Genomic DNA, 72,089 nt, shown 5'->3' on the forward strand with positions numbered 1-72,089 from the left:
ATACTTTTTCTCTTATTTCCCTCAAAACAGACTTCCATAGGTCTAAAAAAATGGATTTAATATGTTCATTGAATTAGGTACATGTTTTCATTACATTGCTCCAAAATTCACCTAAGTTACTATTGTATAAAATATGATATTTTATCTCATGGAATGACACATTTCTAATGAATTTTTAAATAACAATGCCTTAAAATATAATGGAAAAACCACAGAAGTAACAAGAGGCCATATTTTTTTTCATTTATATACTCCTAATGGGAAAATTTGCTTATTTAATGGTACGACCAAAAAGAAAACCATGAAAACTACATATTGTACACAGACAGTAGGTGAAATTCTTTGGTCAATGTAATTAAAGAAACTCTGAGTAAGAGGGGTCTCTTGTTTTAGTGAGTTTTCTTCTGAAGTACGGCAAAGCATTTGACACTTCAGGAGACATGGAGGGATTAAAGAAAAGTGGAATGAAACTCAATCACTATGGCAGCCCTTTCATTATATTACATACTCTCTGAATACTTGAAGTCAAGGGATTTTGGGGCACATAATGCAAATCAGAAACAGTGGGAGAATCTAAAGTTCAAAAATCAAACTTACAATTATTATTATTTCAAGTGGGGTGATTTTAAAATTTTCAAAGAGTTACTTTAAGAATGCAACTTAGTAACCCACAGGCATTTAATAAATTATGCATGACTCAGTTTCTGATTTATGATCAGCAAGTAGAACTCAGTAGTGTTATGCAATATTTAAAATATAGAGTAGGAAGACTATTCCCAGGTAATGCTAAAAAGTTATATACAGACATACTTCAAAGATATGGTGTGTTTGGTTTCAGACAACAGCAATAAAGTAAATACTACAATAAAGCTAGTCACACAAATTTTTGGTTCTCCAGTGCATATAAAAGTTATGTTTATACTGTACTGTACTCTATTAGGTGTGTGGTAGAATTATGTCTAGGAAAATAGTTTATATACCTTAATTAGAAATATTTTATTGCTAAAAATTGTTAACTATCATTTGAGCCTTCCACAAGTCATAGTATTGTGCTGGTGGAGGGTCCTGCCTCGATGTTGATGGCTCTTGACTGATCAGGGTGGTGGTTACTGAAGGCCAGGATGGCTGTGGCAATTTTAACATAAGACAACAATGATGTTTGCCACATCAGTTGACTCTTCCTTTCATTAATGATCTATCTTTAGCATGTGATGCTGTCTGATAACATTTTATCCACAGTGGAATTTATTTCCTTTTTTTTTTTTTTTTTGCATTTTAGTGTAAAGGAATCAAAACTATCTATTTTCTTTAAAATTATTTAGCATTAAATTTTGTTTGAATACCCTGTACAGCTTAGAAAATACCTACTATTTTTAATGTTTTTATTTTTATTTTTTATTTTTTAAATCTTTATTTTTTTCCATTACCATTTAGTTTCCTTATACCCACTCTCCCCCCAGCAATCACTGCACTGTTGTCCACATCTCTGAGTCCTTTTTCATTTCAAAATTGGAGTCAATCTCATTAAACTTGCTGCTGCTTCATCAACTAAATTTATGTACCATGGTCAAACCTGGGTTCTTTTTTCATCTCCCATCTCTAACAATTTAGTTCTCAACCAAGTTGCACACCTAAAAAGTATCTCACTTGTCAAACAAAACTTTGGTTCTTGACCCGACAATTCTTTCATGCTGATACTTGTATGATCAGTCACTCATTTCTCAGGCAACAAACAAAGCAGAGAATGCACAGGTATGAGTCAGTTATTATTAAACCTCATGTTGTTAAAATCTCAGGAAGTTGTGCTGTGAATATTTTCATTTTATTGTTTTTGTTGCTGATTATTATTATTAAATATATACAGTAAGTCACCATGGGTCCTAAGAAGATTAGTGATAGCAGCAAAATAACAAGGAAAGTTGGAAGAACAATGATAAAGCTTTATAAAGAAATAATTGCAAAATATGATAGTGGTGCTTGTGTGTATGATCTGGCTACTGAGAATGGCATGGTAAAATGAATGATTTGCACAATTTGAAAGCATAGAGAGGCCATTAAGAATCCTGATGTTGGGCTCTGACCCCGGTGTGGCCCAGTTTGTTGGGTGTCATCCTACACGGAGAAAGGTTGCTGGTCCAATTTTCAATCAGGGATCATGCCTGGGTTGTAGGTTGGTTCCCCATTTGGGGCAGGTACTAGAGGTAACTGATCAATGTTTCTCTCTCACATAGATGTTTCTCTCCCTCTCTTCCCCTCTCCCTAAAACTAAATAAATAAAATCTGACCTCAGTGGATTGAGTGCCAGCCTGTGAACCAAAGCATCACTAGTTTGATTTCCAGTCAAGGCACATACTAGGTTGCAGACCAGTTCCCCAGTAGGGGGTGCATGAGTGGCAACCACACAATGATGTTGCTCTCCTTCTCCTTCTCCCTCCCCCCTCTCTAAAAATAAATACATACAAATTTAAAAATAAATAAAATCTTTTTAAAAATTTATATATCAGTCCTGATATTTCTAAGGGTATGAAAGTGTTCACAAAACAATATCACAGCCCATTGAAGAGGTAGAGAAAGCATTGTTTTTTTATATTTTTTAACTTTTTTTTCTTGCCCTTTCCCTTCCTTTTCCCCCACCCCTCCCCCCTCCTTCCCTCTTGTCTCTGTTGGTTTCAATTTTTTTTACTTCTTAATTATAAATCATATTTATTCTATTACAGTTGTCTCCATTTTTCCCCTTTTACTCCCTCGACCTATCCCACCACCACCCCTTGCTCCCACATTCAATTCCCACTCTGTTGTCCATGTCCATGGGTCATTCATACATGTTCTTTGTCTACTCTCTTCCCCTTCTTTCCACCATTGTCCTCTTTCCCCAACTCCTCTGGTCACTTTCAGTCTGTTCCATGTTTCCGTGCCTGTGGTTTATTTTGTTTGTTAGTTTATCTTGTTGAATAGAGTCCACTTATAGGTGAAATCATATGGTAACTGTCCTTCATCAATTGGCTTATTTCACTTAGCTCAATATTCTCCACTTCCATCCATGTTGTCGCAAAAGTTAGGAGTTCCATCTCTTTCTCTTTCTTTCTTAAATGTAGACTGATTTTATTTATTTTCTAAATGTCAAAGCTAAATTTAAAATATTTTTAAAAATTTAAAACCATTATGAAGTCTCAGCAATTAAATCAACATGACACAAGCACAGAAATAATCAAGTAGATCAATGAAATATAATGAGCATTCTAGAGACAAATGTATATATCTGATTAATATATGTATGATAAGTTGATATTTCAAATCAATGGGTAAAATAAGGCTTATTCAATAAGGTGCATGGACCACTATTACTTGAAATAAAACAAATATAGAGCCCTATTTCACACATTATACAAGAAATATTTAGGTGAGTTAAAAATCAATATGTAGAATCTAAGGAGTTTTAGAGAAAATAGAACTAATACTTTTCATAACCTGAAGTAAAATATTCAACTCCATAAGCTATAAATATTGACAATATGATTATATTAAACATTTAACTATATAGTGATATACATATAAACAAAGGTAAAGGGCAAGGGATAGAATAGAAAAGTATTTGTAACATATCTAAAACATGACTAATAGGTTTTTTGTTTCTTGTTTTTTTTTTTTTTAGGGAAAAAAGTTCTACAAACCTTTAACCAATTAATGGGTAAAGAATACCAAAAAGTCATTTAAAGTTTAAAAAAAATAGAAATAGACAAGAAGTGTACTAAAACAGGTTTAGTTTCAAAAAATAGTAAAGAAACAGTTAAAATAACATCATTGCCACAATCAGATTAATGAGTATTAACAATATTGGTAATATCAAATATCGGTAACTCTGAAAGGAACTAGGTATTCATAGAAACTTTTTCTTCATCTTAAAGCAGTCCCATTAGCATATTTTGCAGTGCTGGTTTGGTGGAGGTGTATTCTTTTAGCCTTCTTTTGTCTGTGAAATTCTTTATTTTGCCTTCCACTTTAATGGAGGGCCTTGCTGGATAGAGCACTCTTGGTTGCATTCCTTTGTTTTTCATGACTTGGAATATTTCTTGCCATTCCCTTCTTCCTTGTAGTGTTTCTGTTGAGAAGTCAGCTGCTAGCCGTATCGGGGCTCCCTTATATGTTATTATCTCTTTCTCTCTTGCTTGCTTTAGGATTCTCTGTTTGTCTTTGATATTTGCCATTTTAATGATGATGTGTCTTGGAATGGGCCTCATTGACTTCCTTTCAATTGAACCCTCTGGGCTTCCTGGACTTTCATGACTTTTTTTCTCCTCCAATGAGGGAGGTTTTCCATCATTCCTTTTTCAAACAGGTTCTCTATCCCTTCCTCATCCTCTTCTCCTTCTGTTACCCCTATTATATGGATATTATTACATTTCAGGTTGTCCTGCATTTATCTAAATGCCTCTTCATTCTTTTTGAGTCTTTTTTCATTTTCTTGCTCTTTCTGGGAGCTTTTTTCTACCTTGTCCTCCAGCTCCCTGATTCAGTCCTCGGCTTCATTGAGCCTGCTTTGGATTCCTTCTACTGTGTTCTTCAATTCAGAAATTGTATTTTTCATTTCCTCTTGTCTCTTATTGATGGTTTCTATGTCCTTTTTCATGCTGATATAGTTTGCAGTAAGTTCCTCTTAGTTTCCCTGCAGTATTTTGTAATTCTCTCTGAGCTCACTGAGCTCATTGAGCTTCCTTAGAACCATTGTTTTGAACTCAATATCTGATAGTTTACTTGCCTCTATTTCATTTAGTTCTCTTTCTGGGGATTCCTCCTTTCCCTTCGAGTGGGGTGTATTTCTTTGTCTTCCCATTATTTGTGAGACTCTTTTCTTTTGCTTCTGCTTCTTAAGTTGATCTGTCTTGATTTCCTGACTTTGTGGTGTGAACTTCTATGGTTGGAGACCACTGTTTTTACTTTGTGGATCTGCCTTGGATGATGTCAGATGTTGACCCTGTCTGACTTTAGGCAGTCTGTTAGAGACTTCCAGTAATCTACTGTTTGTGGCTTTCTCCTTCAACTGTTAATCTATTCACTCTGCACTCAGCAGGGTACCTTAGACAGCTCAGGGTGGGGCGGAGTCCCTTCTGAGGGTGGGGTTATTGGGTCCTTTCTAGCAGCTGCTCTATGCGGGAGGAGTCTGCCCTGGGATCCTGCTGGCTACTCTCTGTTCTCTCCCCAAAGCCTCCGAATCCAGTCTCCTTAAGTGTCACCAGGACTCTCTATGCCCCCTTTAGCCAGGGATCTACTGTCTGTGGCTGACACTCTGCACTCAGCAGGCAGCTTAGACAGCACAAGGTGGGGTGGAATCCCACCTAGGGGCGGGCTTTTGGGTCCTTTGACGCTGTTGCCACTCGGGGTTAGTGGCCCCTTCCTGAGCAAAACGGCTGCTGCTGCATGGGGGATAAGTCAACATCGAAATCCCACCGGCTACTCTCTCCATTCTCTCCCCAAAGCCTCCTTCCCCAGTCTCTCCTCAGGCGTCTCCAGCTCACTCTGTCCCCACCTTTGCTGGAAAGCAGGGCAAGTGGCTGCAAATACCAATTTTGCATTGGCCCTATAGAAGGCTCTTTGTGTCTCCAGCCGCCTGTCTCTGGCAGAGAGCAGCCCTGCCGCTTTTAGCACCTGGCTGTTTTCTGTGTACTTTTTGGGCTCTGGTGCTGTGGGCTAAAGATCCCCACTTTTGGTTTAGACCCCACTATTCTCAGGGGGATCCCACTGGCTGTTTCAATATCCTTCTGGTGCTGCTGCCCATGGGCGCCCTGCCCGCCTTCTCAGGTCTGTACTGCACTCCTTACGAGTTAGATTGTGCTAAAGCTGATTCTTCTGTCTCCAAGGTCACAAGGCTCCTCTCTCCCTTTTTCAGTTGTTTGTTCCAGGTGATTTCTCCCCAATTTAGTTGTAATTCCAGGTTGGTCCTGGGAGGAGGTCAGTATGACTTCCACTCATTCCTTCATTATTTTGATCTCAAGAAAAATCATTGTTGATTTGAATAAACAAAAATCCATTGGCCAGTGATAGCTTTTCAGAGGCAATGCTATGTGAAAAAGCAAAAAATGCTGCAGACTGACCTCCTGAAAGTCAACCGCGGAATGAGTAGTGAAAGTCATTCTTTTAAAGTTAGTAGAGGGTAGTTCCATAATTTAAGAGAAGTGGCACACATAGTGAGGCATGAGGAGGCTGCCAGTTCTATAAAAGTAGCTCCTGATAATTTTGTGATAGAACTTTAAGAATACGTAGAGGTTGAGGGATTTGTTCTCCAACAAATGTTCAGTTGTAATGAGACAGGGCCTTTTCTGAAAGAAAATACCAAAGAGGACCTGCATTACACAGGAGGAAAAGTCATTGCCAGAACACAAACCAATTAAGGACAAGCTGACATTATTGTTATTGTTGTGTGGGATTGTGAGTAAAGACTTTAAATTGAAGCCTCTGTTCCTCTATCATTCTGAAAACCTGTGGGTTTTCAAGAAAAATAAAGTCAAGAAAACAAGTTGAATGTGATGTGGAGGGCTAATAGCAAAGGTTGGGTAACCAGACAATTTTTTACTGAGTGGATTTGCCCCAAGTGTAAAGAAATACCTTTTTTGTGGAATTGTGGAAAACACAATTGTCACTCAGGGCACTTCTGTTTGTTTTTTTTTTTAAGATTTTATATATTTATTTTTAGAGAGGCGGGGAGGGACAGAGAAAGAGAGGAGAGAAACAAGGTATAAGGAAGAAACATCAATTGGTTGCCTCTCACATGGGTCATGATGGGGGACCAAACCCAAAACCTAGGCATGTGCCCTGACTGGGAATCAAACTGGTGACCTTTTGCTTTGCAGGACAACACCCAATCAGCTGAGCTACACAGGTAAGATTTCAGGGCACTTCTTATAATGGACAGTGCTCCTGCCCAACTTCCAGGCTTGGAGACTGAGCTGGTGGAGAAGTACTGCTTCATCACTGTTAGGTTCCTGCTACCTAACAAAACTCTTCCCATCCAGTCCATGGACCAGCAGGTAATTTCTAATTTTAATAAACTCTAAATAAAGGCACTGTTTCAGAGGTGTTTTGAAGTGACCTCTGAAACTAATTTAATCCTCAGGGAGTTTTGGAAGGAACATTTTAATATCATTGCTTGTTTGAGGTTCATAGACAAAGCATGGGGGGAAGGTTCCTCTAGGACCATGCAATCAGCCTGGAAGAAATTGTGGCCTGATTTTGTTGCTGAAAGAGACTCTGAGGGGTTTGAGGATGAACCTGAGACTGAAAAATGTCAAGGATATTTTTTCTCCGGGTAACTCCATGGGCTTGAGCATGGATGATGATGATGTGGGGGTGTTGGTGGAGAACCAAAACACTGAGCTGATGCCTGAAGAACTCCAAGCCCTTAAGAGAAAGTAACAACAGATGGTAGCTGTAAAGCTCTCTTCAGAGGAAGAGAGAAAGAAAGATGTTCCTACTTAACTAATCAAGGAAACACTTGGGAAATCCAAGCAAATAAATGCAAGATTTTATTGAGAAGTCGCACCCTGACAAAGACAAAGCAAAGATTGACATTGATACACTTTTTCAATAACAATGCGGTGTTTCACTTCAGGCAAGTGTTAAAATGCAGGCAAAACCAAACACCATTGGATAGGTTTTTAGTGAAACAGAGGTCCAGTGAGCCTGAAGCATGCTCTAGTGGAGCAAAGAGACAAGAGAGAAAAACTCCAGAAGAACAGCTATCTGACATTTTTGTGAAAGCAGACTCCCCTTCCAAACAATAGCACCCCTTAATCTCTCCATCCCTCCATTTCTCCTCTCCATATTCAGTCAACAACAGCTCTCAATATTACAGGTAAGTTCTAGTGTACATGCAAATGTGTATTCTTTACTGTACATTTAATTTCCTTTTTGTTAAATTTTCATTTACATTTCATGTCCTTTTTGTTTTTAAAGTGCTTATTTATAGATTAAACAGTACATTAGACATGATCTGTATATAAGAAAGATAAAACAGAATTATTTGGGGGTCTGGAACAGGTTGATTCAATTTACATTTCTAATGGAAAAAAAAGATTCAGTTTTCAAACAAATTGCTTCATGAACAGCCTTCTGCAATGAATTAAATTTGACAGCTGAGGTTCCATTGTATTATAAATCCTTTTTTGTCATTTCAACAATCTTCATAGCATCTTCACTGGGAGTAGAATTAAACTTAAGAAATCCCTTTCTTAGATCATCCATAAGAAGCAACTCCTCATCCATTAAAGTTTTATTGTGAAGGTGTAGCAATTCAATACCATTATACAGCTCCATGTATTCTAGTTCTCTTGCCGTTTCTACCACATCAGCAATTTACCTCCTCCACCAAAGTCACAAACCCCTCAAAGTCACCCATGAGAGTTGGAACAACTTCCAAACTCCTGCTAATGTTGATATTTTGGCATTCTTCCATATATGATGAATGTTCATAGTAGCATCCAGAATGGTGGATTCTTTCCAGAAGATTTTCTGTTGACTTTACCCAGATCCATCAGAGGGATCACTATTTATGGCAGTTAGAGTCTTACTGTATTTCTTAAATAATAACACTTGAAAGTTGAAATTACTCTTTGACCCATGGATTGCAGAATGGATGCTGTGTTACTAGGCATTCATCTCATTGTATATCTCCATCAGAGATCTTGGGTGACCAGGTACATTGTCAATGAACAATTGTTTATTGAAAAGAATATATGCTTTTTCTGAGTAACAGGTCTCAACAGTGGGCTTAAAATATTCAGTAAACTATGTTGTAAACAGATGTGCTGCCATCTAGGCTTTGTTGTCCCATGTACAGAGCACAAGCAGAGTGGATTTAGCCAAATTCTTAAAGGTCCTAGGATTTTCAGAATAGTAAATGAGCACTGGTTTTGACTTAAAGTCACCAGCTACATTAACCCCTAATGAGAGAGTCAGCCTGTCCTTTTAGGCTCTGAAACCAGGCATTAACTTCTCCTTTCTAGATACAAAAGTGCTAGATGGTATCTTTTTCCAGTATAAGGCTGTTTTGTCTGCACTGAAAATTTGTTATTCAGTTGAAAATCTTTATTAATTATCTTTTCTAATGGTACACCCATTATTTCACATTCAAAATTATTTGCATGAGTTTCAAGTGTACAGCATAGTGGTTAGACAACCATGTACTTTACAAAGTATTCTCCCCTGATATTTTCATTACTCACATGACACCATATAGTTATTATAAAATTCTTGACTATATTTTATATGTTGTACTTTATATGCCTATGAGTATTTTGAATTCATTAATTATCTAAGCTAGATCTTCTGGATAACTTTCTGCAACCTTTGCTTCAGCACTTGCTGCTTTACCTTGCACTTCTATGTTATGGAGAAGACTTCTTTCCTTAAATCTCATTAACCAAATTCTGCTAGTTTCAAACTTTCCTTCTGCAGCTTCCTCTCCTCACTCAGCCTTCATATAATTGAAAAGTTAGGGTCTTGCTCTGGATTAAGTTTTGGTTTAAGGGCATGTTGTAGCTGTTTTATTTTATCCATACCACTAAACTTCCTCCAGATCAGCAATAAGGCTGTTTTGCTTTCTTATCATTGGTGTGCTCACTGGAGTGACACTTTTAATTTCCTTCAAGAACTTTTCCTTTGCATTCACAATGTAGCTAACTGTTGATTTGTTACAAGCCTATTTTGGCTTTCAGCATGCTTTCCTCACTAAGCTTACTCATTTCTAATGTATGACTTAAACTGAGAAGTGCAATTCTTCCTTTTACTTGAATACTTAGAGGCCATTGTAGAATTATTAAATGACCGAATTGCAGTACTGTTGTGTTTCAGAAATAGGCAGGCTTGAGGAGAGGGAGAGAAACAGGGGAACAACCAGTCAGTAAAGCAGTCAGAATACATACAACATTTATTGATTAAGTTTGCCCTCTTGTATTGGAGTGGTTTGTGGCGCCCTAAAATAATTGCAATAGTAATGTTAAAGATAACTGATCACAATTCACCAAAACAAATATAACAATAAAAAAGTTTGAAATGTTGAAAATTACCAAAATGTGACACAGAGACATGAAATGAGCAAATATGATTGGAAAAATGGCACAGATAGACTTGCTTAATGTAAGGTTGCCAGAAACCTTTAATTTGTGATGCATAAATTATCTGTGAAGTGCAATAAAGTGAAGCAGACTGAGGTATTTCTGTATCTGAGAAAAGGGAATTCAGGCCGAGGGAGCAGGAACTGAAAAGCTCCTGAACTGCAATGCATTGGAAGAATCGCATGAAAGCCAAAAGGACCATGGCAAAGGACTAGGGATGCCTAGTGTCCAGATCCTGCTGGCAGATGAACCAAGGAAAGAAAATGACTACTGTTCTAAGTGTGATGGGAAGTTGTTGATGAGCTTTCGTTAGAAAAAGTCATGAAATCTGATTTTGTGGATAAGGAAGCCAAATGAATAAGAATATCTGTGTACAAGTATATTTGCTTAAGTAATAAACATCATTGTAGTGGGATGCATTGAGCTAAAGAACTTATCAAAGTGCTGTGGCCTAAGGAATAGGCTTAGGATAATTTACCTGGCTAGGTAACAGGCATCTATCTAGAGAGAGAAAGTAATTAAAATGAAAACAGGATATAAATGAGATTAAATCATTTTCCTGGCAGCAGAATAGGTGGTATTTTTTTTTTTTTGTCAAAATGGGGTTAAGTTGATGAATACTGGGGTTGACACAGACTAGGTTATTGATTAAATGTACAAGCAATAAATTCAAGCCAGTAAAAACAGTATCTATAGTAAGTCAAGTATAATGTTAGAGATTAATTTAAGGGTGTTACTAAAAGAATATTTCTACACAGAATTCGTACACATTTAAAAGTATACTCAAAATACTAAATTCTTTTAATTAAAACATGACAATTTTAGACGCTTAGGCTTTCCAAAGGAGTTCGTCATCTAAAATTGCATTTTACATGCCTAACCAGTGTCTCTACTCCAATTCAATGTTAACATTTACCCATAACTTTTATTTAGTATGTTGGCAAAAATGCAACATCTATTTTTTTATTATTTTGATAATAGTGTTATCTTATATGATTTTTTTACTATGTCTTTGCAAATTCTGATGCCTCTGCTTTATATCACCTTTCATCATTGTTTATATCCTACTAATTTTTGAGTATTTAGTTTAGTATTAATTCTGAAAAGTGTTTTCGGATATTATTTATGACTTAGCCATTTCTTTGGATATATTTACATTTAATGAATTCCTTACCATTACTATTTAATGAATACTTAAAGTAATGTAAATATTTTATGTGCTACAAATTACCTCATCTCATACTTATTCAGAAAATTTATCAGGTATACAGAATTTTAAATGGAGACTAAAAATGGCTAAAATTGGCAGATAAAATTATTGTATGCAAATTTCTTCAGTTAAGTGCTGTCTTGTATAATATAATAATTCATTGGGTACCTAATATTTGGATCATTTTAAAAATTAAATCTAGGATACTTATACTGTGTCTGCTGGAAGACAACTTGAGAAAACAAGTGAAAACTTATAGTTAGAGTCTCAGTAGAAGTCACCATAGAGATTGTCTAGCAACAATTTTCATTTACTAGGTAAACCATCCAGGCTTGAGATGTTAAGTGACTTTGTCAAGATTGCTCATCTCTTCTGTTACACTCAGCAAAAGAGCCTGGTTTGCCTGCCTTATATTCTAACTCTGTTTTCTTTCTTTTATTGACTATATATGACACTTATCAAAGGTTCATATTTCAATAACTTTTATTCTTTAATGTTTTTTAAAAATGGGTTTTTGTGATAGCTGCTACAGAAAGTGTCAAGCTTAGTAAAACACTTCATGAGTAACCAATCTATTTCCCAGTTTGAAGAAAGATTGCATTTATTTCTAAGGGTACACCAACATTGAGAATAGATATATTTTCTGCAGCTGAAGACCTAAAACAAAGGTTAAATTTTTAAAATAGAAAAGAACTGGAAACACTCTGTTAAGCAATGAAAAGTCAACAAACAAAAAAACAAAAAAAAAAAACTGTAAAGAACAAAGACTTTCATCAACTATCACAGAAACTCACATTCAGTATGTGCTTTATAAATATGTAATAAATGTTAATAAGCTTATACCAAATATTGTCTTATTCTCAAAATTGATTTTCTTGTTGTCCAAATGGACATATTTGTGTGATAAAGTTTACTTAATTAATATCTAGGAAGGTTAAAACAGAAAGGAATATTTCTTTCTTCTAAAGACCGAAGGGTCTATTATTAAAAACAGAAAAATACAAGAATAATTTTATTGTATATTTTCTCAACTGTGATTGTTTAAGTAAATATATTTATTATTATGAGAGAGGATAGTATGCAAGGAAAATGTGGGATCTTACATATGTCAAAAAGAAATTAATGCTACATACCACTACTCTACGATCCCAAAGACAACACTATGCAGACAATGATAAGATCAGTAGTTGCTAGAGGTTAGGAGAGAGGGATGAAGAAGCAAAGCACTGGGGATTTTTAGGACAGTAAAACTACACCATATGATACTAAAATGGTGCATATATTTCATTATACATTTGTCCAAGCCTATAGAAAGTACACCAGGAATAAACCCTAATGTAAATAATGGACCCTAATGTAAATGTAATGTAAATTTTCTTTAGTAGATAATGATGTTATTGTAGATTAATCAATTGAAACAGATGTACCACTTTAGAGAGTTGGTGATAATGGAGAAGCTATTCACATGTGTCAGGGGACAGGCATATGGAATATCTGTACTTTATGCTCACTTTTGTTGGGAAACTAAAACTGCTCTGAAAAATTGTCCAGTTAAAAAAACAAACAAACAAACAAACAAAAAAAAAACACAGACTGGGAGGCCCAGTTGGTTGGAGTATCATCCCATATACCAAAAAAGCAACAGCTTTGATTCCAGGTCAAGGCACATACCTAGGTTCTGGGTTTCATCCCCTGGTCAGAGCGTGTATGGTAGGCAAACAATTGATGTTTCTCTCTCAAGTTGATGTTTCTCCTCCCTCTCTATCTTTCTCTCCCTCTCTAAAATCAATAACCCCAGTTTAAAAAAAAGGAAAAATCAAGATGGCGGAGGATTGAATGGAAGTCATACTGACCTCATCACAGGACAAATCTGGAATTACACAAAATTTTGAAGTAATCACTGGGAACAAATGGAACAATAGTTAGGGAGGAGCCTTATAACCTCAGAGATACAGAAGAATTAGCATTAGCACAATCTAACTGGTAAGGAGTGAGATAAAGACTCAAGAAGGCGGGTGGGGTGCCCACAGGCAGCCGCGCCAGAGGGATGTTGAAACAGCCAGTCGGATCACTCTGAGAAGAGCAGGGTCTAAACCATAAGTGGGGATCTCCAGCTGACAGCACCGGAGCCCAAAAAGTACACAGATAACAACTAGCAGTAAAAAGCAGTAGGGTTGCTCTCTGCCAGAGACAAGCAGCTGGAGACACAAAGAGCCTTTTAAAGGGCCAATGCATAAATTTTTATTTGCAACCACTTACCCTGGTCACTGGCAAAAAAAAAAAAAAAGATTGGGCTAGAGACACCTGAGGAAAACTGGGGAAGGAGGCTGTAGGGAGAGAACTGAGAGAGTAACCTGCGGGATCCCAGTGCTGACTCAACTCCCATATGGCAGCAGGAATCTTGCTCATGCAGATCACACCCAGGAGCAGCAGTGTGAGAGGACCCAATAATCCTGCCCCCAGGAGGAAAACTGCCCCACCCTGTGGTGTCTAAGCCTAACTGCTGAGTGCAGACTGACTAGATTAAAAACTGAAGGAGACAGCCACAAACAGTAGATTCCTGGAAGTCTCAAACAGACTGTCTAAGGTCAGACAGGTCAACATCTGTCATCATCACAGGCAGATCCAGAGAGAAAAAAAACAAAACAAACAAACCAAAAAAAAAAGAGAAAAAAACAGCAGTTTCCTACCATAGAAGTTCACTTCACAAAGTCAGGAAATCAAGAGAGCAATTTAAGAAGCAGCAGCAAAAAAGAGTCTGGCAAATAATGGAAATACAAAGGAACACACCCCCCAGTTCAAGGGAAATGAGGAATCACCAGAAAGACACCTAAATGAAATACAGACAAGTAAATGATCAGATATTGAGTTCAAAACATTGGTTCTAAGGAAGTTCAATGAGCTCAGAGAGAATTACAAAATACTACAGGGGAACTAAGAGGAACTTACTGCAAACTATATCAGCATGAAAAAGGACATAGAAACTATCAATAAGAGACAAGAGGAAATGAAGAATACAATTTCTGAATTGAAGAACACAATAGAAAGAATCCAAAGGAGGCTAGATGACACAGAGGACCAAATCAGCAAGCAGGAGGGTAAAGTAGAAAAAAAGCTTGCAGAAAGAGCAAGAAAATGAAAAAAGACTCAGAAAGAATGAAGAGGCATTGAGGAAAATGCAGGACAACCTGAAACATAAAAATATCCATATAATAGGGATACCAGAAGGAAGAGGAGGAAGGGATAGAGAACCTGTATGAAAAAGGAATAATGGAAAACTTCCCTAATTTGGGGAGAGAAAAAGTCATGAAATTCCAGGAAGCCCAGAGGGTCCCATTCAAGCGGAAGTCAATGAGACCCATTCCAAGACAGATCATCATTAAAATGGTAAATATCAAAGACAAACAGAGACTCCTAAAGGCAGCAAGGGAGAAAGAGGTAGTAACATATAAGGGAACCCCGATATAGCTAGCATTTGACTTCTCAGCTGAAGCACTGCAAGCCAGAAGGGAATGGCAAGAAATATTCCAAATGATGAAAAGCAAAGGAATGCAACCAAGACTGCTCTACCCAGCAAGGCTCTCAGATAAACTATTAGGTGAAATTAGGAGTTTCACAGACAAAGAAGGCTAAAAGAATACACCTCCACCAAACCAGCACTGCAAAATATGCTAAAGGGACTGCTTTAAGAAGATGAAGAAAAACAGTCTATGAATACCCAGTTCCTTTTACAGTCACCAATACTTGATATTACCAATATTTTAATACTTATTAATCTGAATATGACAATGATATATTGTGTTACTTTATCAGTTGTTGAAACTAAACCTGTTTGTGTATATTTCTTGCTTATTTCTATTATTTTTAAAAAACTTTAAATGGCTTTTTAGTATTCTTTATCCATTTTTTTACCAAATATTTGTAGAATTTTTCCCTAAAAAACAAATTAAAAAAAAAACTATTAACCGTTTTTTACATGTGTTGCAGATAGTTTCCTAGTCTATTGCTTGTCTTTTACCTTTTTTTATACGTATATTACAGTACAATCTTAAATATTTAATGTAGTCACATTGTCAATATTTTACTTTATAGCTTCTGGGTTTGAATATTTTACCTCAGGGTAAGAAAAATTTTTTTTTGTATTTTCTCTTAAAACCCTCCAGATTTTACATAGTGATTTTTAACTCACCCAAATATTTTTTGTATAATGTGTGAAAAAGGGCTCTATATATGTTTTGTTTTGAGTAATAGTGGTCCGTGTATTTTTTTTTGTTGAATAAGCCTTATTTTCCCCATTGATTTGAAATATCAATTTAATCATATATTACATTGTTTGACAGATGTATACGTTTGTTTCTAGAATGCTCATTTAATTGATCTACTTGATTATTTCAGTGCTGGTGTAATGTTTTAATTGCTGAGATTTTATAATCGATTTAAGTTTTTTAAAATATTTTATTATGGATTTTGACATTTAAAAAATAAATAAAATCAAACTGCATTTACAAAAAAAAAAGGAAAGAAGGAAGGAACTCCTACATTTTGCAACAATGTATGGAACTGGAGAATATTATGCTAAGTGAAATTAGTCAGTTGATGAAAGACAAATATCGTATGATCTCACCTAGAAGTGGAATCTAGTCAACAAAATAAATGAACGAAATAAACCACAGGCATAGAAACACGGAGCAGACTGAAAGTGACCAGAGGGGATAGGGAAGGAAGACAATGGTGAAAAGAAGGAGAAGGGACTAAACAAGGAGAATGTATGAATGACCCATGGACAAGGACAACCATGTGGGTATTGACTGTGGGAGATGGAGTGGGATGGGATGGGTGGAGGAGGGCAAAGGGGGAAAAATTGAGACAACTGTAATAGAATAAACATGATTTTAAAAAAAGGGAAAGGAGAGCATAAGCTAAGAAATCCCTCTTTGAGTGTGGAATGAAGGATATACTATTCCTAATTCATAAATGTATACAGAGATTTGCACACACACCACATGGAAAATTTGATGCTAAGATCCCAGCAAAATGTGCAACCATATTTGGGTAAATCCAGAAGTCTCAGCACACTGAGACAGATAATTTTAAAATTTTTATCCAAGAGTAAGTTGTTCATGAAGAAGCTTAATTTTAGAGTTAAACTACTGCCAACCAGGTTAATAGTCAAAAAATGAAAACCATCTGGATTATTTTAGAACATTGTATATAAACCATCTTCTAGAAAAGGAGGGGGAAGAGAAAAGAGAAGGAAACAAATATTAAAGAATATATGACTGATAAAAACTTCTTTGTATCCAGTAAAGTTTGGTGTGAGGAAAAGAAGAAGCCATGTGAGAACTGAATGAATTCTCAATGAATTTCAATTAGGTTGAAACACAAGCATGGATACCCATGAAGAAATCTGATTAAAAAAATGAATCTGGGGAGAAAAAGATGGCGGAGGAGTGAAAGGGAGTCACGCTGACCTCCTCCCAAAACCAAACTGGAATTGCAACTAAATAATGGAGTAATCACCTGGAAAGTAGTGGAGCGATAGTGGGAGAGGAGCCTTGGTGCCGCGGACAGCGGATTCGACTCTCACACATCCCAACGGGTGAGAATTGCGGTGGAGGCTCGAGAGGGTGGGATGGGTGCGCACGGGCACTGGCACCAGAGGGACATTGAAACGGCCAGTTAGCGTCCCCCCCGGGAAGAACGGGGTCTGAATCATAAACAGGAACCCCTAAACTACAGCCGCTAAAGCCAAGAAAATACAGACAAAACACAACCCCAAAAAGCTTAGGGGCACTCTCTGCCAGAGACAGGTGGCTGGGGATGCAAAAAGACATTTAAAGGGCAAACGCAAAAGTTGCAGCGGCAGCCACCCTCCTTGATCGCTGGGTACAGGCGGCAGCAGGGTGGGCTGGTGCCTGGGAAAAGACTGGTGAGGAAAACTTTGTGAGGAGAACTGACTCTGCGGCCGGTGGAGCCCAGGTGATGGCGCACTTCCCACTCTGCAGCTACCATCTCGCTCAGGCATAAGGGAATCAATTAAGCTGCCTTTTGTGCGCCTCCGCACACAGCTTCTGCGCGTGTGACCTGAGGGGCTGAGTGCAGACTGTCTGGGAGAGCCTTGAGGAGAGACTGGAGACAGTGGCGTTGGGGAAAGAACGGGAGGAAGAACCGGGGAGTCCTGACTCCCTCCCCGTTCGGTAGTCTCCATTGTGGGCTGGAAAGACGCGACCCCAAAGAGGCAGAAGCGGGGCGCGCATGAACCAGACTGCCTGCGATTGAAACGCAGTCCGCACAGGGGTTGGATCCTCAGCCGAAGGGGTCACAGAACTGCCCAGAGGCCCCTGAGGGGAGACTAGAAACGGAGGCATTGGGGAAAGAACGGGAGGAGGAACCGGGGAGTCCTGACTCCTTCTCCTTGCCGAAGTCTCCATTGCGCGGGGAAGAGGCCACACCCCCAAAGAGCCAAAAGCCGAAAAGCAAACATAGACACCCCCAAAACACCCAGAGCAGGCGCGCACACTTGCACCGAGTGACTGGCGAGGATTGGCGAGCGTGTGTGTGACCCACGCGGGCTGGCAAACGCTTGCACCTGCCGGCAAGGCCTCACACAGACTGGCACCCATACGGCCTGCGAGCGATTGCACAGAGGGGCAAGGGCAGGCACAAATTGACCTACCCGCCGCGATTGCGGAGCAGCCCACAAAATAAGTAGAGCTGCCCAGAGTCCCTGGAGGAGAGACCAGAAACAGGATTAACCGGAGAGCTGATTTCCTCCCATTTCCGTAGTCCCCATTTGGCGAGGGCAAGCAACGCACCCAAAGAGCCAAAAGCGGGGAAAACACACAATAGAAGACCCTAAACGGACCAGTGCCCCGAAGCTCGGGTGCCAGGGAGGCCAGATGAGCACGGGAGGTCGCGAATAAGCCCCCTGGTCTGGGGCAAACACATGCGAGCCCAGGCAGGTGGGGGACCCTGCCGCGCTGGGAACGCGCTCAAGGAGCTCTCGTGAGAGCGCAGAGAGATCCCAAAAAATAGCCCAGCCCTGACCGAAGGGGTCACAGAGCTGCTCCAAGCAGGAGTCAGACACAGGCATTAGACTCCTGAAAGGCTCAAACAAACAACCCAAGGCCCTATAGGGTCAACAACTGACATCATCAGAGGCAAGCCCAGAAAGAAAAGTAAAGGACAAAAATACTTAACAGACTCTCACAAAAATGGGAAGAAAAAGAAGTTCTCCCAAAATGAGTGGAAAAGGGGACTCCCCACAGAGAGAGCTCAATGAAATAGAGGCAAGGGAACTCTCAGATATGGAATTTAAAACAATGGTTCTAAGGAAGCTCAATGAGCTCAGCCAGCTCAAAGAGAACTATGAGAAACTGCAGAGAAACTATCAGGATCTTACAGCAAACTATATCAGCCTGGAAAAGGACATAGAAACTATCAAGAAGACACAAGAGGATATGAAGAATACCATTTCTGAATTGAAGAACACAGTAGAAGGAATCCAAAGCAGGCTGGATGAAGCTGAGGATCGAATCAGTGAGATGGAGGATAAGGTAGAAAAAAGCTCCCAGAAAGAGCAAGAAATGGAAAAACGGCTCAAAAAGAATGAAGAAGCATTTAGGGAAATGCAGGACAACCTGAAACGCAATAATATCCGTATAATAGGGATACCAGAAGGAGAAGAAGAGGAGCAAGGAATAGAGAACCTCCTCGAAAAAGTAATGATGGAAAATTTCCCTAATTTGAGGAGAGAAAGGCTCTCATGGATCCAGGAGGCACAGAGGACCCCACTCAAGAAGGACCCAAGGAGGTCCACTCCAAGACACATCATCATTAAAATGGCAAATGTCAAAGACAAAGAGAGAATCCTGAAGGCAGCAAGGGAGAAGGAGAAAGTAAAATACAAGGGGACCCCGATACGCCTAGGAGCTGACTTCTCAACAGAAACACTCCAAGCCAGAAGGGAATGGCAACAAATATTCCAAGCCATGAAAAGCAAGGGCCTACAGCCAAGGCTGCTCTACCCACCTAGGCTCTCCATTAAAATAGAAGGAGAAATACGAAGTTTCCCAGACAAAAGAAAGCTAAAAGAATACATCTCTACCAAACCAGCACTCCAAGATATGCTTAGGGGACTGGTTTAAGCAGATGAAGGAAAAGAATGAGACAGAGAGGAACACAAGTACAAAGAGAGAAGATGAGTAAGTTTCTATCAGTAATATCTCTCAATGTGAATGGACTAAATGCCCCAATCAAAAGACACAGGATAGCTGAATGGATAAGAAAACATGACCCACACATATGCTGCCTACAAGAGACCCACCTCAGAGCAAAAGACCTACACAGATTGAAAGTAAAGGGATGGAAAATAATATTCCAAGCAAATGGACATGAGAAAAAGGCTGGCGTTGCCATACTTGTATCAGACAAAGTCGATTTCAAAGCAAAGGCCATAAAGAGAGAGCCAGAGGGGCACTTTATCATACTTAAAGGAAGAATCTATCAAGAAGACATCAACATTGTAAACTTATATGCTCCCAATATAGGAGCCCCCCAGTTTATAAGGAAATTGTTGGATGACTTCAAAAAAGATATAGATAGCAACACACTGATAGGAGGGGATTTCAACACCCCACTGTCCAAAATGGACAGATCTTCCAAACTAAACATTAATAAACATATCGTGGCGCTGAATGAAACACTGAATCAAAGAGACTTAACTGACATATATAGAATCTTACATCCCAAAGAAGAAAAATACACATTCTTTTCAAATGCTCATGGCAGTTTTTCAAAGATAGACCACATGATAGGACACAAAGCAAGCCTCAGTAAATTCAGGAAAATTGAAATAATACCAAACTTTTTCTCAGACCACAAGGCCTTGAAACTCGAAATCAAACTCAAAGAGAAACTTCAAAAAACTTGGAAACTCATGGAGACTGAACAGTACACTTTTAAACAATGAATGGGTCAATAATGAGATAAGAGAAGAAATAAAAAAATTTCTGGAAACAAATGAAAATGAACAGACAACTGTCCAAAACCTATGGGACACAGCAAAGGCGGTCCTGAGAGGGAAGTTCATAGCAATACAGGCTTACCTTAAAAAGATAGAAACATTTCAAATAAAAGACCTAACACTACAACTTGAAGAACTGGAGAAACAACAACAAATAAATCCCAGAGCAAGTAGAAGGAAGGAAATAGTCAAGATTAGAGCAGAACTGAATGACATAGAGACAAAAAGAACAATTCAGAGGATCAACCAATCCAGAAGCTGGTTCTTTGAAAAGATTCACAAAGTGGACAAACCTTTGAGCAGACTCATCAAGACAAAAAGGGAGAGGACCCAAATTAATAATATCAGAAATGAAAGAGGAGAAATAACAACTGATACCACAGAAATACAAATGATCATCAGAAACTATTATGAACAATTATATGCCAAGAAATTTGAAAATCTGGATGAAATGGACAAATTTTTAGAAAAGTATAATCTTCCAACACTGAAGGAGGAAGAAACAGAAAGCTTGAACAGACCGATAACAGTTGGGGAAATTGAAGCAGTCATCAAGAAACTCCCAGCACACAAAAGTCCAGGGCCAGACGGTTTCCCAGGAGAATTTTACAAAACATGTCAGGAAGAGCTAACCCCTGTCCTTCTCAGACTATTCCAAAAAATCCAAGAGGAGGGAAGACTGCCAGACTCCTTCTATGAGGCCAGCATCACCCTGATCCCAAAACCAGATAAAGACCCTACAAAGAAAGAAAACTACAGGCCAATTTCGCTGATGAACATAGATGCTAAAATCCTCAACAAAATATTGGCAAACCGCATCCAGCAATACATTCAAAAGATTATCCATCACGATCAAGTGGGATTCATCCCAGGGATGCAGGGATGGTTCAATATACGCAAATCAGTAAACGTGATACACCACATAAATCAAAGAAAAGACAAAAACCACATGATCATCTCGATAGATGCAGAAAAAGCATTTGACAAGGTACAGCACCCATTTATGATCAAAACACTCAGCAAAATGGGAATCAATGGGGCATTCCTCAACGTAATAAAGGCCATATATGAAAAACCTATAGCCAATATCATACTCAACGGGCAAAAACTGAAAGCTTTCCCACTAAGATCGGGAACACGACAAGGATGTCCGCTCTCACCGCTTCTTTTCAACATCGTATTGGAAGTCCTAGCCACAGCGGTCAGACAAGAGAAAGAGATAAAAGGCATCCAAATAGGAAAGGAGGAAGTAAAACTATCATTGTTTGCAGATGACATGATAGTGTACATAGAGAACCCTGTAGACTCTACCAAAAAACTCCTGAACCTAATAAGTGAATTTGGCAAAACAGCAGGATACAAAGTCAACATTCAGAAATCAAAGGCGTTTTTGTACACCAGCAATGCAATAGAAGAAGAAGAAATCAGGAAAAATATACCATTCGATATAGCATGAAAAAAGATAAAGTACCTAGGGATAAATTTAACCAAAGACACAAAAGACCTGTATGCAGAAAACTATACAACATTGAAAAAAGAAATTAAGAAAGACACAAATAAATGGAAGCATATACCGTGCACATGGATTGGAAGAATTAATATCCTTAAAATGTCCATACTACCAAAAGCAATCTATAGATTCAACGCAATCTCTATTAAGATACCAATGACGTATTTCACAGAAACAGAACAGACATTTCAAAAATTTATATGGAACCATAAACGACCTCGAATAGCTGCAGCAATTTTGAGAAAGAAACACAAAGTAGGAGGGATCACAATACCGGACATCAAACTCTACTACAAAGCCACTATACTCAAAACAATCTGGTACTGGCACAAGAACAGACCCATAGACCAGTGGAACAGAATAGAAAGCCCAGAAATAAGCCCAGGTCTCTATGGACATCTAATATTTGACAAAGGGGGCAGAAGCATAAAATGGAGCAATAACAGCCTCTTCAACAAATGGTGTTGGGAGAGCTGGATGGCTACATGCAAAAAATTGAAATTGGATCATCAGCTGACACCATACACAAAAATAAACTCAAGATGGATAAAAGACTTAAATATAAGTCGCAACACCATCAAAGTCCTAGAGGAGAACATTGGCAGGAAACGGTCAGATATCCCACGCAGCAATTTTTTCACTGATATGTCTCCTAAAGCAAGGGACATAAAGGAAAGAATAAACAAGTGGGACCTCATCAAAATAAGAAGCTTCTGCACGACGAAAGAAAACATCAGCAAAATGAAAAGGGAGCCAACCATTTGGGAAAATATATTTGCTAATGATACATCAGATAGAGGTTTGATCTCCAAGATATACAAAGAACTCACTCGACTTTACTCCAAGAAGACAAACGATCCAATCAAAAAATGGGCAAAGGACCTTGGCAGACGCTTTTCTAAGGAGGAGATACAGAGGGCCCAGAGGCATTTGAAAGGATGCTCTGCATCACTAGCCATTAGAGAAATGCAGATCAAAACCACCATGAGGTACCACCTCACACCGGTCAGAATGGCCATCATAAACAGATCCCCAAACAACAGGTGCTGGCGAGGCTGTGGAGAAAAGGGAACTCTAGTCCACTGTTGGTGGGAATGCAGACTGGTGCAGCCACTATGGAAAGCAGTGTGTAATTTCCTCAGAAAGCTGAAAATGGAACTGCCTTTTGATCCAGCGATTCCCCTGCTGGGACTATACCCTGAGAACACCAAAACGCCAATACAAAAGAACCTATGCACCCCAATGTTCATAGCAGCACAATTTACAATAGCCAAGTCTTGGAAGCAACCTAAATGCCCATCAGTAGATGATTGGATCAAAAAATTATGGTACATATACACAATGGAATACTACGCAGCAGAAAGAAAAAAAGAAGTACTAAACTTCGCAACAGCATGGATGGAACTGGAGAGCATCACACTAAGCGAAATAAGCCAGGGGGCGAAAGACAAATACCATATGATCTCACCTATAAGCGGAACCTAACCAACAATGCAAAGAAGCAAGGCAAATATGACCAGCAACACTGAAAGGAAAAGAAATCAACAGAGACAAGAGGGAAGGGGGGGGCAGGGAAAGGGAAGGGAAGGGGAAAGTCAAGGAACATATAGCAAGGACTCATGGACAAAACCAAAGGGGAAGAGCTGAGGTAGGGAAGGTGGGAGGGGGCAAGGGAAAGAGGGGGGGGAAGGCAGAGACAAATGTATTTAAAAAGTAAATAAATTAATTAAAAAAAATAAAAAATAAAATAATGTAAAAAAAAATGAATCTAGGGAGGATATTAAAAAATATTTCCTATCTCATATATTTAATTTTCCTGGTGCCACATTATGAGGGTTAATTTTATATGTGAGCTCTACCAGGTAGTTGGTAAAACATCATTTCTTTGTATACATGAAGGTATTTCTGGAAGAGATTAATATTTGATTCTGTAGACTGAATAGATGATCATCATCATTAACATGGGTGGGCATTACCCCATCCCTGAGGGCCTGAATAGAACAAAATGTGAAGAAAATGCAATCTTTCTCTCTTTGTTTAAGCTGGGACATTCATCTTCTCTTGCCTCAGACATCAGTGCTCCTGCTTTTTGGGCCTTGGACCCAAACTGGACTCAAATACCACAGGTTTCTTGGGTCTCCATCTTGCCAAGAGCAGGTTATGGGACCTCTGATTCCACATAATTGTGTGATATCATTTCTATAATATAATTCCTCTTCTCTATAATTATATCATTTTATTTATCATTTATATCTACATCTATGTCTATTTCTCTGGAAAACATATTTTTGTGTTAATCTCAGAAATGATTCAATTACCATATAAGAGATAAAGTTTGAGAGTTGAAATAATATATTTTACTCTAAATAACTTTCAGTAAATAAAAATAATTTTATCTGTCAAAAGAAAATATTTGTGATAATAAATTGAATCCAAATTTAAGCGCACTAGATATTGGGTTCCAAAATGTAATTTCCCAAATATAGTTATTGGTTCAGTTGTCAATTTTAAATGTATAGTGATTTAATTTGGAACTAAGAAAAGATCATCTCACTTATAATTTCTCATTTTTTATGAAATAAAATGTTCCTGACAATAATAATTCTACTGGTTAAAAGAAAATTACTATTTTAGAGATGGCACTTTGAATATCATGAATTTTTAAGTAGGGTTTTTAGTATGTAAAACATAAAGTGTTTAATCATTGTAGCTATTCTACAATTTCTAAACTCATGTGGAAGTTGATAGATTATAAAACAAAGAGAAAAATGATTTAACTAAGTTAATTTATCATTCTAATTTCTCTCTATATAATGTAATCTTAGTTTTAGTTTCTGTGCTCCTCTTAAACATCTATAATTGCACAAAATCAAGAGTTCATGTTAAAATCTTTATTAGACAAAGAATAATTTTTTCTTCATCATAATGTGAATATCATTTTCTCAACACTCCTTCAAAACAGATCTGATGCTCCTCTGAAACCTGTTAGCTGACTGTCATGAATTACTTCTCCCCAACAAATAACCACAAATCAAATCAGATTGCTGAGTAGCAGTCTGCCCTTTTCCTTCTTGTCCTCACCACCTTCAAAGGAGTCACTGTAAAGAGGAGCTCAATGCACTCTTTATATTTGTCCATTTCCCTACAGTGACCAAACAACTGATTTAAATACTTTTAATGTACTAAACTGTTTTTTTTCTGTTTATAAGAAAAGAGGGAATCTGTATATATATGATGCAATTTTTCATCTGCAATTACTAATTTGTTTTTGATATTAAAATGCAGATGTAAAATTATTTCAGTGTAATAAAATAAGTAGTATGTATTGCATGGCTAATAGGACAACCAAGTCAGGGGTAGGAGCTGGAAAAGGCGTGACAAAGGGACATTGCTGAGCACTTTTTCCTGCAGATAAAGAACAATCATGTATGTATTAATAACAAGGACACATTCTGAGACATGTGTCATTAGGCGATTGTGTCCTTGGGTGTACATCACAGAGTGTGCTTACACAAGCCTACACCGTACAGCTTACTACACATCTACACTATATGGTGTAACCTATTGCTCCTGGGCTACAAACCTGTATGGCATGTTACTGTCCAGAATACCACAGGCAACTGTAGCACAATGATAAATATTGGGATACCCAAACAGAGAAAAAGTACAATAAAAATACATAAAACCAGTATGCTTATATACAGGACACTACCATGAATGGAGCTGGAAGGACTGGAAGGTGCTCTGGGTGAATCAGTGAATGAGTGGTGAGTGAGCATACACTGTACACTGTACACTGTACACTGCTATAGACTTTATAAACACATTAAAAAATTCTTTAACCTTTTCTGACTGAATATTTTTACTTTATAAACTTTATAATTTTTTAAACTTTTCAACTCCTTTATAATCACACTTAACTTAAAACCCAAATACATTGTACAGCTGTACAAAAATATTTTCTATTTTATAGATTCTTATTTTATGTTTTCTTCTAGTTAAATATGGGTTTTTTTAATTTTTAAATTTTTTTGTTAAAAACTAAGACACGGATTCACACATTAGCCTAGACCTGCCCAGGGTCAGGATTATCAATATCACTGTGTTCCTCCTCCGCATCTTGTCCCACTAGAATGTCATCAGAGGAAATAACACATGGAGCTGTCATCTCCTATGACAGCAATGCCTTCTTCTGAAACACCTCCTTAAAGACCTGTCTGAGGCTTTTCTTGAGAAGATGTCACTCTTCTGAGAAATATGTCCATGGTGGTTTGCTGGTTTCTTTCTTTTTCATCATAGATTTTCTTGTAAGCAGATAAAGCACCATGAATATCCCTCTCAATTAATGATGGTCATGACATCACTAGGAGATATGAAATGTTTAGTCCATTATAATCTTTAACCACGTTGGTTATAACCATCGCACATGTGGTCCATCCCTGATCAAAAAGTCATTATGTGGCACACAAATGTAGAGGATTTTTAGTGGGAAGAGAGACTTACATTTATAAGCAACTAAATAACTTTATAAATAAATCATGAACTTAATGAAACATAACCAAATTTATTGGAAATTAATATGTTTATTATTTGTATGTCATATAGATTACCTAATGTTTAGGTAGAAATATTTGTGTTTACTGATGATGTAGCTGGGGAAAAATTGTTTTTTGTTATCGCTAATCTGTGGCCCATCAAGTAGCAAAATGCTTCCCTTTAACAAGTAATAACATGTGTTACCTGTTAGGCATTCAGTAAAGACATGAGTCAAAACAGAGTGCTTGGCTTTAAGAAGCTCAGATTATAATGAGAGAGAGTGACTTTAATCAAAGAATTGTGTTATATACATAATTTAAAAATGACAACAGTTGTGGAAAAATGCAGCGGTAAGGAAACAATAATAGTCATGAATGGCAAAAGGAGTTTATAGAGAATGTCCCCTGAAGTAAATGATGCTTCTCTTGAAATTGTATTAGAGACTAAAAACAGAGTCAGAACTTCAAAAGATGAGGAGGGAGAGAAGTTAGCGCACAGATTCTGAGGTAGTGTGATGTGAAAAACTATGGTAGCTAAAATTCATAGACTGGAGCTGAGGATGGAAATGTTTGGATAAACATGAAAAAATACACAAGGGTCTTATGTTACATGCCATAATACTACTTTTTTAGTTACTAAAAATAAAGAAAGCCAGGAACAGATTTTAAATAGAAGAGTAAAAACTAAAAGTGTGCTTTAGTAGACTTGTTCTTTAGGATCGAGAAGAAATTAGAAGAGTGAAAAAGTGTACTAATTTCACAGCTTTATCAGAATTGATCACTTTTTCCTGGTAAAGTTGAGGTCCATTGTCTCACTTGGGAAAACACTAAATTATGAAATCAAGTAACTTTGTTACTTTGTTGATCAGGTCAGATCAAGGCCACTATAAAAAAAAAAACAGATATTCTTTCAGACGTATTTATAAATTTATCTTGTAAAAAATCTATAATATTATGTCAAAAATTTTAAAAATTATTCAACACTGTATAGTAATTATTCTATGTTTGGATTGTACAAAACAGGAAGCCTTTTCTGACATCACTGTCCACAAATATTCGACCATTCTGAATGCTTCCTGTGACAGACAAGATTGGCTGATTTACAGAATTTCATGCCAATCCTAGAGCCTTCTGTTGGCTCACCTTAGTGCTTTCGGGAATCAAGAGAAACATCCGTAATTGTGTTTCTACCTGTAGCAGAATTAAAATTTCATAAGATTCTACCTCAGCCTATTACATTAAACAATATTGAATTGAATTATGCCTGAGAGTGGTTTCCTATTTGTGTTACTTTTTCCTCACACAAAATAATAATAATAATTCACACTGCCTTATGAGTAACATAAACTCTGCCTTATGGTCATTTTGTGTGAATAGGCATGGAGTCTGGAAAAATATTTATGGTGGATTATATTTTAAAAAGCTATAGATATCAATAAAATAAAAGTATTGAGGCATCTATATTTAATTTTTCCTCACCTCTAGTACACATTTATTCTAGCAAAGTATTAAACTGAGGACCTATTCCTCAGGCTGTGATTTAATTACAAACATGGGCTACTTGTTAGTTTAGTCTCTGAAATTGAATAATATAGTTGATCTAATTTTTAAAAATCTGGAACAAGCCTCAAATGATAACTAATTTAATGAAAGCGTTTTGGAAGGAAAATTTACCTTTAAAATTTTTTCATTTTAGTTTTACTTTTGATTAAATAAGTAGGATTATTCAATACTGAAAAACATGTTTATCCTTCCAGGTTTCTGTGTTATTATCAAAGGTGAGGACTTTTCTGTCAATCAGATTTTCATTCCCAAGCATTTCAGAAGGTTGTTAAAATTTATTTAACTTACTAAATAGCAGAGTTGCTCTTTCTTCTTCTTGATATTTCTTTTTAAATTATATTTTATTGTTTATGCCATTACAGTTGTCTAAATTTTCTTCCTTTGTACCCCTCCACCCAGTCCCCCCACCCACTCCTTCAGGCAATCCCCATACCATTGTCCATGTCCATGAGTCATGCATATATATTCTTTGGCTACTGTATTCCCTATGACATACTTTACATCCCAATGACTTTTCTGTAACAACCAATTTGTACTTCTTAATCCTTTCTACATCTCTTTCTAGAGAAATAAATTTTACAATTAAATATATTAGCAGTACACGGGGTAGAGATACCTCTTCTATATTCCGTTTTCATTTCCTCCGGATGTATACTCAGAAATGAGATGCTAGATCATATGGTAGTTCTATTTTTTGGAGGAATTTCTATATTTTTTCCTGTAGTGGCTGAACCAATTTACACCACCACAAACAGTGCTCAAGGGTTCCATTTACTGCACATCCTCACCAACAGTTGTTATGTATGTCTTTTTGATGATAACCATTCTAAATGATGTGATGTGATATTGGGTTGGCCAAAAATTTCATATGGTTTTTCTGTAAGATGGCTCTAGTAACACTTAGTTGTCTTTAACTTCATTCAAAACAATTTCATTAGATTGTATTGTGACAGCTGTCATATCAGCGTGCATTTAAGAAAAGCTAATCAAAATTGATAAATTTTTGTGTAGTCATTTTAATGTTGAAGATGGAAGAAAATACACATTTTGGCATATTCTTTATTATTTCAAGGAAAGGAAAAAAATAAAACCAAAACAAAGATTTGTGCAGTGTATGGAGAAGGTGCTGTAACCAATTGAACGTGTCAAAAGTGTTTTGTGAAGTCTTGTGTTGGAGATGTCTTGCCGGACAATGCTCCATGATCAAATAGACCAGTTGAAATTGATAGAGATCAAATTGAGACATTAATTGAGAACAATGTCTCTCATCCCATGAGAGAGATAGACAACATATTAAAAATATCCAAATCAATAAAGTTATTGGTGAAAATGAAAAATGTATTTTATTTTATAGAAAAAATATATGGACTTTTTTGGCCAATTTAATATCTAGTTGTGGTTTTTATTTGCATTTCCCTGATGACTAGAGATGTTGATCATAGTTCAACATATGTGTTGACCATTTAGATGTCTTTTTGGGAAAATGTCTGTTTAGTTCCTCAGTCCATTTTTGTGTTGGATTGTTTGTACCTTTGTTATTGAGTTGTATGAGTTCTTTATGTATTTTGAATATTAACCCTTATATGATGTATGGTTTACAAATATTTTCTCCCATTCTACAGGTTGTTTTTCCATTTTGTTGTTTCTTTTTCTGTGCATAAACCTTTCAGTTTAATGTAGTCCCAATTGTTGATTTTGCTTTTGTTGCTTGTGTTTTCAGTGCCAAATGCAAAATACAATTGTCAAGACCAATGTAAGGAGCTTCTTCCTTACTTTTATTTCTGAGTTTTACAGTAAAGATCTTATATTTAAGTCTTTAATTTTTTTAGTTAGTTGGTGTGAGTAGTGTGAGATAGAAGTTCAATTGTCATTATCCAGTTTTCCTCATTGAGTGCTCTTGGTTCCAGTGTCAAATGTTATTAACTATAAGTGCAGATTTCTCCCCACTGCACTCTCTATTTTGTTATCTTGGTTTATGTGTCCATTTTATTCCATTTTTAATTACTAAAGATTTCTAGAATAGTTTGAAATTAAGAAGTATGGTCACTCTCAGTTCTTCATTCTCAGGATTACTTGGCTATTTGAGATATTTTGTGGTTCCCTACAAATCTTAGGATATTATTTTTCTATTTCTGGAAAATGACATTAGAATTTTGATAGGGGTTGTATTGAATCTAGAGATGGATTTGGATAGTATGGACATTTGAGCTATAATTCTTCTGATCTATGATCACTGGATATCTTTCCACTGGAAACAAAGCCTTCAATTTCTTTCATAAAATTCTTGGCATTCTGATTGTAAAGGTCTTTAATTTCTTTGAATAAATTTATTCCTAAGTGTTTCTTATTTTTGATGTTGTTGCAAATGGGATGTTTTCTTTTAATTTAATTTTATTTTTTCAAATACATTTGTCTCTGCCTACCCCCCACCACTTTCCCTTGCCCCCTCTCTCTTTCCCTCCCTCAGTTCTTCCCCTTTGGTATTGCCCATGAGTCCTTGCTATATGTTCCTTGACTTTCCCCTTCCCTTCCTTTTCCCTGCACCCTCCCCGCTTCCTTCTTGTCTCTGTTGATTTCTTTTCCTTTCAGTGTTGCTGGTCTTATTTTCCTTGCATCTTTGTATTGTTGGTTAGGTTCCACTTATAGGTGAGATCATATGGTATTTGTCTTTCAACCCCTGGCTTATTTTGCTTAACATAATGCTCTCCAGTTTCCATCCATCCTGTCGCGAAGTTTAGTAGTTCTTTTATTCTTTCTGCTGCATAGTATTCCATTGTGTATATGTACCATTAATTTTTGATCCAATCATCTACTGATGGACATTTAGGTTGCTTCCAACACTTGGCTATTGTAAATTGTGCTGCTATGAACATTGGGGTGCATAGGTTCTTTTGTATTGGCGTTTTGGTGTTCTTAGGGTATAGTCCCAGCAGGGGACTCACTGGATCAAAAGGCAGTTCCATTTTCAGCTTTTTGAGGAAACTCCACACCACCTTCCACAGTGGCTGCACCAGTCTGCATTCCCACCAACAATGTACTCGGGTGCCCTTTTGTCCACAGCGTCGCCAGCACCTGTTGTTTGTGGATCTGTTTATGATGGCCATTCTGACCAGTGTGAGGTGGTACCTCATGGTGGTTTTGATCTGCCTTTCTCTGATGGCTAGTGATGCTGAGCATCCTTTCAAATGCCTCTGGGCCCTCTGTATCTCCTCCTTGGAAAAGCATCTGCCCAGGTCCTTTGCCCATTTTTGGATTGGATCCTGTCTTCTTGGAGTGGAGTCGAGTGAGTTCTTTATATATCTTGGAGATCAAACCTCCATCTGAGGTATCATTAGCGAATATATTTTCCCATACGGTTGGCTCCCTTTTCATTTTGCTGATGTTTTCTTTTGCCGTGCAGAAGCTTCTTATTTTGATGAGGTCCCACTTGTTTATTCTTTCCTTTACGTCCCTTGCTTTAGGAGACATATCAGTGAAAAAATTGCTGTGTGGGATATCTGAGAGTTTCCTGCCAATGTTCTCCTCGAGGAATTTGATGGTGTTGTGACTTATATTTAAGTCTTTTATCCATCCTGAGTTTATTTTTGTGTATGGTGTCAGCTGATGATCCAATTTCAATTTTTTGCATGTAGCCGTCCAGCTCTCCCAACACCATTTGTTGAAGAGGCTATTATTGCTCCATTTTATGCTTCTGCTCCCTTTGTCAAATATTAGATGCCCACAGAGACCTGGGCTTATTTCTGGGCTGTCTATTCTGTTCCACTGGTCTATGGGTCTGTTCTTGTGCCAGTACCAGATTGTTTTGAGTTTGGTGGCTTTGTAGTAGAGTTTGATGTCTGGTATTGTGATCCTTCCTACTTTGTGTTTCTTTCTCAGAATTGCTGCGGCTATTCGAGGTCGTTTATGGTTCCATATAAATTTTTGAAATGTCTGTTCTATTTCTGTGAAATACGTCATTGGTATCTTAATAGGGATTGCATTGAATCTATAAATTGCTTTGGGTAGTATGGACATTTTGATGACATTACTTCTTCCAATCCATGAGCACAGTATATGCCTCCATTTTTTTGTGTCTTCCTTAATTTCTTTTTTCAATGTTGTATAGTTTTCTGCGTACAGGTCTTTTACGTCTTTGGTTAAATTTATGCCTAGGTACTTTATTTTTCTTCTTGCTTTATTGAATGGTATTTTTTCTCTGATTTCTTCTTCTTCTACTGCATTGCTGGTGTACAAAAATGCCTTTGATTTCTGAATGTTGACTTTGTATCCTGCTGTTTTGCCAAATTCACTTATTAGGTTCAGGAGTTTTTTGGTAGAGTCTACAGGATTCTCTATGTACACTATCATGTCATCTGCAAACAATGATAACTTTACTTCCTCCTTTCCTATTTGGATGCCTTTTATCTCTTTCTCTTGTCTGACCACTGTGGCTAGGACTTCCAATACAATGTTGAAAAGAAGCAGTGAAAGCGGCCATCCTCGTCGTGTTCCCGATTTTAGTGGGGAAGCTTTCAGTTTTTGCCCGTTGAGTATGATATTGGCTGTAGGTTTTTCATATATGGCCTTTATTATGTTGAGGAATGCCCCATTTATTCCCATTTTGCTGAGTGTTTTGATCATAAATGGGTGCTGTAACTTATGAATCCTTTTTCTGCATCTATCGAGATGATTATGTGGTTTTTGTCTTTTCTTTTATGTGATGTATCACGTTTACTGATTTGCGTATATTGAACCATGCCTGCATGCCTGGGATGAATCCCACTTGATTGTGGTGGATAATCTTTTTAATGTATTACTGGATGCGGTTTGCTAATATTTTGTTCAGGATTTTAGCATCGATGTTCATCAGCGAAATTGGCCTGTAGTTTTCTTTCTTTGTAGGGTCTTTGTCTGCTTTTGGGATCACGGTGATGCTGGCCTCATAGAAGGAGTCTGGGAGTCTTCCTGCCTCTTGGATTTTTTGGACTAGTCTGAGAAGTACAGGGGTTAGCTCTTCCTTAAATGTTTTGTAACATTCTCCTGTGAAACCCTCCGGCCCTGGGCTTTTGTGTGCCGGGAGTTTCTTGATGACTGTTTCAATTTCCCCAACTGTTATCGATCTGTTCAAGCTTTCTGTTTCTTCCTCCTTCAGTGTTGGAAGACTATACTTTTCTAAAAATTTTACATTTCATCAAGATTTTCAAATTTCTTTGCATATAATTGTTCATAATCGTTTCTGATGATCATTTGTATTTCTGTGGTATCAGTTGTTATTTCTTCTCTTTCATTTCTGATATTATTAATTTGGGTCCTCTCCCTTTTTTCTTGATGAGTCAGCTTAAAGTCTTGTCAGTTTTATTTATCTTTTCAAAGAACCAACTTCTGGATTGGTTGATCCTCTGAATTGTTCTTTTTGTTTCTGTGTCATTCAGTTCTGCTATAATCTTGACTCTTTCCTTCCTCTACTTGCTTTGGGGTTTATTTGTTGTTGTTTCTCCAGATCTTGAAGTTGTAGTTTTAGGTCTTTTATTTGAAATGTTTCTATCTTTTTAAGGTAAGCCTGTATTGCTATGAACTTCTCTCACAGGACTGCCTTTGCCATGTCCCATAGGTTTTGGACTGTTATCTGTTCATTTTCATTTGTTTCCAGAAATTTTTTTATTCCTTCTCTTATCTCATTATTGACCCATTCATTGTTTAATAGTCTATGGTTCAGTCTCCATGAGTTTGCAAGTTTTTGAAGTTTCTGTTTGAGGTTGATTTTGAGTTTCCAGCCATTGTGTTCTGAGAAAAAGTATGGTATTATTTCAATTTTCCTGAATTTGCTGAGGCTTGATTTGTGTCCTATCATGTGGTCTATCTTTGAAAAACTGACATGAGCATTTGAAAAGAATGTGTATTTTTCTTCTTTGGGATGTAAGGTTCTATATATGTCAGTTAAGTCTCTTTGATTTAGTGTGTCATTCAGTGCCACAATATGTTTATTAATGTTTCTTTTGGAAGATCTGTCCATTTTTGACAGTGGGGTGTTGAAATCCCCTACTATCAGTGTGTTGCGGTCTATATCTTTTTTGAGGTCATCCAACAATTTCCTTATAAACTTGGGGGCTCCTATATTGAGAGCATATAAGTTTACATGTCGATGTCTTCTTGATAGATTCTTCCTTTAAGTATGATAAAGTGCCCCTCTGGGTCTCTATGGCCGTCGTTTTTAAATCTACTTTGTCTGATACAAGGATGGCAACCCCGGCCTTTTTCTCTTGCCCATTTGCTTGGAATATTTTTTTCCATCCCTTTACTTCAATCTGTGTAGGTCTCTTGCTCTGAGGTGGGTCTCTTGTAGGCAGCATATGTGTGGGTCATGTTTTCTTATCCATTCAGCTACCCTGTGTCTTTTGATTGGGGCATTGAGTCCATTCACATTGAGAGATATTACTGATAGAAACTTACTCTTCTTTTCTCTATTGTACCTGTGTTCCTCTCTCTCTCATTCTTATCCTTCATCTGCTTAAACCAGTCCTCTTAGCATATCTTGGAGTGCTGCTTTGGTAGAGATGTATGCTTTTAGTCTTCTCTTGTCTGGGAAATTCCATATTTCCCCTTCTATTTTAATGGAGAGCTTAGCTGGTTAGAGCAGCCTTGGCTGTAGGCCCTTACTTTTCATGACTTGGACTATTTGTGGCCATTCCCTTCTGACTTGTAGTGTTTTTGTTGAGAAGTCAGCTCCTAGGCATATCGGGGCCCCATTGTATGTTACTTTCTCCTTCTCCCTTGCTGCCTTGAGGATTCTCTCTTTGTCTCTGACATTTGCCATTTTAATGATGATGTGTCTTAGAGTGGATCTCTTTGAGTCCCTCTTGAGTGGGGTCCTCTGTGCCTTCTGCATCCATGAGTACCTTTCTCTCCTCAAATTAGGGAAATTTTCCATCATTACTTTTTCGAGGAGGTTCTCTATTCTTTCCTCCACTTCTTCTCCTTCTGGTATCCCTTTTATGAGGATGGTACTGCGTTTCAGGTTGTCCCGCAGTTCCCTAAATGCCTCTTCATTCTTTTTGAGTCTTTTTTCCATTTCTTGTTCTTTCTGGGAGCTTCTTTCTACCTTATCCTCCATCTCACTGATTCGATCCTCGGCTTCATCCAGCCTGCTTTGGATTCCTTCTACTGTGTCCTTCAATTCAGAAATGGTATTCTTCATATCCTCTCATGTCTTCTTGATAGTTTATATGGCCTTTTCTAGGCTGATATAGTTTGCTGTAAGATCCTGATAGTTTCTCTCCAGTTTCTCATAGTTCTCTTTGAGCTGGCTGAGCTCACTGAGCTTCCTTAGAACCGTTGTTTTGAATTCAGTATCTAATAGTTCCCTTGCCTCTATTTCATTTAGGTGTCTCTGTGGGGAGTCCCCTTTTCCCTCATTTTGGGGGAACTTCTTTTTCTTCTCATTTTTGTGAGAGTCTGTTAAGTATTTTTATCCTTTACTTTTATTTCTGGGCCTGCCTCTTATGATGTCAGTTGTTGACCCTATAGGACCTTGGGTTGTTTTTTTGAGCCTTCCAGGAGTCTAATGTCTGTGTCTGACTCCTGCTTGGGGCAGCTCTGTGACCCCTTTGGTAAGGGCTGGGCTATTTTTTGGGATCTCTCTGCACTCTCATGCGGGCTCCTTGAGCGCGCTCCCAGCGCGGCAGCATCCCCCGCCTGCCTGGACTCACATGTGCTTGCCCCAGACCAGGGTGCTTATTTGCAACCTCGCGTACTCATTTGGCCCCCCAGGCCGGCGAGCTCTGCTGCACTGGTCAGTTTAGGGTCTTCTATTGTGTATTTTCCCTGCTTTTGGCTCTTTCGGTGCGTTGCTTGCCCTCGCCAAATGAGGACTACGGAAATGGGAGGGAGTCAGCTCCAGGACTCTCTGGTTAATCCTGTCTGTGGTCTCTCCTCCAGGGACTCTGGGAAGCTGTGCTAATTTAGTGGGCTACTCTGCAATCGCGGGTGGGCGTTCAATTTACACCTGCCCTTGCTGCTCTGTGCACTCCCTCGCAGGCCGTATAGGTGTCAACCTGTGGGAGGCCTTGCCGGCCGGTGCAAGCCTTCGCCAGCCCGCTTGGGTCACACACACACTCGCCAACTCTCGCCGGTCACTCGGCGCAAGTGTGGGCGCCTGCACTGGGTGTTTTTGGGGTGTCTATGTGTGCTTTTCGGCTTTTGGCTCTTTGGGGGTGTGGCCTCTTCCTGCGCAATGGAGACTTCGGCAAGGAGAAGGAGTCCAGACTCCCTGGTTCCTCCTCCCGTTTTTTCCCCAATGCCTTCGTTTCTAGTCTCTTCAGCGGTCTCTGGGCAGTTCTGTGACCCCTCCGACCAAGGATCCACCCCCTGTGGGGACTGCGTTTCAATCGCAGGCAGTCTGGTTCATGCGCGCCCTGCTTCTGCCTCTTTGGGGTCGTGCCTTTCCAGCCCACAATGGAGACTACCGAACAGGGAGGGAGTCGGGACTCCTCGGTTCCTCTTCCCGTTCTTTCCCCAATGCCTCCGTCTCGGCTGTCCTCAAGCCTCTCCCAGCCAGTCTACACTTAGCCCCCCAGCTCACACATGCACAAGTTGTGTGTGGAGCGCACAAAGGGCAGGTTAATTGATTCTCTTATGCCTGAGCGAGATGGTAGCTGCAGAGTGGTTGGTGCACCGTCACTGGGGCTCCACCGGCCACCGTGTCAGTTCTCTTCACAAAGTTTTCCTCACCAGTCTTTTCCCAGGCACCAGCCCATGCTGCTGCCGCCTCTACCCAGAAATCAAGGAGGGTGGCTGCCACTGCAACTTTTGCGTTGGCCCTTTAAATGTCTCTTTGCATCCTCAGCCACCTGTCTCTGGCAGAGATCACCCCTAAGCTTTTCGGGGTTGAGTTTTGTCTGTATTTTTTGGCTTTAGCTGCTGTAATTTAGTGGTTCCTGTTTATGATCCAGACCCCGTTCTTCTCGGGGGAAGCTAACTGGCCATTTCAATGCCCCTCTGGTGCCAGTGCCCGTGGGCACCCAGCCCACCCTCTCGCGCCTCCACCGCACTTCTCACCCATCGGGATGTGTGAGAGAAGAATCCACTGTCCGCGGCACCAAGGCTCCTCTCCCACTGTTGCTCCACTGCTTTCCAGGTGATTACTCCATTATTTAGTTGCAATTCCAGTTTGGTTTTGGGAGGAGGTCAGCGTGACTCCCATTCACTCCTCCGCCATCTTCTCTCTCTATCTGGGATGTTTTCTTTATTTCTTTTTCAGATATTTAGCTGTTAGTGCACAGAAATTCATCTGATTTCTGTACGTTTATTTTACAGATAGTAACATTATTAAATTTATTGATTCGTTCTAACAGTTTTATTGGTTGAATTTTTGTGATTTTCTATATATAACTCATATCACCTGCAAATAATGAAAATTTTAAATTATAACACTATTATTTTCTTAAACTATCACTTTACTGAGACACACATATTTAAAGCTAAAATAACAGAGTGACTAAAGTAGATTGATTAATGTAATAATGTTATTATGTGTTCAGTCTTCACATGCATGACTTTTTGGATATTGGGGGGTCTATTATAACAACACAGAACAATAAAGACAATTTCTATAACATTTATTTAATAATTTTAGAGCTCTAAGTAATAATAGAAAAAAATTAAATATTATTCCTTTTTGCCTGTAAGACAGCTGAAAATTGGCTTTGCTGAAATGACTAACTAATAAAAAGTAATCTTGGATAAAGTTTACAATGAAATATATCCCTTTTAAGAAAGTTCATAGAGCATTTATTTTATATTTTAAAATTTTGAAATGTAATACAACTAATAGACAAAATAAATATGCCTTGAATTAAAATACATACCTTTTGTATTTGAAAAGTTACTATGTTATGGTGTATGATTGTTTATCATGACCAATGAAACAAATATAGGAGTTGAATTAAAATTTCTAGGGTCAGGATTGAAATCTGCATTCTTTGGTTTTATTTCAATTTATATTTATGTCTGTATAACTTTAAAAGCTTGTACCAGTTTAGTTGTAGTTCTGTTTTACAACTATTGAATAGAGATAATAACAATCTTTTTGCCTCTAAAGTATTTGGAAAGGTAAGAATAAAATTGCTGCCAAGTAGAAAGTATTACTTAATAAGATTCGAAAACATTGAATCCTGAGGCTTTTGTTTAACATTTCATTTTAAGACATTTCATATTACTGTATCTCCAGCTAATTTTTACTGACTGTACAGAATATGTTGACTCTCTATCTCTCTTGATAAATGACATCTTCCTACTTTTCCTGTATTCTATAATTTGTTACTGAAAAAAAAAGTCAATCTTTTAGAAGAGAGTCAACAACAACTTTTCAAAAAAAAAAACTTACAAAATCTCTATCCATACATTTTGAAATATTTAAACTTTGCAAAATCAAAGTTGTGTTTCTTCTAATTTAAGTTTTGTTAGTCTAATTTTCCAGCCCAGATAATCTTGATTTTACCTTCTCATTTTCCTTTATTAAATTGTTCACCTACTTCTGCATCTTTTAATATGCTTTTATATTATTTCTGTGATTTGGAAGAGTCCTGAGAAGAAACCTGGTGGAAGCACTCGTCAGAGTGCCAGCATTGTAGATGCATCTCACCACCTTTTCATCTCAATTCTACAGTACAGTATAGAAATTTTAAAGATGAAAGTTAACATAGGCCCATGAAACAGAGATGGAACTGAGCTGGTCCTTAAGAAAATTAGACATTGAAACATCACTTTTTTATTTTAATGGAATATACATGTCCAGTCTATACACTTGTTCTTGAGCTTCTTTGGATTTTTGATGCATTCTTTGATGAGAGTTATCATTAAATTTCACAAAAATACTTATTAAGTCTGTTTAATATATGCTTTGACAATAACACTTGTAATAATGGGTGCTATTAATTCAATCTATATGTCATTAAAGAATATATTCTCATAATTTTTAGATTTATTCTATATTGAAGTAATTGTATTTAGGGAGGGGCTATATGATGTAGGATTATGAGCAGTTCAAATATAAGCTCTTTCATCTAAGAGCTATACTGCCATCAAGATATTTCTAATATATTAACCATCAGCATAGACTAATTTATGTTGGGGTAACAAACATTCCTTATCTTGATGACTTAAACCAAGAGTAGTTTTTTTTTTTAAGTCGTTATTTTTTTTATTTTTGCATTCTTTAAATTGTTGTTCAAGTACAGTTGTCTCCATTTTCCCACTACCTCTTTCCCCTATTCCATGCCCCCCCCAATCCTGCCCCCTTTTGGCTTTGTACATGGGTATTTTATGCATGTTCTTGACAGCCCTTCCCCTACTTTCCCCTGTTTGCCCCCCTCCCCTTCCCTCTGGTTACTGCCAATTTGTTCTATATTTCCACGTCTCTGGTTCTATTTTGTTTGCTTGTTGTTTTGTTGATTAGGTTCCACTTATAGGTGAGATTACGTGGTATTTGTCTTTTACTGCCTGGCTTCTTTCACTTAGCATAATGCTCTCCAGTTCCATCCATGCTGCCGTGAAGGGTAGGAGCTCCTTTCTTTCTGCTACATAGTATTTCATTGTGTAAATGTACCATAGTTTTATAATCCACTCATTTATTGTTGAACACTTAGGTTGCTTCCAGCACTTGGCTATTGTAAATTGTGCTGCTATGAACATTGGGGTGCATAGGTTCTTCTGAATTGGTGTTTTAGGATTCTTAGGGTACAATTACAGTAGTGGAATTACTGGGTTAAAAGGCAATTCCATTTTTAGCTTTTTGAGGAAATTCCAAACTGTTTAGTTCTTTATGCAGATGAAACTCTAAAGCTCAGGAAGATGTGATTTGCTCAAATCTCACAGTGGCAAGTCTATGACTTGAACTTTTGGAACTTTAATTCTTAGTCTAAAAATCATTCCATTGTACTCTCTTTTCTGTCCAGTAATGATTCAATAAATGGATAGTCAACTTGGCAATTGCATCCATGAAAATTCTATTGTTTTTTCTCATCATAAGACATCTGCAGATAAGCTAGGTAAGGAGACCAGTAAGATTGCCTGTAGTCTACAGTTTCTTCTCTTGTCTTCTTTTTTTTTAAAAAAGATTTTATTTATTTATTTATTTATTTATTTATTTATTTATTTTTTAGAGAAGGCAAAGGGAATGAGAAAGAAAGGTAGAGAAACAATGATGTGAGAGAAAAACAATGATTGATTGCTTCTTGTATACAAGAGTAGTTGTTTTTTTTTTTTTTTTTTTCCTTTACTCATGCCACTACCCATTGAGGTTAATCTAGGGAAAATAAATCTTAGTTGAAATTCTGCACATTCCAGTAACTCATGGGAAAAGCTGAGTGGCAGCCATATTAAATACCCTCTGTAACTTTTCCAGAAGCCACAGAGAACTTTGGAAAATTCTGAACTGGCAATAAAATTCTTGTGTTTATGGAGTATTCATGAACATTAGTATCTACATTATGGATACTAATTTGGCACAAAACTAAATGTATAACTTATATATTCTATATTTATCCTTAATATTCCAATAATATTCATGTGGATATTAGCAAAATTCTTCTGAAGTATTCCTAAAAGAAGTCTCCAGGAACGAAGTACCTTAGGTATATAATATTGTAATATGAAGAGGTGAATCATATTTCCCTTGTGAATTAAAACAAAAATTAGAGAAAAATTTAGAAGACAGGCAGGGTTACTCAAACAGAAATGTATTTTGGTAGAGAGAAGCAATGGAAGAGACAAAGAAAGACAGCATTATGTTAAGAAATGGAGAAAAAAAATTAAGTGATTCTAACAACAAAATTCACATTCAATAAGGAGAAGTATTTAAATTAAAACTAGCATATTTGTGGTCTCAACATATACTGAGAAAATTCAGAAAAAGAATATTAGGCTTACAGTTTGAGAGCTAAATGCCAAGAGAAGTGACAACAGAATCTAGGGCCTGCATCTGCAAAGTGACATAAAGATCTTGGCTTCCTTCAAGAGTGCACCCTGAGAGTGTAAATGACTTGCTACAATACATCTGATTGTAATTTAAAAGAGAACATCTCTACCTCACATGCTTTCCAGTTCATAATTTGGACTGCTCTACCTTCAGACTATAAAAGTACTTTCTGAACAAAGAGAGGGTTCCAAGTATGATGATATGAGTAATTCATTTTGGTGGTCTTTGTTATGGAAATACCTCAAAGGCTTGGTGAATTTCAGTGCTGCATTTTCATTCATCATGACAAGAATGCCTACATAAATCATGTGTTCTCATTGATGTCATTACCCAGTTGGAAGCTAGTTAAAGCAAATGATAAAAAGATCTTTTAGGTCAAACAATACTAGTCTGCTTTCATTTACATCAGACATTACTGAACTAGAAATACAAGTAGAGACAAGCACATGTTAGGATTTTTTATTTCTTTCAAGTTTATTTTATTCATTTACTTTGCTTTTTTATAGAGTTTAGCTTTGTTCACCTTCTGCTATGAATAGGACAATTTGAAGAAAAGATTTTCTGACTTTCTTAGCATCATGAAATAATTTTATTTTGGAATTATCTGAATAATAAATGGAAAATAACCTCAGTTCACCCATATCAACATTACAAGTTATTAAACAACATTACAAATGAAAGAGTGTTTTCCTGCTATTATGTGAGTACTCTGTTTAGAGAAACAGATAAACACCCTAACAGTTGACTGACAGGAAATATGTTTGTTTCCCTTTTTTATTTCAGCTTCATTATGTGCCATGGAGGTGGAGTCTTGAAATCACAGTTTGTGTTCATTTCAGTTCATCTGTTCATTGACTTGTGCAACATACAAATCCTGACAAAATTTTTTAAAAAAAGTGATACCTAGATTTGATTTAGCACCAAGCAATTTACACATTAGGCAAGATGTCTTGATATTTTGAGATAAAACACTTTGAAAGTCCACTACAAAATTTCTAAAATTTTCATAATTCTGGTTTGGTGATATAGCCTATCAATCTGCCACTTCTTATTAATAGCAGCTATAGTCTGAAGTCCTCGCACAGAAGCACTCTGTATCTCATGAACATATCTCATCCCATTCTTCCTGCAAACATGACATTAAAAGACCATTATATGACTACCATCGTATAATTGCTACAAGGTTCTAAGCTGCCTCACTCTGACACCAAGCTTGTCAGCCTCCCGTCAGCATGTTCCAGGGAGTTCTTATTAGTTAAATATTCTTAACAGTACCTCACTAATACTTTTTTTTAAATTTGAAAAGTTTAAACAACTTGAAATTTTAAAGATTATCACTTTATTTCCTAGAATAATTATTGCCAGTGTCAATAATTTATTTTTTAAAACTTGTGAGTTGACAATAGAAATGTTAGCAGTTAATCCTCTAGAGATTTCTTTCAGTGTCATTTTAAGAAATAAGGTATAATATTATAAACAGTGGGTGATAGAATTACAATTCTGGTTTGTTTGTTTTTTTGCACATATAATTATTCTCAGTTTATTCTTCTGTAACCATGTAAGGCAAAACAATGCTCAGATAAAATAGCGTTGGGAAACACCCTGTCTGGTTTCAGGAACTGTAACCCTGCAGACAGGTTGTAGGGCCCCAAGGCTGGAAATAATCAGGGAGGCCTTGGAGAAGCAGGACCCTGAGGAGACATAACCTGTCCCCCCTGGAAGGGGTGTAGCTCCTGCTTCTCTGCTTTGCCCTGTGATGGTTGCTTGTTGATGACAAGTAAGTTATCTCATGCAGAGATAACAACCTAAACCAGATATCAGACATCAATCAGTATGGGAGGCAGACAAGAAATTGGGGTACATGGAGAAAGGGAAAAAGGCCCACACTGCTCGGCTCAGCTTGGACATGGCTGGAGTCCTCATTCCATCTTAAAGAAGTCTCCTTGTCTCTTGGTGGCTCCCTCCTCTTGCCTGGCTCAGGCTTGAAACAATACCTGAGACAGTCCTAAACCAGATCTGGTGGTTCCCAGGGAAATCAGGACTAAAAGTAAGTTCTTTGAAGTGTGCTTTGTTTTCCCCACAGAAGCTATAGCCAACTCATCCTGGGAAGGAAATTTACATTATTCACAGATCCTAACCCTATACCCTTGTGCACTCATGTTTACTACGCTCTCACGTTTAGTCTCTCTCTTGTTTACTAGTCTCTTCTCGGACCCAGGTAAACTGGTGTGTTTCTGCTATTTGTTTTCTTCAAAACATCATCCATTCTCTGTGAACATTAACACGCTGATGTAATGAGATAACCTGTGCATTCCTGTTACCTAGCCCCACTGATAACCCTTTCCATAAAAGCCTTTGAACAGAGAGACTCTGGGTCTTCCCCACTAGAGGGATGTGCTATGTCCCTTCTCCTGGCAAACAGAGAAGTGTTTGCAATGACTCATGTTACAGAGAAGTGTTTGCAATGACTCATGTTTATTCCCCTAGTCGTGACACCCTCAGGAGGGGCTCTGCAGGATCAGAGCCCTGACCCCATCTCAGCTGGCTCCGGTAACCCTCAGATCCCAGAGCACCACGCTCCCCATGATGTGCTGTGTCCCCCAGTGGCAGTTGTTGCCCAGGCCAGGGACCCGTGTTGGTGCTCCTCCCACACACATCACGTGCTTCCCCCATTACAAAATAGAGGTGAAATACTTGAAAGTTGAGATAAAAGCTAAGCTCATGGCAAAATTACAAGTCATCTCTGCTTTTTTTCATGTTGGAAAAGGCTAATTTATGTATAAGGTCGGTTTCAGAATGGAGGTGAATCAGGCTCAGAGAACTTGGAATTCTACCCACCTTTGAACCCAGGACTATGATTAAAAGAATTACACTCTTCTGATCTCTTAAATAAGTGTAGCAAAGGCATGAAAATAAATGCAAGGGATACTGCAGAAAATATACATTCTTTAAAATGTGGACAGATTTCCAAATTATTAAAACAGTGAGGAAAGGTAATAATTACTTAAAAGGGATTTTATTATACTTAAAGGGATTTTATTATCCCTTTATTAAGGTATTTCAGAATATCACAGAACTGAAATAAAAGCCTTGCAATAGACCTGCATATAGGGATAGTTCTTTCTCAAAGTCCTAAACATGGACAGTCAGCTCATTCTTGAATACTTCTGATAAGGAGAATGCTTTTTTAAAGACTAAAACCCCACAATGGGAATTTTTTTTTATTGAAAGTTCTCCTTCATAGTATTCCATCATGTATATGTACCATAATTTTTTGATCCAATCATCTACGGATGGACATTTAGGTTGCTTCCAACACTTGGCTATTGTACATTGTGCTGCTATGAACATTGGGGTGCATAGGTTCTTTTGTATTGGCGTTTGGTGTTCTTAGGGTATAGTCCCAGCAGGGGAATCACTGGATCAAAAGGCAGTTCCATTTTCAGCTTTCTGAGGAAATTCCACACTGCTTTCCACAGTGGCTGCACCAGTATGCATTCCCACCAACAGAGTACTAGGGTTCCCTTTTCTCCACAGCCTCGCCAGCACCTGTTGTTTGTGGATCTGTTTATGATGGCCATTCTGACTGGTATGAGGTGGTACCTCATGGTGGTTTTGATCTGCATTTCTCTGATGGCTAGTGCTGCTGAGCATCCTTTCAAATGCCTCTGGGCCCTCTGTATCTCCTCCTTGGAAAAGCGTCTGCCCAGGTCCTTTGCCCATTTTTTGATTGGATCGTTTCTCTTCTTGGAGTGGAGTCGACATGGATGGAACTGGAGAGCATTATGCTAAGCAAAATAAGCCAGGGGAAGAAAGACAAATACCATATGATCTCACCTATAAGCGGGACCTAACCAACAATACAAAGGTGCAAGGAAAATAAGACCAGCAACACTGAAAGGAAAAGAAATCAACAGAGAAAAGAGGGAAGGAGGGCGGGGCAGGGAAAGGGAAGGGAAGGGGAAAGTCAAGGAACATATAGCAAGGACTCGTGGACAAAACCAAAGGGTAAGAGCTGAGGGAGGGAAGGAGGGAGGGGTCGAGGAAAAGTGGTGCGATGGGAGGCAGAGACAAATGTATTTAAAAAAAATAAAATAAAATTTAAAAAACAAACAAACAAACAAACAAAAAGAAAGAAAGTTCTCCTTCATATTGAACCAAAAGCTGCTTTTTTGAAACTCATATTCATGGTTGTGGCAGCAAAGTGACCCTGCGAAAATATCCACAGAGCCTGTAAATATATTTGGTTACACACAAAAATGTATTTGCAGATATGAACAAGGTTAAGGATTTTGAGATGGGTAGATAATGGTGAATTATTAGGATGGGTCCAAGTTATTAACATGAGGCCTTAAAAGCAAAAAATTTTCTGCACTTGAGGGCAAGAGACACAGGGCAGAAGTAAAGCTTGGGAAGATTTGAACCATGAGAACAACTCAGCCTACCTTTGCTGACATTGAGGATGAGAGAAACAGGACAGGGAGTACAGGAGGCCTCTAGAAGCTGACAACAATTTCCAGTTGAAAGGCAGCCAGGAGAGAGGGACTTCAGTCCTAAACTACTTGTAAGGGAACCCTGAAAATAAGCCTAAGTTGCCTGAGCATGAATTCTCTTCCAGACCCAAGAAAGAAAATAGTTAAACCGACCGATTTCTGAAGTATGAAAGTTATAAATTTATAATCATAAATGTATGGTCAGTAATACCAGCAATATTAAAAAACAGTTAGGTCATCTGGCCTTGCGCAGAAAATAATTAACTCTCACTCCAACTCCTTGGAAGTGTTTCAAGTTTTAAAAAATAATTTAATATCTTTTGGTCTACATTCTCTCTTCTGAGCTATAACCCTTAATCCTTTGCACTATTCTTGTCCCCCTCAGAGACACTAATTAATCTCTCTGTATACACACTGTTTTGTCAATGCCAGTAATAAACCATGGTGTGTATATTAACACAGTAACTTGGCAGTAAACTGACTGAATAGAATTGTGTTGCTTATGGTAGAAATTCATAACAGATTTTTTTGATGAATGTTTCATATGGTTGGCAACTTAGCTGTGTTTAATTTATGTCTTTTGATCTTTCTTACATAAAAATCTAAACCAGTTGCATCTTCTTCTGAAAATGATTAGGAACAATGACTTCATGGACAGAAATGAAGACATAGGGCAGAGATCAGAAAGACATGCCCAGGATCAGGCGCCTAGAGCCTGTGCAAACCCCAAAGGTGGGAGATCACCTGCAAAAAGTTACTCTCAGTCCTTTAAACCAGTGTTTATGTAAAAAAAAAGGGGGGGGGAATTTGAGACACAGAGGCACATGGAGGGGAGAAGGTTACATAAAGATGGAAGCAGATATTGGAGGGATCATGTTTATAGGCCAAGGGATGCCAAGGATTGCTGGCAGCCACCAGAAGCTAGGAAAGAAACGTGGAATCAATTCTTTCTCAGAGCCTCTAGAAGGATGCCTCTCCCTTCTCTTTCTTTATCTGACCAATTGTTTCATAAGAAGGAACTGGTTGTTTCTAAAAGATATTGAACTGAACCGATGAAATTACTCCAAACTAAAATACCAAATAGAAAACATATTAAAGAGCCATAAAACTCAAGATACTAAAAATATATGAAAATATGTAGCTAAATGTATACAATATTTAGATATATATATTTAGATATTAGATATAATGACAATAGGAACTGTAAAATCCTATCCTAAAGTTCAAATGGCCAACTGTTGACATACACACAGGAGCACTATTCAATATGAGATTTTGGTCTGACTAGGTTGTCCAATAAAAGAGTCTTCATGTTTCAAGAAAGATAAAGGTAACATCGCACCTGAGGAAGGTAACAGTTTATTATGCTCAGTGTAGGCTTCCTATTCTCTGAGCATGACATTGACAAATTTAAACTGTTTCAATAGATGTCATTGATCTTGGCATAAAATTATTGATAATTTTTATTTATTTAAGCATTCACTGTCTTCTGTATATTATCATGGGTTAATGTGTTACAGTTTCCCTAGATTGGGCAGGTCCCCTTGCACTCAGGTAATCAGAAGAAGATGGACGGAGTCATGGGGATGCTTGACAGGCCTTTATTCAGGAGAGTCATACAGGCCACAAGCCCATGGGAAGACACACAGTCCACAGACCTGTGCCCGAGGAGCCACAAAAGCCACAAACATATGTCTATGCCAGCGCCCAACTCCCTCCCTCGTCCAAAGCTCCTACCCCTTAACTACTGGCCCAAACAAAGCCAGCTGCAGGCCAAAAAGTGAAGTAACCTAGTATGAACTGTGCATGTGTGTCTACTCAAGGCTAAGAGGCAGTTTATTGTACCCGGGCTCAAAGCTGTGAGAACACTACTTTCTCAGTCTCCCTCAAGGTTATGAGAAGCTGTTCCCTCCAGTTACCCAAGGATCTGGGTGAGGAAGCCAGACTGCCTCCACTTATCCTACATTAACAAGAGAGGTTTTTTGTTGGGGTTCTCTGAAGACATAGATTGCAAAACACCAATTCAAAAGACCCTATGCACCCCAATGTTCATAGCAGCACAATTTACAATATCCAAGTGCTGGAAACAACCTAAGTGCCCATCAGTAAATGTGGGGATCAAAAAACTATGGCACATTTACACAAATGAATACTGTGCAGCAGAAAGAAAGAGTTGCTTCCCTTCACTACAGCATGGATGGAACTGGATAGAATTATGCTAAGTGAAATAAGCTAGGGGATGAAAGACAAATACCATATGATCTCACCTATGAATGGAACCTAATAAATAAAACAAACTAGCAAGGTAAATATAACCAGTAACATTGAAAGAATAAATAAACCAACAGAAATGAGAGGGAAGGAGGGAGGGGGATAGCAATGAAAGGAAGGGGAAGGGTCAAATCAAGGAACATGTATGAAGGACACATGGATGGAGCCAAGGCGGGGATGGGAGGGGAAGGGGAAAGTGGTGGTGGGGAAATGGAGACAAAACTATTTGAACAATAAAAATAAAAATAGAAAAAAATTGTCTTCAAAACCATCAAGGGCTTTTTGAAGAACGCGGAGAAAAAAAAACAAACAAACCCAGGTTCATTTATATTTTCTATGATTTCTCCTGTAAATTATTACTCCTGCAATTGGAGTTTTAAAAAATTCAGATAACTGAAACCAGGCAATAAATGGTTTAAGGTGACTTAGGAATAAAGATGTGAGAGTTATTTAGCCATAACATAATAATAACATTTTAATTTATAAAAGAATTCTATTCTATAGTAACAGTAATGTCTATGTTAAAGATAAAAATAACTAAAAATCGCTTTACTTTGAGGCAAATGTAATAGAATTATGTGAAAAGAATTAGTGATGAATACCAATATTTAAGCGGGAACAATCGATTTAAAGGCCAAAAATTTATCAGCAATGTTAAATTAAATGTTCTTATTTTATAATTAATCAGTTTAATTTTTCCTGCTAAAAATTCCATAATTATGCTCAAATTATAAAGTATAACAATACTATTTTAAGAATCCTGGCAAAAAATGCTAATATTTCTCTATACCATCACCAACCTATTTTATTTTATTATTTTTTTTAATCTTTTTTTATTAATTAATTATTTTTTCAAATACATTTGTCTCCACCTTCCCCCCACCACTTTCCCCACTTTGGCTTTGTCCATGAGTCCTTGCTATACGTTCCTTGACTTGCCCCTTCCCTTCCTTTTCCTCCGCCCACCCCTCCCTCCTTTCCTCTTGCCTCTGTTGGATTTCTTTTTTCTTTCAGTTTTGCTGGTCTTATTTATAATAATATCAAAAAGAATAAAAACTTAGAAACCTCCCATTGAAATTTTCTTGTTACTATTACTCTCATTCTGAGTAAATGGAGCAAAATAATAACTTTGTACTTTCTCTTACTAAAAACCTATCAGCATATTATGAATTTTGTACTTATGATCATTTCAACTTTTGTTGAAGTGTAGGCAAAATGATATTCTGAGGAAAGTGGTAGGTTGAACAATACTTGACTTGCGTTTAGAGCACTGTTAATCCTATTAATTTACTGATTTCCCTCACCTCCACATTTCTGTTGTTGTTGTTATTAAAATTCTCTCCTGGGCACAACATCTATCCTTGCTGATACTACTTCAATTTAATCAGACATCAAATTTATGCAATGGTTGATTATCTGAACCTTAAAGTATAATAAAATCAGGCCAAACTCCAGAATAAAAAGTGACAGTTTTCTGTCCTAAGTGAACATAGAGACACTTAAACATTTTAATAGTTAAAGCAAAATCATCATGGGGCATACAGTGAATTACTGAATTAAAAAAGTAACTTAAGAAATAGCGTCCAAGAATAAGAGTAAGGTAGACAAGGAAATTCTTAGTGTCACTTCCTCAGTTGGTGTTGTATAGGAGCATCAGTTTTAAAATTTTTGAGGTGGTTTTAGAAAACTAAGACGGGAATGAATGAAAATTCAAAGCAACAAATTTAGTTGGGGAAAGGGACAGAAGAACTGGTCAAGTTTCTGAAAATGTTATACTCATCTAGGGACTTAATTTAGTCTCAGAACTATTTTAAAGGACAGTCATTGTAATTTTATAAGAAGAGTCATGACAATTTTTTTCCTTCTTGAAATGTGTTTCTCTCAAGGCTAAAACGTACAGATTAAGTGGAGAGATTAGCTTTAGTCAAGAAGGTAAAAGGCCAATAATAATGAAATTCAGTGGCTTCCTTCATACTTATTCTAAATTTTGGATAGTTGCCTAGTCCATGCCTGAATGCAATGAAAGCTCTATCAGGGGTTTCCAACCTTTAGGTGTCTCTGGGCCACACTGGAGGAAGAGTGTTGTCTTGGACCACATATTAAATACACATACACTAACAAAAATTGATGAGCAAAAAAAGGTTTTAAGTAAATTTACAATTTTCTGTTGGGTTGCATTCCTAGCCATCCTGGGCTACATGTGGATGGTGGGCTGTATGTTGGATACCCCTGCCAGGTATATGCATACAACATTTGAACCTAAAAAACAGCTTACATGTGTAGCAAATGGAATACCTACTTTATTTGTCCTTATTATCTGTAATACAATATATATGTAAAATTAACTTAGTTTTAATTATGTTAAAGGTGACCTGCAAAAATACTACAAATTTCAATTGCCTTAGCTATGTGCTTCAGCAGTTAAATATCTCTTTTAGCCAAGCCAAGATAAGTCAGCAAATAAGTTGATAAACAGTGGCCCTGCAAAGTACATTTTAATGTCTTCAAAGTCAAGGTCTGCCATGTTTTTGTTCTGCCAATGACATCAGGGCTCACGAGTCAGGGAATATAAGAGCTGATGTCTGGAAATCCCAGAAATTTATAACCTTATCCAGTCAACTGTTTTCATTCAGGAAAGAATGGGTTATAGATAATTATCTCAGTCTTGCCAGACTTACTATACAGTTATTCTATATCATCAGATTCTAGAAAAAGAAAATGAAAGAATAGTGACTACAATAGTATTTTATTATGGAATGTAACTTCCACAATTTTTTAACTTGTCTCCATTTAAATTTTTAACTTGTAAAGGTAATAAAGTTCTAGTGCTGAGCCCACCATTTCCTTTCATAAATTTGTCAGAATTCCCTAGAAAAACAGAACAGAATTAAAAAATATAGAGAGAAGTAGAAATAGATAAATAGGTAGATACATCAATTAAAATCAACTGTCCTCAGAAAAATAAGAATAGAGTTACCAAATGACCTAGCAACCCCTCTTCTGCGCATCTACCTGTAAAACTTGAAAGCATTTGTTCGCAAAGACATATGCACCTTTATATTTATCACAGCATTATTCTTTGGCCAAGACATGGAAAAACAAAAGTGTCCTTCAACAACATGGATTGATCTTGAGAATATCATGCTAAGCAAAATACATCAAACGGAAAGTCAAGAACCATATAATTTCACTCATATATGGGATATAAAACTGAAAGCAAAAATGTAAACAAACAGAAACTCATAGATACAGACAATGGTATGATGATTAACAAAAGAAAGGGGAGTGGAATTAGTAAAGAGTAAAGGGGGGCAAATACATGGTGACAGGAGGTTTGACTTTCGGTGGCAGGCACACAATGTGATATACGGATTATGTATCATAGAATTGTACATTTGAAATCTATATAATTCTATCAACCATAGTTACCCTAATAAGTTTAATTAAAAAATCAACCATTACAATTTCCCACACTAGTTATTCTGACTCTCTAAGCATCAAAAAGCCATAGTTTAACAAAAAGAGATATTCTTGCCTCCTAGAAGAAACTCTGCCCTGAGTGCACTAGACAATGTCAGTGGTGCTGTTTCTGACAATGGCAGTTTCTTTGTATGAAATAAAAATACCTCTACGTTTTGTATAATGGAAACTCTATATTTTTAAAATTGTCATGTAATCTGGGAATAATAATAGTCACATTGTTATTCTGTGGTGAAGGCAGAAACTTTATAAACAAGAACCATGAGAAATTAAAATTATTTCTGTTTTTGCAATGACACTAAAGATCAAAGTCAAATAACTCTACAAGAATAGATTTATTATAAATTCCAATGCCAAAATCTAGCACAATCAGACCTACTTCAGAGGCCCCACTTTTTCTCTGCTATTTATATTCTTTTTGTATCATCACAATCCTACTTCCTCCAACCAAAATCTTCCTTGAACAGAGAGAGGTTGTAAACTGCTGCCTGCCACAGTGTCCAGCCCTGCTCAGGTAACTCAGAACCACAGCCACGCCACCCCTGCTGCTTTGCACAGTGCAGAGCTCTTTATAGAATCACCCACATGGAAAGGACCTCAGGAAAAAATGGACTCCTGCAATTCCTAGTGAATCCTTGTGATTTGGTTTGGAGTGCACTTTTTGAAACAACAGTGTTTTCTCTTCCTGGATAAAAACACATCTTAGTGCCAATTTTTGTTTGGAATGAAAACATGTTGGAGCTAAATGCTAACATGCCAGAAAGTTACCTTGTAAAGATGGCAATGCCAGTGGAACCATGCTGCTTGAAGTTCTGGATTGCATTCTGCCACCAACTCATCCAACTGACAGGTCCCTGCATCTGTCCCTCTAGGATGTCTACAAAATTGGCGGTATTGGTACTGTCCCTGTGGGTCAAATGGAGACTGGTGTTTTCAAACCTGGCATGGTGTTCACCTTTACTCCAGTTAATGTTAAAACTGAAGTAAAGTCTGTTGAAATGAAGCTTTGAGTGAAGCCCTTCCTGAGGACAATGTGCTTCAATGTCAAGAATGTGTCTGTCAAAGATTTTCATTGTGGCAATGTGGCTGGTGACAGCAAAAATGACCCACCAATGGAAGCAACTGGCTTCACAGATCAGGTGATTATCCTAAACTGCCCAGGCCAAATCAGTGCTGGATATGCACCTGTTCCAGACTGTCACAGAGCATATAATGCTTGCAAATTTGCTGAGATGAAGGAGAAGATTTATTGTCATTCTGGGAAAAATCTGGAAGATGGCCCAAAGTTTTTGAAATTTGGTGATGCTGCCATTGTTGATATGGTTCCTGGCAAGCCCATGTGTATTAAGAGCTTCTCTGACTATCCTCTCCTTTGCTGTTTGTGACATGAGACAGACCATTGCTGTTGGTGTCATCAAACCAGTGGACTAGAAGGCAGCTGGAGCAGGCAAAGCCATGAATTCGGCTCAGAAAGCTAAATGAATATTACCCCCAACACCTGCCACCTTAGTCTTAATCAGTAGTGGAAGAACAGTCTCAGAAATGTTTTTCTCAATTAACCATTTAAGTATAACAGTGAAGGACTGGTTAATGGCTACAATTAATTGTAAAACCTTCAGAAGTAAAGGAGACTGTTTTGTTGACCATTTGGAATTTTTGTGTGTGGAGTTTTGGCAGTATTTAAGTTATTTGTTTTTAAAATCAGTACTTTTTAATGGAAATAACCAAAATCTGTCACAGAATTTTGAGACCCATTAAAACAAAGTTTAATGAGGAAAATACCACATCTCATATCAGTAATTACATAACTATTCTGTGTATTTTGAGGTGATAAGAAGCATGATGGCATTTCACTGTTACGTGCCCCAAAGTCTTTATGAAGTTGTTATCCTCTATACCACAGGGTTTATGTTTTAAAATATAAAATTACTAACATATCCTCCAACAACCTGGTTTAAATACTTCCATTTACTGGAAGTATTTAATAGAGATACTAATAGATAATAGAATCCACAAACAGAAATCAAAATATCCCATGATAATAGAAACTGTTCTATTTATATACTCCTATACAGTTGCTCAGTACATTGCTTATTATTGATCTTCCTTGAGTGTTTTATATATGAATATCTAGGATTATTATACTGAATGAACTTCTACACTTCATTTTGCATGGAGGAAATGTCAACCAATATTAGCTTGTTTATTGAATGAATGAATGGAAAACTATAGCATAAAAAACAAATTCATGAAATATTAATCCAAAAATGAAGAGAAAGAATGTAAAAACACAAATTTCCATAAATGTTAAAGACTAATTACCTTTTAAGCTATTTCAATTTGTGCAATATATTGAATACATTAACTCTAAAATTTATAACATCGTAAACTCAATTAAATCAAGGCTGGTATCTTTGCACATTTTATGAAAGTCATCAGAAAAAAAATCATATTTCAAGAAAAATAATAAATATAAAATGTTGCAGGTAAATAATGGGAAAATAAAAATGGATTCATGATTAGAAAATGTATGATAGAGTAGTCTTATTTATGAAGGAAAACCCCTCTCTGAGTGGGCAACCCAATTTCCACAGAATTCCTTTTCCAGAACAATCCTTCCTCTGGTGGATTGACATGGATTTGGAAAAAGATCTCTCCAGTAGAGCTATAAGGGAGTATGCTGTTTAATAATTGTGGGTCCACAACCTTCACTATTGAAAGTAGCATTGTTCTTTTATTTATTTTTTATTTATAAAAAATATTTTAATTTATTTTTTCAAATACATTTGTCTCTGCCTACCCCACACCACTATCCCTTCCCCCCTCCATCCTTCCCTCCCTCAGCTCTTCTCCTTTGGTTTTGTCCATGAGTCCTTGCTATATGTTCCTTGACTTTCCCCTTCTCTTCCTTGTCTCCGCCCCCCTCCCTCCTTCCCTCTTCTCTCTGTTGATTTCTTTTCCTTTCAGTGTTGCTGGTCTTATTTTCCTTGCATCTTTGTATTGTTGATTAGGTTCCACTTATAGGTGAGATCATATGGTATTTGTCTTTCACCCCCTGGCTTATTTCGCTTAGCATGATGCTCTCCAGTTCCATCCATGCTGTCGCGAAGTTTAGTAGTTCTTTTTTTCTTTCTGCTGTGGAGTGTTCCATTGTGTTTATGTACCATTACTTTTTGATCCAATCATCTACTGATGGACATTTAGGTTGTCTCCAACACTTGGCTATTGTAAATTGTGCTGCTATGAACATTGGGATGCAGAGGTTCTTTTGTATTGGCATTTTGGTGTTTTTAGGGTATAGTCCCAGCAGGGGAATCACTGGATCAAAAGGCAGTTCCATTTTCAGCTTTTTGAGGAAATTCCACACTGCTTTCCACAGTGGCTGCACCAGTCTGCATTCCCACCAACAGAGTACTAGGGTTCCCTTTTCTCCACAGCCTCACCAGCACCTGTTGTTTGTGGATCTGTTTATGATGGCCATTCTGACCGGTGTGAGGTGGTACCTCATGGTGGTTTTGATCTGCATTTCTCTGATGGCTAGTGCTGCTGAGCATCCTTTCAAATGCCTCTGGGCCCTCTGTATCTCCTCCTTGGAAAAGTGCCTGCCCAGGGCCTTTGCCCATTTTTTGATTGGATCGTTTGTCTTCTTGGAGTGGAGTCGAGTGAGTTCTTTATATATCTTGGAGATCAAACCTCCATCTGAGGTATCATTAGCAAATATATTTTCCCATAGAGTTGGCTCCCTTTTCATTTTGCTGATGTTCTCTTTTGCCATGCAGAAGCTTCTTATTTTGATGGGTTCCACTTGTTTATACTTTCCTTTATGTCCCTTGCTTTAGGAGACATACCAGTGAAAAAATTGCTGCGTGTGATATCTGAGAGTTTCCTGCCAATGGTCTCCTCTAGGACTTTGATGGTGTTGCAACTTATAATTAAGTCTTTTATCCATCTTGAGTTTATTTTTGTGTATGGTGTCAGCTGATGATCCAATTTCAATTTATTTGCATGTAACCGTCCAGCTCTCCCAACATCATTTGCTGAAGAGGCTATTATTGCTCCATTTAATGCTTCTGCCCCCTTTGTCAAATATTAGATGCCCACAGAGACCTGGGCTTATTTCTGGGCTGTCTATTCTGTTCCACTGGTCTATGGGTCTGTTCTTGTGCCAGTACCAGATTGTTTTGAGTATAGTGGCTTTGTAGTAGAGTTTGATGTCCAGTATTGTGATCCCCCCTACTTGTGTTTCTTTCTCAAAATTGCTGCGGCTATTCGGGGTCATTTATGGTTCCATATAAATTTTTGAAAAGTCTGTTCTATTTCTGTGAAATACATCATTGGTATCTTAATAGGGATTGCGTTGAATTTATAAGTTGCTTTGGGTAGTATGGACATTTTGAGGATATTAATTCTTCCAATCCATGAGCACGGTCTATGCTTCCATTTATTTGTGTCTTCCTTAATTTCTTTTTTCAATATTGTATAGTTTTCTGCGTACAGGTCTTTTACGTCTTTGGTTAAACTTATGCCTAGGTACTTTATTTTTCTTCTTGCTATATCGAATGGTATTTTATTTTCTGATTTCTTCTTCTTCTACTGCATTGCTGGTGTACAAAAATGCCTTTGATTTCTGAATGTTGACTTTGTATCCTGCTGTTTTGCCAAATTCACTTATTAGGTTCAGGAGTTTTTTGGTTGAATCTACAGGGTTTTCTATGTACACTATCATGTCATCTGCAAACAATGATAGCTTTACTTCCTCCTTTCCTATTTGGATGCCTTTTATCTCTTTCTCTTGTCTGACCACTGTGGCTAGGACTTCCAATATGATGTTGAAAAGAAGCAGTGAAAGCGGCCATCCTCGTCCTGTTCCCGATCTTAGTGGGGAACTTTCAGTTTTTGCCCATTGAGTATGATATTGGCTGTAGGTTTTTCATATATGGCCTTTATTATGTTGAGGAATGCCCCATTTATTCCCATTTTGCTGAGTGTTTTGATCATAAATGGGTGCTATACCTTATCGAATGTTTTTTCTGCATCTATCGAGATGATCATGTGGTTTTTGTCTTTTCTTTGATTTATGTGGTGTATCACGTTTACTGATTTGCGTATATTGAACCATCCCTGCATGCCTGGGATGAATCCCACTTGATCGTGGTGGATAATCTTTTGAATGTATTGCTGGATGCGGTTTGCCAATATTTTGTTGAGGATTTTAGCATCTATGTTCATCAGCGAAATTGGCCTGTAGTTTTCATTCTTTGTAGGGTCTTTATCTGGTTTTGGGATCAGGGTGATGCTGGCCTCATAGAAGGAGTCTGGGAGTCTTCCTTCCTCTTGGATATTTGGAATAGTCTGAGAAGGACAGGGGTTAGCTCTTCCTTATATGTTTTGTAAAATTCTCCCATGACACCCTCCTGCCCTGGGCTTTTGTGAGCCAGGAGTTTCTTGATTACTGTTTCAATTTCCCCAGCTGTTTTCGATCTGTTCAAGCTTTCTGTTTCTTCCTCCTTCAGTGTTGGAAGATTATACTTTTTAAAAAATTTGTCCATTTCATCAAGATTTTCAAATTTCTTGGCATATAATTTTTCATAGTAGTTTCTGATGATCCTTTGTATATCTGTGGTATCAGTTGTTATTTCTCCTCTTTCATTTCTGATATTATTAATTTGGGTCCTCTCCCTTTTATTCTTGATGAGTGCATTGTTCTTTTAAGAAGTTGAATTTTCAAATGGATGAAGATGATGAAGGTAGAAGAATGGTTTAGTATTTTATCCCATCTTTGTGAATGGATGTAGATTACCCCCTTTCTAAATATTTTTCTAGTTAAGAATAACGGGAGGAGCAAGATGGCCAAGAAGTGAATGAAAGTCACACTGACCTCCTGCCAGGGCCAATCTGGATTTACAACTAAATTGTGGAGAAATCACTTGGAAGAAACAACTGAACAATAGCAAAAGGCGAGCTTTATAACCTCAGACAGACGGAATAATCAGCTTTAGTGCAACCTGACTGGTAAGGAGTGTGATGGAGACTCGAGAAGGCTGGCTGGGTGCCCAAGGGCAGCTGCACCAGAGGGATATTTAAATGGCCAGTTGGATCCCCCTGAGAAGAGTGGGGTCTAAACCATAAGCAGAGATCCTCAGCTTACAGCACCAGAGCCCAGAAAGTACACAGATAAGCGCCAGCTGCAGGAAGCGGCAGAGTTGCTCTCTGCAAGAGTCAGGCCACTGGATATGCAAAGGGCTATTTAAAGGATATGCAACGAGAAAGATCTATAACACTCTGTATAGAAATATACCTATCATCTTCTTTTTCTCCTACTGTTTAATAACATCAATTTACCATAGTCTACATTTAGAAATATTACCAAGATACCTTCCTGAATAAAGAGTGTTCCACCTTGAGTATAAATTATAATTGCTAAAATTGAGGTAAATTTCTTACTATACTATATGCTCATATGTTTATAAATAATTGGGAACATATGTAGGTGCTTTGTAGACTTCTACTGTCTCATAAAATATTAGCTCATTACCATATTATTAAAAAATTTAAAACACTTTAATTAATGCATATCATTTTGCCTTAAAATCATATTCTTATTTATATAAAGAATTCAACTATTATAAAGCATTCTGACCATTTCAGATACTATTAATATCCCTCAAAATAGTGTGGAGGTAACACTACCTACAGCTCTGAAGCAAGAACTTCTTGGGTGCTGTGTTATCTGGAGACATGGCTGAAGAGCTGTGAGATTCTTGGCAAGTATTTAAGCTTCTGGTCCTTGGTTTTCTCATAAGTAAACTATAATACTAGTATAAATTTTATAGAATCATAGTGATAATTCATGAGTTAATATATAAAAAGATTTAAGAAAAGGACTCGATATCCAACAATTGCTCATTAAATGTTACCTAGGATTGATGTTATTGTTAGAATCGTTATTACCTTTTGGGAAAAGATTCCTATATACATTTCTGATTATTTCATTAGGGTTAGACATGGAAATATTAGGTAAAACCAATGTAAATATAATGAGTTTACAATCATGGTTTCTAGGTATGAATAAAAATACTTGCCTTACTTTATTAGTACTGAATGATATGCTACAAAAATATTTAATAAGTTGATATACAATAATGATACCACATAATAATTTGCTTTTGTTTTATGTTCTTAATTGCCATAAAGTTAGACTGTTTTCATCTGTTTGTTAAACATTTCTTCTGCCAATGATCTTTTTATAACTCTGCCATTTTTTCTATAAAGTTTTAGGTTTTTAAAAATGTATTTTAATTAAGTAGAATAAGTACAAATGTAAAAAATTTTATATAAAAGCAAACTTTTCATTTTAGGAACTATTTGACACATAAATCTCTCCACAAACAGAAATCAAAATATTCAAATACCATCAATGGATTCCTTTAGCAAATCAATTCTGATCTTAGAAAACATTAATATGTGACTTTTTATTAAACAAAAAGATATCTTTAAGAAGTTCATTAAAAAAATGTTTCTGACTATAGGGTGATAGCAATAAAATCTAATGAGAAAGCTATGTTTTAAAAATTAGAATAATCCAAAACTGAATGTCTAAATGACAACAGTAAGAGTGTTCTGGCACTTTGTAACTTCAATTTATGAAAATCCCAGCAGTGTTCTGGTTAAATTACAGGCTTTACAACAGCCAAATTGAATTCTGATAGCTTACCATTATAAGATCAGCCGGTCAGTGACTGTTACAGATTATGCCTTAGCAACTGTGGATTTCTATTAGAACACCATGGGAAGCTTAAAATTTAAGGCGATTTCATTATGCTTTTATGTGATATAAATGACTATCATAATATTTAAATTATTTTCTTCAATTGAAATATAAAAAACATATTTCTATTTACATTGTGAAACAGAAGACATATATTCTGTGGTTTTAATTTTTCACATATGTTCTTTGAAGTACTCTGTCTTAAATAAGTTTCCTTTGGTCTCCTTTTTTGTTATGAGACTGTTTATGCATTCAGTAAAGGCTCCATGGAAAATATTAATAACCTCTTGGTATGAATGTTATTTCTGATTTGGAAAGAAATGCAAATTTGTGTATCAGAAGAGTCTCTAGGGTCCAAGTTCCTACTCTTAACTTAGGGGCACAGCTGAGACAAGTTTGGAATGTTGGGATTTAGTTTTCAATTAGATTTCAGTCTGTTCTTTGTATCTATGAGTCCTTTTGTTTTATGTGTCAGTTTATTTTGTTCTTTATATTCCGCATATAAGCAAAATCATATTGTATTTTTCTTACTCTAACTTATTTTAACTTAGCATACTTTCCAGGTTCATCCATGCTGCCACAAAAAGCAAGATTTCCTTCTTTTTTTACAGCTGAGCAGTATTCTATTGTGTCAATGTTTCACAGTTTTTTTACGCTCTCATCTACTGAAGAACACTTGGGCTGCTTCCAGACCTAGGCTATTGTAAATAATGCTACAATAATCATAAGATGCATATAGTCTTTTGAATAGTGTTTTGAGTTTCTTTGGATATATTCCCAGAAGTGGAATCACTGGGTCAAATTCAGTCTCAATTTTATTTTTTTTTTTAAATAACTCTGTACTTCTTTCCACAGTGGCTGCACCAGTCTACATTTCTACCAACAGTGTACAAGGGTTCCCTTTTCTCCACATTCTTGCCAATGATGATAGACATTCTTACAGGTGCAAGGTGATATTGTGGTTTTCATTTATATCTCTCTGATGGTTAGTTATGTTGTGCATCTTTTCATATGTCTATTGGCCATCTGTATGTCCTCTTTAGAGATGTATCTATTCAGGTCCTTTGACCATTTTTTTAATTGGAATCTTTGTGTTTTTTTTTGGTGTTGAGTTTAATAAGTTTTTTTTAATAAATTTTGGATAATAACCCCTTATTAGACATATCATTGATGTTCTCCAATTCAGTGGATTGTCTTATTTTTTTCTTTTGTTTCCTTGCCCAAGGAGATATATCAGAAAAAAAATATTGCTATGAGAAATATCTGAGATTTTACTGTTTATGTTTTATTCTAGGATTTTTATGTTTTTGAGTCACACATTTAGGTCTCTAATCCATTTTGAGTTTATTCTTGTGTATGTGTAAGAAGGTGGTCTAATTTCTTTTCTTTCTTTCTTTATTTTTTGCATGTCTGTCCAATTTTCCCAACACCACTTATTGAATAGGCTATCTTAAGCCCATTGTATATCTTGCTTCTTTGCCAAATATTAATTGACCATATAGGTGTGGATTTATTTCTGGGCTATTTCGTTCCATTGATATATATGTCTGTTTTAATGCTAGTACCATACTGTTTTGATTACTAGGTCCTTGTCTTACCGTTTGATTTCAATCTGATAGTTTTTCAACCTATGAGTATAAAAATAAAATGAAAACAACTAGAAGCAGTTACGGTTTTCACCCAGCTATTTGCCTAGTGAGAAATAGAAGAAATTTAGTCACTGGGGTTGGGCATTTCCCATAATGATATCAACATATTCTAAGTGTTACAAGAACTGTTTCTGCAACTTCTTGGCTCCTATCAGGTTATAATAATCATTTCATTGGAGTTTGGATTTCCCATTTATATTTATTAAATGTAAAAATATACTTCTATTTCCTTAAATAATATAAACATCACTTTTCTCTTATTTAGAGACACAGAGCCATGCAAAACAGCATCAAACTACTAGACAGCATAATTATCTATGCAGTTGTGTAATAACTGAGAGACAAGGTTGAGTTATTTCCTTATTATTGTTTCTACAAATTCTACAGAAGAAGTTAGCAGTATTTAAATGTACCCACACATACAAGTTTGTCTACTGTTTTGGAGAAAATTGCCCACATAGAAACAATTAGTACAAATACATGGGTTCCTTTTTTGGGGGGGATGCTCACAAATAAAGTATATACAAGAAGATTCCTAGAGCAAATGTAAAGTCCCTGGATAGGCACCAAAACATGGTTTAATACTACCCTAAGGGAGAAGAAAAGCATTTGGCAATAACTGCTCAGTACAGAATACTTCCATGATGAATAGTAATGTAACCTGGCCTTAGAATCTAATTTTTCTAGCTTCTGTTAGAAGATAGATTCTAAGAATATTCAGCACAGAAATAAGCAAAGCAAAATTGATCAGCCAGTTCTCTGATGCTATTTCATTGGATTATTAATGGATAATTGCTTACCTTGTTATTATAATTCTGATTGTCCTGAACAGCTCTGAAAATCAGATATCTTGCTTTTGGTTGCTTTAACATATGTTAGAAAAGTTTCCTTTGGACCAACGATAGGCTGAATTGACCTTCACATTCATGCCCAACGCTGCTCTGAATCAGTCAGCCATCTGATCAGATTCTTCAATCAATGTGTGTTAAATGTGCCAGAGTGGTATAAAACAAAGAAAGGCTGAACAACTGGTTCAGGTTCAAGGAGACTAAGGAGACTAAAGGACACAATGCAATTTGGGATCATTGATGGTATCCTGGGAGAGAAAATGAACAAGTGAAAATATTGGTGAAGTTTGAGTAAGTCTGTAATTTAGTTAATAATATTAAATCAATGTCAATTTTCTAATTTTCATACAATTTGGGTATGGGCATATTTTTTGTAAGTCTAAAATTATTATAAAGTTTAAATTAAAAAAATAACTCATTAAAAAATCAACAACAGGTAGAAATCTCATTAAGAATGAAGAGAAAATGAGTGATCTGAGCAAAATATTATTGCCATATCAAAGAGGAAAAGATAATAAATATATTCCATTCTTATTTTCAACCTAAGAGCTAACAAAATGCTTTGCTAATTAGACCATTAAGCGGGTATTAATTTATGAGCCTTCCAAATTTAAGATTTGGGCAAAATCCAACATCCCATTTAAATTAACCACAGAGATATCCATTTTTATTAGTTACCTTTCAAAAACCAGGGCCAGCAGTGACATTTATACAGGACACCTCAAATCTGTATGGAGCCAGTCCCTATTTCTCCTCATCAATGTGCTCTCCAACCCTCCACTGCCTCCTGCCCCCACAACAAACAGACACTACCACCACAGCAAATGGCTGCCACTTTCCCTTAATAAATTCACCCAGATCACAAGATCAGGATGCCAGAATTTTGCTGATACCCTGCTTAACTTTGGGTGATCCTCACCATGTAGGCCAAGGGCTGGCACTCTGCATTACCATGGCCTAGTCCTAAACTATAGCCACTTAGGTATGTCCTTAGCCATTTTTAGGTACATCCTTAAAAATGATTGTTTTACCTCCTTTTCCAACCATGGTCCCACCTCTGATCTAAAAGACCCTTAGAGAGGTAGGAGGCAGCACTGAATAGATATTGGTTTTATCATGTGTGAATATAAGGCTCATGAATGCTAAGAGTTCTTAGGACAGTATTTTCTATCCAAATGTGCCTATAGCTACCCATAATGCATATGTTTCAAATATGATAATTTATCAAGTGTTACTTAGGAACGACACTAAAATAAAACATTCCCAGGTTGCATGCTTTTGAATTTGAGAATTTTGTTCCATTCTATACCACAGAAAGGGCCAGAAAAGAGCTTTTTCCCCTCCAATGTCCCTGGTAATGACTTTCAAACATTGGCATTTATGCATGAGTGGAAGACACTTTTCAAAGGACAGTGTGACTGAATTCATCTTCTTTGTTTGACCTTTAAATGACTTTTGGTCTTGCCTCACTTATTATCTCTCTCTCTTCCTGGTTTTGCCATGCTCTCTCATCTTCTAAGATCATTGAGTCAGGGCATTAAGGTGATCATCTTCAGAAAAAAATCACTTTGGTATTAATGATCTGTCTGTTTTGGACCAAGGCTTCAGAGCTCGATCCCAAAGAAAATTAGAAGTAATACATCAGTTTTACAATTACATTTTAAAATCCTTCACAAATGTAGACTTTCTTGTTCTCAGGTAATGACCTGTATAGATTTTATTTGATATTTTAATGTTATTTTTCCATAGAGTAATATGCTTTTAAAAATATTTCAAAATTATAACTTTTTACCTAAACTTAATAAACAGTACTTAGAGAAGGGTTACAAAATGATATAGTTATATTTCTTTTACATATCTATTGTAAATTATAAAAAATTACCAAATGAGAAATACTAACCATGAAATAAATGTAAAACAGAATTTTTACAGTCAATTTTCTATCTGGAATTTCTTTCTTAGACTATCCGATTGAAAAAGATAATTGATCTATAAGAATAAAAATTTAAAAAATAAACCAACAAAATTCTCACTGCCTTTGTGATCTTTTATTTTTAAGTTTCAGTTATGTATGTAATATTTTTACATAATACTATTATGTTATACATTCATACTGTACAAAGGAAGACAATATTTTTGACAATTACAGGCATGCCTCATAATGATGTTTCAGTCACCAATGGACTACATATATGACAGCAGTATATGACACAGCCTAGGTATGTAGTAAGTAGACTATACTATCTAGGTTTGTATATAACTACATTCTCTGATGTTCACATGATCACAAAATCACTTAATGACACATGTCTCAAAATGTATCCCTGTTGTTAAGTAGCACATGACTATATACAATTACTGTGACTCCAATAAAAATCATGGATAAATTGTTATAATTTCTCTTGTTGTTGTTGTTTTTTCCTTAATTTTTTTTTATTGTTCAAATACATCTGTCTCCATTTTCCCACCACCACTTTCCCCTACCCCACCCACCCCTACCTCCCACCCTTTCCCACTTTGTCTTTGTCCATGGGACCTTTATACACATTCCTTGACCCTTAAATTGTTACCATTTCTATATAAATGTCTGTTTTTTAAACTATAATTGTATAGTAGGAATTATTGACATAAAAGGTGGTAATAAATCACCAGTAAAAATTTTTTATTTTGCACAGAACAAAAATAAAACCTTTATAGAATGTTAAATTGAGGCATGTGATTAAATTTATGAAATTGCTTCTTAAGGATTTTATAAAGTTATCCTAAAAAGACCTTAATTATATATTTAACTTTGCTTGTATCAGCACAATTTTTAATAAAAATAGAATATTATCAAATCACATTTTTTGGAAATAAGCCCTTTTTCAGTTATATAGTACTATTATGTATTGGAAGTAAAAAAATATTCTATAGTAAATGAAATGTGAAGATTATTAGAGGAATTAAAGTTGTAATATTAACAAAATAGAGCATTGTAAGATATAATTTATCACATATATTTCAAAAGACTACCAATTTTTCTAGTTTTACACGGGTTTCAAAAATTTTTAAACACACACAGCCAATATGAGCTATATTTATATATGAATAAATATATATAGTGATAATAAATATATAAAATATTTACTTCACCAAATTTCAACAAGTGGCTCATTAATTATCCAAATATTTGAGTGTTATAATTTTCCTAGTTCTCTCTCTGTGCTTTTGTGTGTGTTGGTATGTGTGTGCAAGAGAGAGAAAGAGAAAAGAACTTTGCTTTAAAAATATTTGCCATTGACAGATCAACAAACAATGGGTGCTGGCGAGGCTGTAGAGAAAAGGGGACCCTAGTGCAGTGTTGGTGGGAATGCAGACTGGTGCAGCTACTGTGGAAAGCAGTGTGGAATTTCCTCAAAAAGCTAAAAATGGAACTGCCTTTGACCCAGCGATTCCACTGCTTGGATTATACCCTAAGAATCCCAAAACACCAATTCAAAAGAACCTATGCACCCCAATGTTCATTGCAGCACAATTTATAATACCCAAGTGCTAGAAGCAACCTAAGTGCCCAAGAGTAAATGACTGGATCAAAAATTTATGTTGCATTTACACAATGGAATACTATGCAGCAGAAAGAAAGAAAGAGCTACTATCCTTCCTGACAGCATAAATGGAACTGAAGAGCATTATGCTAAGTGAAATAAGCCAGGGGACGAGAGACAAATATCATATGATCTCATGTATAAGTAGAACCTAACCAACAAAACAAACAAGCAAGGAGAATATAACCAGCAACATTGAAAGAAAAAAGAAACTGACAGAAACCAGACGGGAGGATGGAGCAGGGTAACAGGGAATAAAAGGGGAAGGGTTAAGTCAAGGAACATGTATAAAGGACCCATGGACAAAGCCAAAGTGGGAAAGGATTGAGAGAGGGAAGTTGGGGAGGGGGGTCAGGGGAAAGTGGTGGCACAAAAATGGAGACAAATGTATTCCATTGAATGTTAAGTTCATTTAAACTTAAGCTTTCACTAGAATTGAAACAAATTACTCTCAGGACACAAATGCTGAGAAAATAAAGACAAAGAATTTTTTATTTAGAGGATACGCAGTTTGATAGAAGAGACTTTTCATGTGTGTCTCTCAATAAAGTTCAATATGTTAAGTGTTAGGGGACTCTGGGGGAAGGGCTGATTTATACTGTCAGGGACAGTAAATACTCATTTTCAAACGAACTAGCATGGAAATGGGCTGTATGCAATATGCTTTGTTTTTGTCTCTGAATTCTCTATTATCTCAAGAAGGGCTCCTCCAAACCCGTGACTTTAGAATTCTGTAACTTCAGTTTTAGATCTAGAACATATGGGAAGAACTAATGCATGAGGAGATAACTCCCTGATGATTGGACTTCTAAATATTGTAACATTATTGAAAAATATTAGCTGAGTAGACTTCTGACAGCAGAAGATGGTTAATGAAATTATTTTACTGAGTCTCCTCATTTAATACATGGTGAAACTGGGTACTCGAAGGATATATCATTTTCTCGAAGTTCCAGAGTTGAAGGGTGACTATTCAGGAGTAATGTTAGAGATTCAGACAGAGTGTGAATGTTTAGCTTAGTTGTATTTCCTAGATGATATCCATGTTCCCCACATTTCATCTAGATTAGAAAACGAGCATATTTCTCTCCATGATGCCTATGTGTTTGCTTACTGTCTTCTTTATTATTTCTAAAGAGTCATTTTAGAGAAATAAAATGACTCACATATGAGTTTTATAGGCTGGAGATCCACTATATTAGCCATTCATTTTTTTTTATTAGTGAGGTAATATTTTTTCCATTTATTCACAAAAATAACTATTATTTAGTATTCTCTGGTAGAATTCTTTGATCCATGACACAATTATAAGCTTTAAGGTGCTCAATATATTTTACACACTGTTTTCAGGTTTTTATTTTTTTGTCCATAGTCTAATATTTTCATGGTTATATAGATTTGGGGGGAAGAAAACATTACTTAGACACTTATGTACCTTGAATAAACTTTTGTAATTTTTTAGGATTTTTTTTATTATTGACATTATTACAGATGCCCCCCAATTTCCCCCTAGTTCTCCCCCATCCACCCAGCCCCTGCTTCCCCCACTCTGTCTTCACCACACTGTCTGTGTCCAGGGACTTTGCATATATGCATGTATGTTCTTTGGCTAATTTCTTCCAGTCTACCCCCGACCCCGAGATCTGTCAGTCTGCTCCATGGGCCCATACCTCTGATTTTATTTTGCTCATCAATTTATTTGGTTCATTAGATTCCACATATAAATGAGATCATATGGTATTTTTATTCTATGACTGGATTATTTCATTAAATAATCTTCAGGTCCATCCATGCTGTCACAAAGGGTAAGAGTTTTATTTTCCTTACAGTCATGTAGTATTCCATTGTGTAAATGTACCATAGCTTCTTTTATCCACTCATTTACTTATGGGCATTTTGCTACTTCCAGATCTGGCACTTGTCAATAACACTCATATGAATATAGGCATACACACACACACACAGCTATTAATATGAGTATATGTGTATATATACACTGCTATGAATACAGGAACATATGTATATTGTTATGAATATAGGGGTGTGTGTGTATATATATTTTATATATATTTACATATATATAAATATATATGTGTGTGTTATAATTTTCCTAGTTCTCTTTCTGTGCCTTTGTGTGTGTTGATGTGTGTGTGCAAGAAAGAGAGAAAAGAACTTTCCTTTAAAAATGTTTGCCATTGAGTGTTAGATATATATATATTATATATAATATATATTATATGTGTGTATGAAAAAAGAACTTCGCTTTAAAAATATCTGCGACATTTAGATATATGTGTGTGTGTATGTGTATGTGTGTGTGTGTGTGTGTGTATCTGATTGGTGTTTTGGGAATCTTAGGATATATTCCCAGAAGTAGGATCACTGGGTCAAACAGCAGTTCCAAATGTCCATTTTTTGGAGGAAACTCCATACTTTTTTCCACAGTGGCTGCACCAGTCTGTATTCCTGCCAACAATACATGAGTGCTCCCTTTTTTCCACATCCTCTCCAGCACTTTTGTTGATTCATTCATGATAACCAGTCTGGCAAGTGTGAGGTAATATCTCATTGTGGTTTTAATTTGCATTTCTCTGATGATTAGTGATGTTGAGTAGTTTTTCATATGTCTATTGGCCATTCGTATGTCCTCTTTGGAGAAGTGTCTATTCAGGTCCCTTGCCCATTTTTTAATTGGGTTGTTTGTCTTCCTAGTGATGAGCTATATAAGTTCTTTTTTTTATTTTGGAAATTAACTCCTTATCAGATGTATTATTGGCAAATATGATCTCCCATACAGTGGATTCCCTTTTCATTTTGTTGATGGTTTCATTTGCTGTCCAGAAAGTTTTTAGTTCATTGTAGTCCCATTTGTTTATTGTTTCCTATGTTTCCCCTGCCTTAGAAGATATGTCAGCAAAAATATTGCTATATGAGATATCTGAGATTTTACTGCTTATTTAGGATTTTTATGGCTTTGTGACTTACATGTAAGTTTTTCATCCATTTTGAGTTTATTCTTGTGTGTGGTGTAAATTGGTGGTCTGATTTAATATTTTTGTCTGTACCCGCCCAATTTCCCCAATACCATTTTATTGAAGAAACTGTTTTTACTCCATCATATTCTCTTGTTTGCTTTGTCAAATATTAACTGACCATAAAGGTATATGTTGATTTCTGGGCTCTCTGTTCTGTTCCATTGACCTATTTAATGGTTATTGTTCCAGTACCAGACTGTTTTGGCCTGTTATTTTTCCAACACTGGATAGTTTGATATCCTGTGTTGTGATCCCTCCAATTTCACTCTCCTTTCTCAATATTGCTGAGGTTATTTGGTGTCTACTTTTGTTCCATATTAATTGTTGGAATATTTGTTCTAGATCTCTGAAATATACCATTGGTATTTTAATAAGAATTGTGTTGAATCTATAGATTGCTTTGGGTAATATGGACATTTTAATGATATTAATTCTAATCCATGAATACAGTGTATACATCCACTTGTATATGTCTTTTTCTATTTATTTATTTAATGTCCTATAGTTTTCCTAGTAGGGGTCTTTTACCTTCTTGGTTAAGTTTATTCCTAGTTACTTTTTTGTTGTTGTTGTTGCGATAAGTGTGATTATTTTCTTAATTTCTCTGAGAGTTCATTATTGGTGTACAAAAGTGCCACATGTTTCTAGATATTCATTTTGTATCCTTCTACTTTAATGAATTTATTTGTAAGTCTTATAGCTTTTTGGTGGAGTCTTTAGAGTTTTCTATGTACAATATTATGTCATCTGTGAATAATGACAGTTTTACTTCATCCTTTTGAATTTGGATGCCTTTTTATTTCATTTTCTTGCCTGATCGCTGTGGCTAGGATTTTCAGTACTATGTTGAATAAAGGTGGTAGAGGTGGACATTCCTATTTTATTCCTGATTATAAGAGACATGCCTTTAATTTTTTCCCATTGAATATAATGTTTGCTGTGGGTTTCTCATTTAAGACCTTTATTGTCTTAAGTTATGATCCCTCTATTCCCACTTTGCAGAGTTTTGATCTGAAATGGACGTTGGATTTTATCAAATGCTTTTTTTCTACAACCATTGGTGTAATCATGTGATTTTTATCCTTTAATATATCTATGTAATGTATGACATTTATTTGTTTGTGAATACTGTGCCAATCTTGCATCCCTGAAATAAATACCAGTTGGTCATGGTGTATGATTATTTTAATATATTGCTAGATCTGATTTGCTAATATTTTGTGGAGATCTATATTCTATAGGCCTATTGACCTATAATTTTCTTTCTTTGAACTGTCTTTATCAGGTTTTGGAATTAGGATAAGGCTGAGCTCATAAAAAGAGCTTGGAAGACTTCCTGCCCCTTGAATTTTTTGTAATAGTTTGAGGAGGATAGGTGTTTTTCTTTGAATGATTGGTAAAATTTGCCTGTGAGGTCATCCAGTCTAGGACTTTTGTTTTCTGGGAGTTTTTAATTATTATTACTGCTTCAATTTCATTAGTTGTTATCAGTATATTCATGTTTTCTGATTCTTTCTGATTTGAGTTTTGGGAGGTTGTATGTTTCTAGACATTTGTTCATTTCTCCCAGGTTGTCCAATTTGTTGGCATATGGTTGTTCGTATTATTTTCTTACAATCCTCTGCATTTCTGCGATGTCTGTTGTTACTTCTCTTTCATTTCTGATTTTATTTATTTGGGTCCTTTCTCTCTTTCTTTTCTTGATGAATCTGTCTAAAAGTTTATCAATATTGCTTATTTTTTCAAAGAACCAGCTCTTGGTTTCATTGATTTTTCTATTTTTTTAAGCCTCTGTGTCATTTATTTCTGCTCTGGTCTTTATTATTTATTTCCTTCTACCAACTCTAGGCTTTTCTTGCTGTCCTTCTAATTATTTTATATGTAGGATTAGAATGTTTATTTGAGATTTTTCTTGTTTGAGATAGGCCTATAATGTCATGAAGTTCCCTCTCAGGAATACTTTCAATGAATCCCATAGATTTTGGTTTTCTGTGTGTTCATTGTCATGTTTCCAGGTAGTTTTTGATTTCTTCATTGATCTCATTGGTAACCAATCCAACATTTTATAACATGATATAAAATCCTCCACGTGTTTCAGTGTTTTTGAGGGAGTTTTTTATTGTAGTTAATTTCTACTTTCATGTCATTGTGATCCAAGAAGCACTTGATATTTCCAATCTTTTTGATTTTGTTAGGACTTATATGTCCTAATATGTGGTCTATCTTTGAAAATTTTCCATGTGCATTTAAGAAAAATGTATATTCTGTTGCTTTGGGTTAAATGTTCTGTAAATATCAACTAAAATTAATCTAATCTGGTGTGTTGTTTAAGGTTACAATTTGCTTGTTGATTTTTTGTCTGGAAGATCTATCCATTGAGGTCAATGGGGTGTTAAAGTCCCCTACTATGACTGTATTGTTGTAAATCTCTCCTTACAGTCCACCAATAGTTGTTTTATTTAACATATATATTTAGGTGCTCCAATATTAGATGCTTATATGTTTACCAGGGTTATATCCTCTGATCGGATCAATATTTTTAGTATTAAGTAGTGACCTTGTTGTTTCATTACAGCCTTTGTTTTGAAGTCTTATTTTGTCAGATACAATACTGCTACCCCAGCTGTTTTGTCTGTTTGTTTCCATCTGCATAGATTTTTTTCCCCCATCCCTTCTCTTTCATCCTATGTAAATCTTTTGTTTTCAGGTGTGTCTCTAGTAGACAGTATATATATATATATATATATCGGACATGTTTTCTTATCCATTCAGTTACACTGTCTTTTGATTGGAGCATTTAGCCCATTTTTATTTAAGGTTATTTATTGCCATTTTTATTCTTTTTACCTATGTTCCTCTATTTCTCTATTACTTCTTTGTACAGCAAGCTCTTAAACATTCCTTGCAGTGCTGTTTTGGTGGTAGTGAATTCATTTAGAAGTAGTTGTTGTTGTTGTTTTGTCTGAAAGCTTTTTATTTCATCTTCAATTTGGGGGAGGGGTTATTTTTTAATTTTTCATCATCCCCATTGAACTTTTATTGTATTTTTCATTATCATTTATTCCCCTTATAACTCTCCTTACCCACTACAATCAGTACACTGTTGTCTATGTCCATGAGCCCTTTCTCTTTTTTGTTCAGTCCCTCCACCCCCTAATCTCCTGCCCCTTAGTTGCCATCCTGCTTTCTATCTATGAGTCTGTTTCTATTTTGCTTGTTAGTTCAATTTGTTCATTAGATTCCACATGAATGGAATCATATGGTATTTGCCTTTCTCTGGCTGCATTATTTAACTTAGCATAATGTTCTCCAGGTCCATTCATGCTGTCACCAAGGGTAAAACTTTCTTCTTTTTTAAGGCCTAGTAGTCTTCCGTTGTGTAAATGCCCCATAGTTGTTTTATTCACTCATTTACTAATGGACATTTAGGCTGCTCCCATATCTTGGTGATTTTAAATCATGCTGCAATGGACATAGGGGTGCTTATGATCTTTCACATTGGGTTCCTTCAGATATATTCCCAGAAACGGGATCCTTATATCAAAAAGCAGATCGATTATTAATTTTTTGAGGTATCTCCATACTGTATTCCACAGTGGTTGCACCAATATTCATTCCCATCAGCAGTCCACAAGGAGTCCCCTTTCTCCACATCCTGACCAGCACTTGTTTCTTCATTTATTGGTGATAGCCATTTTGATCTCATTGTGGTTTTCACTTGTATCTCTCTGATATGTGTATGACCTCTTTGGGGAAGTGTCTATTCAGGTCTTTTGTTCAATTTTTAACTGGGTTTTTTTATGTTGCATTTTGTAAGTTCTTCATAAATTTTGGATATTAATCCCTTATCAGATATATCTATGGGCTGTCTTTTATTTTGTCAATGTTTTCCTTTGCTATACAAAAATGTTTACAGCATACACAAGAATAAATTTAAAATGTATTTAAAACTTAAATGTTAGACTCAAAACCATAAAAACAGTAGAAGAAAACATAGGCAGCAAAATATTAGACATCACTCACAGCAATATTTCATTGGATGTGTCTCCCATTGAGGGAA

The 72,089-nt window shown here is 36.6% G+C and overlaps 1 pseudogene; it reads left to right on the forward strand.

The window, feature by feature from the left end:
* The first annotated feature begins 6,899 nt into the window (after positions 1–6,899).
* LOC129088168 (elongation factor 1-alpha 1-like) lies at positions 6,900–52,627 on the forward strand (annotated as a pseudogene).
* The last annotated feature ends 19,462 nt before the right edge of the window (positions 52,628–72,089 follow it).

This window comes from Pteronotus mesoamericanus, unplaced genomic scaffold (assembly GCF_021234165.1).
Source record: "Pteronotus mesoamericanus isolate MK-2021 breed Mesoamerican mustached bat unplaced genomic scaffold, CSHL_Meso_final scaffold_54, whole genome shotgun sequence".
Taxonomy (NCBI): Eukaryota; Metazoa; Chordata; class Mammalia; order Chiroptera; family Mormoopidae; genus Pteronotus; species Pteronotus mesoamericanus.